Raw genomic sequence first — 69,884 nt, 5'->3', positions numbered from 1 at the left:
TTAAAGCTGCAGGTTTTTCAAGGGAATTAAAATTAAGACCACTTTGGGAGAAATTGGCATTTCAGCAGGAAAGCCTAGCTTTGCCATTTTTTAAATACAATATTTGCAGTCGAGTTAGGATTTGGATTTTCTATTAAGCAACGTAATGGGATTGCAGAGCTTTCCAGCGAGAGGTGGACATGCTCAGTGACATTTTAATTAACGTTGTCACACTGTACAGCTTCTACTTTCTGTGAACAAGCAAGGGGGAGGGATCTGAGGTGCAGCTGGTAGGGAGTCACCTAGTATAAACTAACCAGTGAGTAGAACTAAATCATTCACTAACTACCAGCAAGTTTAATGAGGTTATTCAGGAGCATTTGTCATTCAGAGACTGTATCTTGCAGCAGGTAATTAATGGTGATATGGCTGAACCTTAAGGCTAGGGACAGACATTATACATAAATTGGTTTAAGTGATCAGAAGCTGGTTTAAGCCTGTAACAGAACAGATGGTCAGTGCACATAAACCAGTTTGAAAATGGCTGCTACTGGTTTGAGATAAATGTGGTTGAATGTAGTATCAGACTTAACTGATTTGGGTCAAACTGGTTTATGCAATGTCTGTCCCAATCCCCTTCCTGGTTTAAGTTAAATCACAGCCCCCCAGCATCCCAGCATGCTCTCTGGCTGGGCTGGGCTGGGCTCTCTGCTCCAGAGAGCTGGGCTGGCCCCTCCCCTTTGCTCCTTCACTGGAGCTCAGCAGAGACTTGCAGGCACAGCAGCATCTGCCTGGCTTCCCCTGCCCTGCTTCCCCTTTCAACCTCGCTGCTCGCTGCTCAAGCCCCTCTCTCCCACAGCACGGACTGTAGCCAGCATGTGGTATGCTAGCTAATGCTGGGAGGTGTCTGTATAAGGCAGGTAGGACAAAGGCAGACAAGATAGTATCAGCTTAGGGCTTTTTGGAGCCAATCAACAGGTAGCTGGTAATGTCCCTCCATTCCTTCCTTGGAAAAAGCTGTTTAAGAAGAGCTTGAACTAATGAGAAAGACTTTGTTTTCTGATGGGGTGCTGAAAGTTGATAACAGAACTGATAAATGCTCTGTTAGCCAGAAGGGGTGGGGGAACCCCTCTCTAAGCAGAGTATCCTGCTGCACCTTGGCAACACCTCCTCTCAGCTCAGCACTGTGGATGGGATGGGAAGGTTGCTCTAGCACCCCCTGGCTTCTATCCTGAGCCACTGCAGGCATGTGCCTGAATTGCATCAGTCCAGAGGGGATGTCTGTACAGTTACAAACCAGTTCAGCCTAGCCAGGTTAGACTAACCTGCAAAGATTGAATCAACTCAGGGTCAGGCTTTTTGAATGTCTGTCCCTAGCTTTTAAGGCCTCGTTCATTATGTAGCATGGCAGCATGCAAGACAGAGCCTAAACAAACCTTTCAAGTCCACAAATCTGAGTTTAAAAAAAAATCTCTCAAGAAGACTTTCTCATGAGTGTTTGCACCCTCCTGGTTTCTGCTCAGAAGGGAGATAGTTCTGCAGTAGCTTGCCTGCTTTCACAAAGTTCAGAGTTTGCATAATCTCTGGGTGGCATCTCATTTGGGGGCAACAAGTATGTGAAACACAGTAAATAGGCAGAGCTAGGGAGACCAATCCTTGCTTTCATTTCCCCATTTCAATCCCAGGCCAGAACTAAGACAATGCAATGAGTCAATAGAAGAGGAGGACAATGTGGGAAAATAAGTTACCAGGCTTTCTCATGCTTCAGTAAAACTGGATTGAGGAATGGATGAAATAAGGCATGTTTATTGGATTCATATCAGTTCACCTATTGTCAGTAAAGCTAAACAGCTCATAAGTCATTGTCTATGCTATTGTGCCCCGTGTATCAATAATGCACCCACATTTTATTAGGTGAGGCTGGGGATGTGGTCTTTGAATGGGAGCATGATCAAATGGTTTAAACAGAAAGGACTATAAGACATGACTTCTGGGTTATATTGCTATATCCCTGACACAGATTCCTGGTGCAATCTGAAACAAGGATCTTACCCAGGCTGTTTCACTGGTAGACATGATGCCACCAGGAGTGTAGCATGTCCATAGTGACACCCTTTGAAAAGGTAAAATAAGTGCTTTTCCTGTTGCATGTACCACAAGCCTCCCTTTTTGGCCAATGAAGATGCACATAGGACAGGGACATGGCATACTTCCTTTGGCTAATAGGAAGCAAGTGCCCTGAATTTGCTAGGCTTGGAATATATCTTGATGCACCCAGGTAAAAATATGCTTCAGTCCAGCTGCTACTGAACTCAGTGCAAATTATGCCATCAATTCACCAAGATGTAGGAACATACCTTAATTGTTTAATATAATGAGAGGGTCCAACTTGTCACCTAGATACATAATAGTAATGCATTTAATTGATGCCAACCGGGGGGGCTGCTAGTGTTCCTTTGGGTGCAGACTCTCTCCCGTGGTCATTCAGTTGCAGATGCTACTGAGTGAATGCCTGATTTGATACAACCTAAACCCCTGATTTGATGCAAGGCAAGGAAAGAAAGAAAGTGGCAATTCCTTTTGGAAAGGGATGACTTTGTATTACCTGCTGGAGTACATGTGAATTTTGCTTCCTGCATTTTTTGGCATCCAGCAGTAAGTTTGAGTAATAAGAGTGTCACCCTCCATGTCATCCTTAGCTGGCAGTTCTCTTCAGTGGCATACTATAAGCACAGATCTGCAGTTTTACAAGTGACTTGCTTGAATTTAGACTGACCACACATCATGCAGCAAGCATCTAATTCATTTGAACTACAGCAATATGGCTAGGAATGGACCTTAAGAGGTCATCTAATCCATCTGTCGGCCCCAGGGCAGGATGGATGATACCTAAACCATTCCTCACAGATATTTTTGTAATCTGCTCTCAGAAACCTCTCACAATGAAGATCCCACAACCTCCCCAGCAAATCTATTTCAGTGCTTAACTCTCTTGACAGATAGAGTTACTCTTAACATCTAACCTAAACCTTCCCTACTAAAACTTAAACTCATTGCTTCTTATCCTGTCCTCAGGACAAGATGTGGGGAACAATTTATTACCTTCTTCCTTGCAGTAACCTTTTGCATATCTGAAGACTGTCATCACGTCTCTTCTCGGTCTTCTCTTCTCTAGACTAAACAAACACTGTTCTTTCATGATTTTTAGATCTCAGATCATTTTTGTTGCTTTTCCATTGGTCTGCATATTTGTTAAAGAGCGGTGCCCCTAACTGGGCACCATGCTCCAGAGACCTTGAACACTGAATCAAATGAACTGATCACTTTGCGTGTCTGCCATACCCGAGTGTGGCATTTTTTATTTTTGCAAGAGTATGACACAGGTGACTTATGTTCAGCTTCTCTACTGTCAATAGTTCAGCAGAACAAGATCTGGGGTTGTCTGACCAAGTTGTCCCTCATCTTGTATTTGTGCAGTTGATTATTCCTACCCATGTACAGTACTTTGTACTTAACCCTACTGAATTGAGTCCTATATATTCCGGCCATTTCTGCAGTTTCTCAAAATCATTTAAGTCTAATCCTGTCCTCCAAAGGGCTTGCAGTCCCCTCAAGTTTGATATCATCTGCAAATTTAATAAGTGACTCTGCTTTGTCATTTAACTCATTAATGAAAATATAGAAAAGTTTTGGATCCAAAGCAGCAGCCTTTAAAGCCCCATTTGATACTTCCTTCCAGTTTGAGAGTGAGCCATTGATCAGTATTCTAAGTAATTTTTCCTTCTTTCAGGCAAATTGGAAAAATAGCCACAAAGCACTTTTTCCATCTGCAGTAAATTGTCTGGATGCTGGATGTTGGTAAGGAAGAGAGTACATAAGTGTTCAGATAATTTTCACAGTCTTCATTACTTCCATGTCAACTCATGTCAATCACCCCTGGCAAAGTTAAAATTACAATGCTGCTTTTAAATGATTTGGGAAATGCCTGGAGAATTGGCATCTGCACAACAGTGAACACTGTTGGATAAATACAGCGCAAAGCCCCGCTGCTATGCAAATAACAAGGCATTGATCAACAACCCCTCCAACAACATCCTCTAGTCTGTAATCTAGGAAAATTACCCTTTGCCACTTAAAGCAGTATGTCTCTGTATAATGAAAGTAGTGTGTCTTTATAAATACATGTCTAGGTTGCATAATAGGAACAAAATCCTGATCTCGCTGAAGTCAATGGCAAAATTCCCGTTGGCCTCCTGAAAAATGTTTTGAGATGGATTTAAAACTTTTCATCGAGGACCTCTGGATCCCCCATAAATCCTTGACATGATTTTGCTGGCCCCTGACATCAATTGGTTCATAAGGATTATAAATAATCAAGTGACCTCGAGACCCAATCATGCAATGGAGGATTATGTAACTGCTGTACCGAATTCCTCCCGACTAACCAGGCATACAATGTGAACATAGTTTCAGAACTCTTTGCTCTGGGGAAAAAAGAGCTAGAAACCAGCTTTTGAAGCTGCTGAGAAGAGTGACTGCTTTGCATTATTAGAAAAAGGGTTGAAGATAAGCTAACGGTGGTAGCAAAGCATTTGGAAGAAGCAGCAGCAACAAAGCTTATAAAAAGGAAGAGGAGAGGAAAAAGAGTCAAAGACAAACTTATGGTAACAGCTCATCAGTATTTCCCCTTGGAGAATAAGGGCTAAATGCATGATGAAAGCAATATCCCAGGCCCGTAGCTGATTGATAGCTAAAGGCAACTTAACAAAAAATGGTTGAGCTTTTCTATTATCTCAAGCGTACTTCTATTAGGCAATGTTAATAAAAATGATCAAACCACCTGTGATCTGCCAAGAGATATGTTTTAAACAGTCTTACATCTCTACTAAGCTGACTACATGACATTTATACAACTGGATATTAAACATACTTAGAAAACTGTAGGTAGACCAGAAGAATACCACCGTGCATTATATTTTTATTGTTTATATCCCATCCTCTACAAAAAGCCTCAGGGCTCTCACACCAAATCGGAACGACTGTTCTGATGTGAAGATTATGAACATTTGAATGTTTAAGAGCAAAAGACAATGGCTGTCCCTTTTCCTCTTTTCAGTTAACAGGATGAAAGTATTGAGAGTGATAAAGATGAGCTTTCAGTGAAAAAAGTGTTAAATACAAATCAAGGGGCTGTTGCTCCCTCTGCTGGCCTGTACAGAAAGAGCAATCGAGACTTCTGGCTAACAAGTCTTGTCCTGTTTGAGAAGACAAACCATATTTTCTGCATATGGGCTCTATGCTTTTTCATGCATGGTACGCTTGCAGCAGATAACAGATTGTAACAGGTTTAAGACTCCTGATGGTAGGTTGTAGGAATAATCACAAGGTAGCATTGCATAACTGCTATTTTAAATGAGGAGAACCAACAGATCTTGCAACAAAGCTTAAACACATGTTGGAAGTAATTTATCAGATGGTTTTTCTATAACGAACGTGAATGTTTTGTTATAGTAACGTTTGCCCCAGAGAATGCTGCTCATCTTACAAGCTCTAACTGCAGGTTTCAGCACAGCGAAATGTTATATTTAAAGGGCCCACTCCTCCAGCATTTGAATGTCGGCGGAATTACACAGTGAGATAGGACTGCAGGGCCAAGCCTTCAAACTGCCTTAGATTTGATCTGCCTTAGATCTGATCACTGTTTATGGGCAATTATTTAACTCTGAGAGGTGCAAACTGTTCTCTTAGAAACCTAGAGATGATGGGAAACATTTTCTAAAATTCCTAAGTCACTTTGAAACTTCAACCCATTTTAAAAGGGAACTTGGGCACAGAGTTTTAACAGGGTTTAGGAACATAAAGAAGGACATAAAACACCTAATTCCCAGTGATTTCAGAGTTGGCCATGGCATGCCAGAGCTGACACAAAAAAAACTTTTCTGCCTTCTACTGAAGTTCTTATTATCATGTCATATTTTGGTCATATATGCTAGGGAATGCTGACTAATTTCAACAAAGGTTTTTAAATACTGGCTGTCTCAGCAAGAAAAGGATAAAGTCAACTGGCAATTTTATTTTCATTCCCTGTAAAAAGCCTACACCTGTCAGAGATGGCACAGATGGGTTATTTAAGAGAACGCAAATTCTGGAGGAGTTAAGCTCCCGACTCTCACTGAAAGTCAAGGGAAATCAAGCACTCACTTCTGAGCTGTTTTTGTAAATCCTTCAGACCTCACCTTGTCCCAACATTTATATACACATGCATATGTAGCACAGCATAAAGAACAGGGGAAAGTCAGGAAAGGACACTGTACTGAGGCTACATATAAAGCCTAGCCCATCCCTTCACTTTTATAGATGTGCTATTGCTCCTTCTCCACCTCTAGAACTAGTAGCTATGACAAAGCAGAGCTTAGGGAAGTAGTTTTGATCAGGTAGTAAATAAATATATAAAGTCATTTCCATTAAGGCCACAAGGCACAGCTCCTCTTAGAAAGTTAATGTTAGACCTAAAACAGATGCTGGGCCCCAAGTTTTATCTATCCTAATGCCAATCCACATTGTCTCCACTTTCTTCTGTACAAGTGACTGTGAATCAATTTTCCTGGGAAGGGAGATGAGAAAAACAGGATCCTTATTGTTCCCCCTTGAGCAATGTTAGAGGTGAACAGAAGTGCCCCCAGCTTGACACACCACACTGACATAGTTGTGGTTTCCCTACTGTCAAGTCAGACCTTGGTGATTGTGGTAGAGTACCTTTAGTGCCTGCCGCTTTAAAGTTTTTGGAGCCGGCAGCAGGGCAGCTGGCAGGTGTGTGCCAGCTTTGATGAGGCTAGCACATGACCCTAGGAAGGCCCTGGGATTGGAGGAGGGAGTGCAGCAGCCTCCATTTTTTTCCCAGGCCCTCAGAGAGGGAGGGGCAGTCTGTTGCCAGTGTCCAGAGAGACAACACTGGCTGAGCAGATGCCCAGGAATAACTTGGAGGTAAGGACTGGAGCTATGGGGAAGGAGGAGGCCCCTTGGTCCTGGGCATAACCTGAAACTGCACCCTGCTGGGGAATGGTGGCCTGGTGGGACTCCCTGTGGTGAGGGAGTCCACAAGAAATGCCAGGCCAGTTACGTCCTTGGTGAAAGGCAGGTAGGGGCACCTTAAAACTCCAGCCCCCACCAGACTGGTGGGTTACATGAGTAAGGACCAGTGCTAGGGGGCAGGCATGGCTATGGCCACCTGACCCCACAGGATGAAAGACCTCAAGTGGAAGACCCCAATGGCCCCAGTGATGGAGGGCCCAGAGACGAGGAGCCCAGTGAGAGGGGGGCAAGAGACAAGGAGCCCCAGTGAGGAGGCAGAATTGTTTGGAGCCCAGGGATGGGACTGGAGCCCTGGAGTATGATAAGGCCGGGTGTGTGCCGCCAGACTGGTGGCCAGGTGCTAGGCCATAAAACATCTGCAAGGCATGGGACATGTTAAGGGAAGGTCGGAGCATGTACAGAGGCACTTGTCAGTAGGGCCTGCTAATGGGCAGCCTCCCACCTTAGGATCATCTCTCATATTTATTACTATCAAGGCATGGCAGGTGAGGTAGGCAGGTCATTAGCCCAGAGACAGGTGGACAACTGGCCTTGTGACCCGGCCCTGAGATGGCTCTCTGTCACAGTGATTTCCAGCGTAGATCCTGTTCATGGTGAACAAGTCAGTCCTGATTCTTATGTAGAGAAAAGCCAAAACCCATCTGTACCTAATGGACCCTTCCTAACCAATTTGAGCTTTGGGTAAAATGAGTTTCAACCACTACTCGTTTTGTTTAAAGCGTGGTCAGCTTGGTTTTGCCAAATGAACTCATCCTGATTTCACAATAACCACATAGACCTCACAAGATAGATATTTCTTTTTGCCTTTAAACCACAGCTATTTTATCTAGAAAAGTCAGATAAAGCTGGTATTTCTTATTAGGTATTTCTTATTAAAGCTGGGAAAGCTTTCAAAAGGCTATCTGGTGACACTTATTGCTATTTTCTTAAGAAACCAAGAGAAGATTTTGATGTTATTGAGGCTAGGGAAATTTGAATTAAACTTGCTGGAGAACACAAAGGTGCAAAGGTACAAAGCAGAAGAATGAATTCCAGATCTAATGCAGCAGCATGGGGTAATCTACTTCTCACTGTACAGCATAATAATTATACAGGAAAAGTGTGCTTGGTCACTTTCTGGTGATTGATACTGGAAGAGATATTTGAAATATTGCCAGCCAGTTGTGGTAGCTGAACCCCAAGACAGAAACCCAGCATGCAGTCCATACACATTCAGCTAGCATCCCTCTCTGCCAAGGATTCACAAATATACTTCTCTCTCGTCTGAACTGAGATCTCAGCCTGTCTCTCTTGAACCTCTAGATCCTCATGATTACAACACACGTTACTACAACTGGTCCCTCTCACGTTTCCTTATGGAAGGCCACCTTCCAGCCTAAGCTCCACTCTGCATCTTTGCCCTGCCAGGCCCTTCTCTTCTTTTTTTTAAATTGTTATAGACAGTACCTCACTCTCAGATCCACAGCCTGGAGACCGTACTCTCTAGACGCTCACATCTGCAAAACTACATCGTGTTCCTCTTACAGGTCCTTCCATGAAGACGCTTCCTTAAAAGGAAAACAAATAGGCTGCCGATGTGCTGCCTAACCCACTGACAGCATTTCCTTGTTGTTCCCTTGTAGTCCCCAGTCTGTCAACATGTAATCATTTGTCTCCTCTTATACTTAGATTGGAGGGCAGGGATGGTCCTTGTTCTATGTTGGTCGAGTGTGTAGCACAATAGGATCCAGGTCCAAAAATCAACCCTCTCTCACTTAGAAGAGGCAAAGCTGTTGAGTTAGTGCCTTGATGCTACTGGACTTATGATCAGAGGTCACCTATTCCAATAGAATTGGGTACTAACCTCCTTCCATTGTATTTGTCTACTCATGTCAGAAGCTAATATAATATTCTATTACTTACACTTGTACATCAGCATGGTCACACAGACATATATCACCAAATCCACTTTTGATCCTTATTGTTGGTTATTCTCTTCTCTTGTTGTTCAGACTTGAGGCCCACTCCCTTTCAATGAGAGTGTTGTCCGCATTACAGCACCCATACCAAAAATGCATCTGTGTTCTGGAAAGACATTTACACCCAGGTTTAACTGTTCTGAATTGGGGCCTCAGACTGTAGGGTTCAGCCACGGATCATCAGTTACCAACACGTTCACCACCACTAGAAATATAGCCTACATGATCCCTAGAAAGACAATATCTTAAATGCTCAGAAGTTGGTTGGGCTAGACAGTGGTTTATAATTATATAGTTTCCCCCTAGAAGTCAGCCAAGAGGCCATTCCCACACAGTATTTATTTTTGGGTGAGTAGGATTCCACCATAAAATTATCTGCCAGCAGAAAGGTAGTGAATCTAGATGTTACATAGCTATCAAAGAGCAAAGCCCCTTGTGCTTAAATTCATCAATACTGCTCAGATTATTCACTGTCCTCCCTGAAAAGTCTAGGAGAACCCCTTCTGAAATAAAAAGTGAGTTTTAATAAAAAAGGGATGATAAGAATAATCAGTGGAGTAGCCGTGTTATTTATTTAGCTGTTCAGTCCTGTGCTGCCCTCCATTTTTAGTTTCTGGTATTCAGCAGATGCTTTTAGTCATAGAATCATAGAAAATGAGAGTTGGAAAGGACCTCAGGAGGTCAACCCCCTACTCAAAGCAAGACCATCCCCAACTAGAGCATCCCAGCTAAGGCTTTGTCTAGCAGGTCTTAAAAACCTCCAAAGATGGAGAATCTACAAACTCTTTGGGTAACCTGTGCCAGTGCTTTACTACCTTCCTCATGAAAGTTTTTCCTAATATTTAACCTAAACTTCCTTTGCTGCAACTTGAGACCGTTGCTGGTTAAGGACCTCATTTTAGGTGACATTTGGGAAGTAGGATTGGAGGTTGGAGCAGCTGGCTAGAGGAAATCCGAGGCTTTGGGCAACAGGAAGCCTGGGAGATGTGGAATCTTGCGTTAAAACTGATCAGCATTAAAATAACTGGGCATGTCTACACATCACTGTACAACAACTTTAGTACTATGTTGTGTTTTAGTACTTGCTGGGGGGAAGTATGAAAACATGGCACTGTGGCATACAGGCAGCACATGGTTAGATGCACTGGCTATGTTGTCATATCAGTGCGTTATAGCCAGGCAGCACACTGCTATGGCAGCATAGCTGGTGATCACACGTCGACCCACGTGATCTCTACATCGCCAGAGGGCAACGCTACATCTCTGTAGGGTGAAGTGTGGACATGCCCAACGATGAGGTTAATTATTTAAAATCACCAGCCCAGTGAGATGGATGAGCCAATGAGCCACACTGTTTCCAGCTGCCTGTAAACTGAGGCAGACAGCATTTCCTCTGTTAGGTTTGTTTCACATTTCAAAGTTTTCTTTTCTTTTTTTGGACCTTGATTTCTAAAAGAAAGCAAAGATTCCAGAGCAGTTTTGCGCAGTGGTGTTAAGATGATGAGCATGCACGTATTGTGCTCCTCGTATCCGTAAAACCTTGAGAAGGAGAAAGATTAAAAAGCAAGGACCCTCCACTCCAACCAAGAATGGAAAGAAAAAAGCTAAGCAGGGAATTAATGTGGTGTAGCACAGAAGGAAGAGCTGCATGTGTCATCATTCTCCGGTAGAGGGCATCAATGCACAGCTCTTTGCACACGCTAAAGTGTCTTGTAAAAGCCCTCACTTAAGCGTGGAACAGCACCAATTCCCAGCAGGGTGAGGAAAGGATTTCACTGACCCTGAGTTGTCATAGACCTGATCCCCCATAAAGGTTGAACAACCAAATGACACCATGCACCAGGGCTCTGAAAACAGACCAGAGGCATTACCCAAAAGGCAAATGCCAGGCTGGTTTCATAGTTTCATAGTAGCTAGGGGCAGGAGGGACCTGAACAGATCATCTAGCCTGACCCCCTGCCACAGGCAGGAATGAATGCTGGGTTCACAAGACCCCAGATGTTATGCTTAGGGGGCATCTTGTTCCCCCAATGGCCTTTTAAAACACATGAAGATGAGGATCATCAGCTACTTGCTTTTATTTTCCATGAAGCTGAATTGGATTTGTGGTGGGGTTTGCAGAATTATTGTAGAAGGTCATTTAGCTGCCCAGTGCCCCCACCGAGACATGAGCCACATCTACCTCCTCTGCACACACTGTCCTTGCCAGCTTCCACTGCCACTGCCTCCCCCACACGACTATAGCAGGGACCTTGCTCCGCTCATCCATTACCCGCTTGGCATTCCCGTCCCAGCTGAGCTGGCATAAGGGTGGGTGGGGAAGGAGGGAGGGAGGGAGGAATGGACAGACTCCACTATGCCAGGAAAAGAGAATAATGGGTTTCCTCCATGGAGCCATGGAGACAAATGGCAATTCTCAGAAGTGGGATTCAGTTTCTGCTCAGCTCCTGTGGGGGAGTCCCAGACTTCCCTTTCTCAGGCAGGGCTGCAAGGTGCCAGTACAGCCCCGAGGGGCTGTGACAAGAGCATGCAGGTTTTCTAAGCCTCAAAGGGGGTGTTTAATTCTGGCCTGAGAGGACTGGTTCTGCAGTGCTGGTTTAAGCACCAGGCTCCTGTTTTTAAAAACTGAAAATCCTAATTTCTATATGAAAGAGAGAGACTAGAATACAGGCAAGCCAATGCACCCAGCATGAACTGTGCCCCTCTGCAGAAGACTGCACTGATGCACAGACCTGGTGAAGGTGCTGTGCCCCTGGGGAAGTCGCACCTATCCAGGATAAGCCAAACATCAATGAGATTTTAGAAGCAACTTCTTAAAATAGTACTATAAAGTGTAATATCTGCTCTTATTAGATACCCATACACCCATGATTCCATGCTCTGTATGAGATATTAGTATCTAATGTCTCGTGTATGTGATGTATGTAACGTAACATATGTAATGTCTGCTCTATTCCATGCACAGACCTGATACAATCAAACTACTGATTTTTTTTTTTTTTGTATTAACCTTCAGCTTTATGGTCAGCTTTCTTACTTCTGGTTTCTTAAGTCAATAGCTTTAGATTGGGACCTTGGAATAAGAGTTTCAAAAAGAAGGAGCTTGAAATGTAACTCCTAACTCCACTACCTTTAATGGATGTCCTGAGTGTTTGCAAAAGGTCTACAACAGTGGTTCTCAAACTTTTTTTTTTCCACGGACCCCTTGAAAATTGCTGAGGGTCTTGGCAGACCACTTAATCTCCGTCCTCAGAAAAAATAAATCAAGTGGAGATATTCTTGGTTGTTTCGCCACCTTTCGGCGGACCACCTGAATAGAGCTCGCGGACCAGTGATGGTCTGCAGACCACAGTTTGAGAGGCTCTGGTCTACAACACTGACACCACTCCATAGCGACAGAGCAAACTTTTCCCCCCACCGTGCCTCAGTCCTGCTTGGTACAACAGCTGTAAAAGGAAGGGTGATCACTGGAAGGGAAGGATACCAATACCTCTCCTTCAAGCCTACTGAAGTGAGGCAGCACTCCTCAAATACTGATATGGGCTGGGAGCTTCATTACTGCGGGTGCTCCTTTAAAAATCCCTTGAAATCCCGTCATGAAATGGACAAGTTTAACATTTGTTTTCAAATTTCAGCGAACTTCTCCTCCTCCCTGAAGTGGAGTTTCTGCTCGTAGGATACAGGTATCCTTCAACCACAAACCAATTCTTTGGATATAATTATATTAGTTCATATCATCTCTAATCTGTAGCTAGGCACATTAAATGCAGGAATAAAACCAACAGCAGACTAAGTTAGAAGGTAGATAACAATAAATGTAGAGCAAATTATGCCCTGGACACTGATGGATGAGCTTGGGGAGCAAATCCAGTAGTTAGATTCTCCTCAGCTGAAAGAATCACGGGGTTGGGGAGACGCGGCTCTTTGCGTAAATGTGATATCTTTTATTAGATGAACTAAACAGTTGGAAAAATTGTTCTTGGTTTTCATGTACAAACACCTGTCTGCAGGCACAGGGAGAGTCTGAAGAAGGGTACAAAGAGGGAGAGGCAGAGCAGAGTGACTCTCCCTCTGCCGGAAGTAGAGTGTTTGTACCCAAAAGCTTGCAAAAAACAATTTTTCCAACTATTTAGTTGGTCTAAGAAAAGATATCACATTCACCCAAAGAACATTGTCTGCCTGTGTCCTTAGACCAACACCCCCCAAACAGGGTTGGGGAGACACTTAAGTATGATTCCCAATGAAGTCTTCAAATGTGTGTCCCAGCTGACTAGAAATGTCACTTTGCTACCGCGAGCTGAAACAACGCACTCCAAGAACCCTGCAGCCCCTTCCTGTTTGGGGCCTGAATGCTTGCAAACCATTTCTGCCATATATTTGCAACAAAGCCTCTCTCCAAAATTACACTCATTAGACAAATTGCATTTGATTAGCACCATTTACCCTGGCACTGATCACACAGAACGACCACTGTGTTTCAGGAAACGACGTAAGGTAAAGTTTCCTTCTGAAGATTTGAGTCAGTAATCGAACTAATTCATATTCCTTTAGACGTTCTAGACATTGATCAGAGGAAGAAAGAAAGACAGCAGTTTTGTCAGCTTCTTGAGCATGGGAGTACAGTGGAAAATGCTTCTTGGGTTCGTGTCCTTCAGCATTGTGTTAACTAGCATTCGCTGGAATGGCCTGCTTGCTCTGATAAGATGCCATGGACACAGGCAGGATTTTCATAGTCCCCCTCCCCTCCTTTCCTCTGCTCATTGCAGCCTCTGTACACCCTGCAAAGAAAGGGAAAATTAACACGCAAGTTCAGGCAGCTGAGCCACATATTCAGGGATCATTGGCTGACAGTGGGAACGACTAGACATGGCAAAGAAATCACAAGGCCTTTATGGTGGGCTGCCAAACCTGTGGGGTCTCCCCATCCCCACCTCTGGACACCATCTCAGAGCTCAAACCTATGGTTTCAGCAAAGCCAACCCTGCTTTTAGAGGACTGAATAATCCCATTTGCTTTTATTATCGTAACCCATCAGAGCCCATTCCAAAGCACAACAGGTGTTTAACCTGCACGTGTTTAAAGGGTTTTCAACTGGTTTGAAATGTTTTCATGTGTAGTGGTTGCTGAAATAAGCTGGGAAATGATTTGCAGTTAGGAGGTTTGTTTTATAAATGACTTTAGGGAAGCAGTAAAGGAAAAAGCAGAGCATGAGCCAACTTCACAGGCTGTGTGTTTCTACAAAGCTCAAGAGGTAAAACAAAGGTATCGCTACCCTGTTATTTGGGCTGGAAGTTCACTCCCAGTGTGATCCTGTTAATAAGTCAAAGCACATTTTAATGCTCTATTTCCTCAGAAAGGCAATTATCAAAGCTATTCACATATTCCACCCCCTCTATAAATAGAAAGGAATCCAGCGCTGCTCCACGAGATGGTCTGAGCCAGCTACTGTTTCTCTAATGAAAATATTATTAAAGTTCCCGGCATGGGCAGAGTCCTCAGAGATTGTTTTTGCTGCGTTTGACAGTTTGGGGCTAGGACAAAGCTGCTATGCTCATTTTCCAACTCATTCATCACACATTTGTGCTCCTTAGTAGCAAACCAGTGTTTTCTTTTGCAGCGATGGCTTCCTAGACACTGTTATTTTCTTTAAGCCTCCACCCCCCAAAATACTGACAGAGGATGCAGTCCACCTTCACACTTCCTCAGTCTACCCGCACTTGACTCTGCCAGGGGCTCAGGTTATGCTCACTGCTATCAGTACCCATGTACTTAGATTAGAGCTACCTCGGCTAAATCACATCCATCCCTGACTGCAGCACAGATGGAGCCAAACAAAGGTACATGTTGCCTGTGACTTGGTCTCCTTAAGATTTTACACAGAGCCGGAACATAAAAGCTTGTCTTTTCTCCCACTAAAACAAGCTACAAGGCTCCAGCTTTTCCTTGTATCCCTTCACGGGGCTTCGTTCCTCACTCCCCACCCTGCTTACAGAGTAGACAACATGCTACGGACAAGCCACAAAGTTGCACTTTAGCATTTTCTTAATGCTGTGTTAAGATTCAGTTAAGTCAAGAAGAGCACAGCCACCGATGTTTCCCTTTGTGCCTGTGGCCGTGTGTAGATGAAACAAGAAGCGTGTGTGCACAACACTTTAAAGTGGGCTAAATGCTTTTGCACTGCTTTAATGCTGTTGGTGTTTGCACACGTCGGCGGCGTTCTGCGCATTCGTTCCAGCCGCTGCAGGAAATTCAGTGGCGTAACGCACCTTAAATGACTTGGGTGCAGCAAACTAAAAACTCCTTCGAGGAGTTTTCGTTTCCTCCCCTACAGCCGCAGAGCAAAGCACCAGGCTCTGTGCAGCTCTGCAGGAAGCCTTGCAGGCATCCTGGCAGCAGCCGAGGAAGGCAGCTCTGCCCAAGAAAAGTGGTGAGCCTGATCTCCACCCGCCTCCGGGAGCCTGCCTGAGCTGCATGGGGGCCCGGTGCTTCCCTCTGCGGCTGTGGTGCCCCCAGGACTGCCTGAACTGGGTGCCTGCAGGTGGGTGCTGCCTGGTAGAGGCAACCACTGTTGTGGAGGGAAGCACTAGCCCCCCACCCTACCCTGCAGCCCAGGGACCACTCTGCCCACTGGCACCTCACCCTCCCCTCCCCACTGGAGAGGCAGGTAAGTCAGTGGGGTGTCAGCCCTAAATTGAAGTGGTGTTTTTTAAAACCCATTGGTTCAGTTTAGGGCCCCCGTTTTGCCTACACATGAGTCTGATGGCATGGATGGAGCTTGCCTATTACATTCCGGGTGTGTCAGCAGCATGTTGCCTACCCTGTCTCGATTCAAGTTTAGACCCTCTGCTCACTGCCATCCATCTGCTCCAAACATACCTTTGGTTGCGTTAACCGCCCTTCAGATATCCCCCGCCTCTACTGATCAAAAGATTACTGAGTAAATTCCTGATGGTAAATACAGATAGACTTCATTGTTAGCAAAAAAGTAGTAGGATGGTCCACCCTTCCCAGTCCCCAGCCTATGATTAAAGTCTGTATGTTCTTAACAGAGTGGATACGAAAGCAGATGGTGGTGTGGGGTGAATTGCATCATTGCCGTGTGTTTGTTTCTCAGCTCTCGGTGGCAGTGAAAGTGTTTGCAAGGTAGGAAAATGGAAGTTGTGGTGAAGGCAGCATAAGTGACCCAGCTTCCCTTCTCAGCCCATCGTAGGACTTTCCTCAAAGACCTGGGGCAAAATTCCTTAATCTCTCAGGGGACAGCCTTACAAAGGTATTTTAGATATGTAGTGAGATGTAGCTTTACTTAAGCTCACTTAAGGAAAGTGGTGCCAACCTCCCACTGCAAGACAATAGGAGTTAGGTGCCTAATGCACTTGGGCACTCCTGTACATTTTACTAGGTCCCTACATGCATTTGGAGACATCTAAATACCTTTTGATTTTGGCTCCCAGAGTCTGAGTTCCACGCTTGTAAAATGGAGAGGCTGCTATTTTTCCCTTTATTACAAGAATATTGGGAGGATAAGCATGTGGCTTGGGTAGCACTGTAGTTCACTGAGAAACAGCCCATAAATAAGGGCCAATAAGGGCCAATAAGGCACCATCTCCCAAGCTGGCTCCTTGGGAGATGGTGAACAATCGCTTCTATTTCTCTGGACATTTATTTGGAAGAACTTCTAGTGTGAAATCCTGGTCCTCTTGAGATCAGTGACTTCCACATTTCACCCCAAAGGCTAGGAATCATTTCTATCATACACATATACACACAATCCTCCATTCTAGCACTATTTTTAGCTGTCCTTAATGTTAGCAGAGTTAATTGATGGGAAAGCCTTCTGATTTGGATATCCGTAGCTGTACACAGCTAATGTTAACCAGGTCTAAATCTGCTTCCACTCTTGCTTTGACTCTCACTTGCAATAAACACCATATGACAAAAGTTACAGCTCCAGCTCTTTCTGCTAGTAGCTATGCAGCACAGCATGCCAGCATAATAGGAATGTCAAGAGTTAATACAAAAATCGCGTTGGTTTTTGCAGGAAAATTCTCTGCAAGGGAGAGACCATGCAAATTCATGCGAAACAAAGTATAACAGAAGGTACAGTATGTGAGCAAAGAAGAAACTATGTCCCTCATCTGCCCACTCAAAAACAGAACTAATGACAGTTTCTCTCTCTTATCTTTGTCCAAGGAAATAGTTCAACATACTCAGCAAATAGTTTAGCGTCCTAAGCTTAAATCCCTTCAACTACTTCCATAAATATTTGGAGTATCCTAACTTGAAATAAAAAGGGTATTAGGGGGCTGAATCTTACTGTCCTGAACTATACTTCTACTGAACTCATTCCCCAATACCTCTGAAACAAGGAGAACAGGATTTGGTGCGGGGGCTATCCTGGGGAAGGAGTCATCTGTGTTGACCCAGAACACAGCTTGGGAACAACAGCCTTTCAGAGGCCGTGGCATTTGCCCCTGTTCAACAGCACCACTCTGACAGAAGAGTATTCTTAAAATCCTGCATAAGTTTCTTGTTAGTTATGAGCAAAGACCATCTTTGGAGAGTACTCAGGTAAAGAGAGACGGCGTGCTATGTTCTGTAATTAAGGAATGCTCAAGCGTTGGCATGGTCTTCTGCCTTCTGCGGGGAGTCAAAGTAGATACGTTTGGATTGGTTGGAAGGCTTGGATGCCGTTTGGCAGTATTTATAAGGAGCAGGATGAAAGGCAAGTGCTTTTCTTTTGAGCACAGATTTCTGATGAAGTACCCAGAATGCTTTCCTTCGTTCTTCTTCTCCTTCCTTTTATTTCTACTGGTAAGTCTCAAAGAGGATTGATAAGTATCTATCTGGAATTAAGCTACCTCAAACAGAATTGCATTGGCTTAAATAAGATATAGAGATGAAAAAGTATCTTATAAGGAGCGAGATGATGATGATGATGCATATTATTAACAATATTTGCTAGCCGCCAATTCCATATAAATGTGATGTTGCAAAATGTTCCAGTCCCATAGGTGTGCATAGAATAGCTGAGGAATATTTAATCGGTAAAAAAATAAAGTATGAGCCAACATTATCAGCAATAGAGAGTCTGTTGTATGCAGAAAGTCTTCAAGAGGGTGCTGTATATGATATGAGATCCGTACAGGATTGCAATGTTTGCTAGAGTTTTAGTTTCCTTTACAGCAACTCTTATTGAATCAAAGCACAGAACAAAACCCAAAAGCAGGCTTTGTGTCAAGAAAATTTGATTCCATTTAGCACTGAGCAGTTTAATTTATTAGTATCTATTTATTGTACTGACCTAATTTAGAAAGCCTTTGAAATAATTAATGAGACTAGTGTTGAACTAATGTAGCCTGGTGATTGATAGATAAATTAGGGATGGGAAGATTTGGATAAACAAGTATTTGATGGGCAAGAATTCTCTCTTCCTGGCCCTACATGGAACAAAACTTGACTAACGATCATCTTATTCTTTCATTTGCGGGTTATTGAAGTGTCTCCTGCGCTTTGCTTTCTTAACAATTCCCTTTCTGCTAAAGCTGGGCTTGGAACAGAAAAACAAGACGTCCCTGCTCAATATTCTGAGCATTAGAAATAAGGATCTGAAATGCAAGGGGAATGAAAAGTGGTATCACCTCTTTCCTCTTCAGCTAGGAAGCATTTTTGCAAGACTAAGCAGAGAAAGTAGCAGAGTGCCTGCTTGCAAAGAGAAGCTGTGCACTCTCAGAGACATGCCAGTTCATTCACCTAGCTCACAGTCTGTGGCCTGCTCCCTTGTGCTTTGGGGAGTGTCTTGTAGGACTGCACGGGCACAGGGGTCTGGGCTAGGTGTTGCTGCGGGCACTGGGGTCTCCACGTGAAACCAAGGGGATTCTGCATGTTCATCCCTGAGTTATTTGCAATCTTACTTATGTCCCAAGAAAAACTGTCACAGCACCACTCTCTACTTGCTTCCTGAAATGTAGATCTCACCACTTCTTATTGCCATTAGCTAGGAAGGGAAAATTAGGCTGTACTTACAAGCCTTAGAAACATAACCACAGGGCATGCCTAGAAGCAGCTTCTAATTGGTTAAACCTCTTTTACTGTAGGAATCAAACTCTCTGTAACTAGACTAAGAGATTCATCCTCAAGAAAGATTGCCAAACAGGAAAGTAGAGGTCATGCTGCTGTTATAATGTCTGTAGGCAAAGAGTTAAATTGGCACTTTTCATCGCTATAATCATGTTTTAGAAAAAAATCTCACCACTCAGCTTCTGCTCAAGAATAGTCCAAATAGATCAACAGTTACCAAGGGCCTGTCTACTAAGGCTATTGCTGCTTTATTCAGCTTTCTGATCCACAGAGTTACTACATTGTCCATCAAGCAGGTGACGCTTCTGAAAAAAAGTCTCTTGTATTTGCCAGTTGCTGCTGATACTGAATGTACCAAATTAGGAGGGACATGTTACAACTATCGTCTGAGAAGGTGTTGGAACGATATGCTTGAAGGGAAGTGCCATGGCCACAGCGACCGAAGATGCTGCCTGCCTTGCCATTTATACTGTAAGCACAATGCGAACGCTCTTGTACTTTGCTTAAGAGGAACTTTTCTAGTTCTCTGAAGTGCACATACGTAACACACAGTGGCTACCTAAACAGTGTCTCACTGGTTTAAAGCCCAGAAGAGCAAGGAAATTCATTTTTTAATTCAAACTTTGCAGCAAGCAGTAGATGGGCAGCACACATCTTTAACATTTGTTAAAATGTTGGGGGAGCTGCCTTCAAGGAATTTGCAAACTCTCTTTCCCCCATCCTCACCTCTGTGGGTCTGTATAGGACGATGAAAAGCTGCCAGAGTTAGCACGCTAGGTTGGGTACCCTCACACAAGATGGGACTGTTGCAGAGAGATAAAGCACTGTCTTCAGGATATTGCTAAGGCAGCAAAATATATTACGGTAGCTGAATCTCTTTCCCCGATTAGTATGGCTGGAGTTTAACTTTAATTCTGAATTCCCAGTTGAAGTAACATTGCAGAGCTTAGAGCCCACCCAGAGATCAAGAACTGACAACCATATGTTGGAGCCTGTGCTTGCTTTTGGAAATACTTGAACAGGATTCACTTCTGGGAAAAGATTTTTATATATAGCGCTTGGCCAGATAATGTAAGGAGCCGGTCATCCATCTACAAGTATTGGAAAGTTGGTATCACCAAAAAATAGGAGAGTAGTAGAAGAACAGATTACATTGAGTTGATTAAAATTACCTTGGGTATGACACTATAGATAATACTCTTTCATAATAGATTATAGACGTTCATGCTGGCTTCCACGACTCTGCCAGTGATCAGAAAGGCTGAAAATAGACAACCAGTTTGATTCACAGAATCATAGAAAATTAAGGTTGGAAGAGACCTCAGGAGGTCACATCTAGTCCAGCCCCCTGCTCAAAGCAGGACCAGCCCCAACTACATCATCCCAGCCAAGGCTTTGTCTAGCCAGGTCTTAAAAACCTCCAAGGATGGAGATTGCACCACCTCTCTAGGTGACCTGTTCCAGCACCTCCCACCAGAATATTTTGGGCCTCTCCAAATCCAGACTTTACAGACAACCAAGCTCAACATCCCACATTAAGTACCCATGAATCATTCAAATTAACACTTCACCTCAGAACAATTGTGGCTAATTTGACTTTTAAACCTAGACTTGTAAACGTAGACCACACCTGTTTTGGTGTGATTCATAGACCGCACCAGTGTAGTCTGTTTTTAGCAAAAGAGACCATCACTATGACTAAGCTTGTTATAAATCATATATAAAACAAAGAAGATCAATTGCTAACATGGTTTTGTGAACAACATTGTTATTATTCTTTAGGTAAAATGAATGAGCACATGTGGATTATATTCAAGGACCGCGCCTGTTTGCTGAACAAAGGAATATGTCAGTTTAGCACCAATTACTGTTCTGGTTCGTATACCAACTATAAATGCGGAGGCCCCTCATCACGGCAATGCTGCTTGCCTTGTAAGTGCGGTGCTTGAGGTTTGGAAAACGTTGGTAATTTTGAATACAAAGCATCAGAGTACTTTTTTCCCTCCCTTTTATTATTTAAAACCATGGGTTTTCCACCTCGACCCCCCACCCCAGTTGATGTTTGGAAATATTTTGTGAGTTGTGTATTTGAACTAGGGAAAGGCTTGTCCCTTGTCCCATATGAATTGAATGAATAAAGTTGAACTGAGCTAATTTTTTTCATGTAAACCTTTATGAAAAATGGCCTTTTCCACTTTTGAAAAAAAAAAAACCCTCCACTTTTTATTTCCAAACAGATTTTTTTTGGCATTTCAAAATGTGAGATTCAAAATTCAAGATTGTTCAATTGTCCGTTTTTGACTGCATTTTCCCTTTTCTGTAAATGTCTGAGTATTTCTCGGTTCATTTGCATTGCCCTTCCCACCCTTCAATTTTTAAAGGCATGGTTTTGTCTGAGTTCCTAAGATCTGGAACTCCTTGTGCGGTTTTTGCCAGGTCAAACAGGCAATGTCACTTCATCCACGAGTTTGCTATGACACACAGCTAGAGGGGACACATGGGAGAAAGTGGGTTGAGGGTATGAGCGTCCCATCAGATAGCGATATGTAACCTTGCTTTTCTCTTTGTATTTTCTAGCAAAGATGAATCCTTCCTGGCCACTGACAAGGTGAAGAGTCCTTTCTGGCCACCAACAGTGTGAAGAGCCAAAGATATAAACTTAACTGCCAGTTCCCAGCTTTCACCAACTAACTGCACTCCTCCCTTCCCCAAAATAACAGATTGCCTTATTCATGCTTCAGCCTACTTCTCTATTTCTCGAGTTTCCTGTAATCTTATTTAGCCACATAATTGTAGACTTTCCTATTTTCTTTTTGCCATAGTCAAGATCATAAGCATGTGTCTTTTCTTGCTGTTCACTCACAGGGGAACGGCACCTGTTATATGAGATAGATCAAACAGGGATAATAAAACATATTATGTAACCAGGTAGGAGGAATCGTAGTTTGTGATGAATCCAAAAACATTTCCTGAACAGCCTCACAAGAACCTGGCTGTGTTTAGCAGTGGTTCTCAACCATGTTGGACTCAAGGCACCGCTTGGAAAATGCCACCTCTGAGTTTTCACTCATTTTTTGACTGCAGAAAGATACTAGAGCAATTCTGTTGCAAAGAAATCAGGAAGACCACAACAGGTCGGCATGGTTTTAACACAGTGGATCCTTATTTGAAATCTCTGGGTTTATCTTATGACTCGTGTCTGTACACCTCACAGTGCTAACATTGCGTGGCATACTGCAGCTCCCTGGTTGGGACTCACTCGTGATGAGCTTTTCCAGGCTAAGGTTACTGGCTCATGTTTTACTTTGTATAGAGGCAGGCAGAAGGCAGGGCAGGTGGCACCTTAGAGACTTATTGGGTCAGAGAGCCATGAGCTTTCACAGGCAACAGCCAACTTGTGAATGGATGTGCTATGAACGACAAGTCCGTTCATAGCATCCGATAAACTAGGCTGTTGCTGATGAAAGCTCATGTCTCGCTCAACCAGATAAGTCCATAAGCTACCGCCTTGCCCCAGCTTCTGCCCGATTTCACGCTACCGTGGAAAATTGCATCTTTGTACAAAGGGTACCGCTGGTCTAATATCTTTTCAAGAAGGGGAGATGGTTGTGGAAGGGTGTGCGAAAGCATGCTTGTGGCTGAAGTATCTGCTCAGATAGCTTAACAATCACTTGAACAGTCTTTCCATCCCTAGCCTATTCATTATTAGCTAAAATTTGGGATTTTGCTGCAGGCTGCTAAAAAATTGAAGAGAAAGATACTTCAAACTAGAACTCTTGGTTTTTTGTAGGTCTTCTTGTCTCAGACCAACACAGCTACCAAATACACCCCGGAGAAAGATACTTGAAATTTGTCCTTGAGTTTTACCTCCGTCCTTCTCCCTCCCCCATTTTATTTTTAAATGCATTGTTCTGTTGCCAAAAAAAGAAAGAATGAAAGAACGAGTTAATTGTACATTGCTCTATAAAACCACATCACTGCCGTTTGCCAAAGGCATTGGAATTTCACCACTGAATATTATCTCCCCTTCTGGGACCCCTCAGAGACATGGTCAGTCACCATTGGTATTTAGCTTTACAAATTTAGTCTTCAAAATTCTCTGATCATGTCTGATTGGCTAGGAATATGGATGCAGCCTCTGCAGGAATACACAGATATAAAGCAAAGCATCTCCAACCTTTCCATGAAAACAGAGCTCTGGCGGCGGATGAAAAATGCACGCAGTCACCGTGATCACTTTTGCTCTTGTGATTCCATCTGGTAAGTGCAAATCATTCGGTAAAAGTCACGGATGCTAAACCTGTTGGGGGTGTAAGGTTTATGGACCAATTTGGGATTAACTTCATTCTTGCTATTGAAACTCCCTAAAATCCAAATGCTATACATATTTTTAACAGAAAAGTCCTTTCAAGTTGCAGTGCAATAAAACAAAACATTAATCTATATCTCCTTCGTAAAAAGGAATAGACAAGTTACAGTATACTAATTCCAGCAGGTTTTACTTAGGTCCTCTAAATGGCAAAAAAGACCATTTTAGACTGATTTTGTCTGGCACCCTGTGTTCAAAGAAAGTATAGATTATTTGTTCACCTGTATTTTAAAGGTTTATTTTAAGCTTTTGTTTAATTTAAGCTTATCTAGTGGTATAGACAGTCTATATAGTTTTACTGTTAAAACTTTTGTAACAGTTTTTTTTTTCCAGGTAGCCAAGAATGACTAAAGAAAACAGGTTTGAGTAAGATAGATACAATTTTTACCATAATGCTTATTTTTATAAATGTTGTAGACCCTTCATAGAACTACTGGTAGCTCAGAAAATGTTCATATCCTTTCTTCTCCATCAGTGAACTGGTGGAGTCAGTGCTGTACAAGTGAAAAGGTCTCTGACCTAGGACTTCTATTAGATCCTTTGAATAACAGCAGAGGGTATTTAAAATATATATATTATATGTAAAAAGTACTCTTCCTATTGAAATGTCAGACCTCACACTGTAATGCATTTTCCCATATATCAGCTATCTGATTAGCTGAACTCATTGTGAATATGATATAAACTATTTGTGCCTAGCACCAGTAGAGGTAACCTTGTTTCCTCTACTGTTAATGTGATTCCAATGGTCATAATGGCCATAGTGGAAGTGCACGTGTTGCGGCTTCTCACGAATCTGCAAATCTGATAAATACCTGTCATCAGTAATCTCAGACAGGACATGAGAAGAAGAATCAGTGAGGAGGCAGCTGCCAGCTCAACCCAACATGTTCTTATAGACTTATTTCTACATTAACTGTTGACCCCTTAGCTCACCTGGAATTGTTCCACAACTAAAATAAATGGTGTATACCTAGAAAAGGTCATTATTCAGCCTGCACAAGGAATATAGGATCTGGCTACAGAACATTTGTCTCTGGCCCTGAAAGCACTTAAAACACATGCATAACTTTGTTCGTTTGAGTACATTCTCCGTGACTGATGGGATTACTGGGGCAGGTCTTCCATGTGTGTAAAGTGCTGTAGGATTTGTCCTTAGAGTGACTATTTCTTGCTTGATCCACCCCAAATCTTGGAACACTGAGCAACCACAAAGGATTGTAGGATTGATAGAAAACCCAGAAACCCTGGAGGAGAGTGGGGGGAACTGGTGGGGCCAGAAGTAGCTGGTATAAACATGCTGGGATTATTTCGCCAACATGGGATTATTTCACCATGTTGGTGAAATAATCCTCCCCACGATTCCTGAGGCGGTGTCCTGGGAAGGCCTGATGACTGGATGGTGAGCAGGAAAACTCTTCCTTTCCTGCCTCACCAAGCCTAATGTCTGCATGTGTGGAGGCAGCTCTCCTGTGGGAGGTTGTGGAACTACTGAAGAGTTTGATCTTAATCTTCTACACGCAAAATGAACCGTACTGACTGCAAACACTTGCACAGGAAAGCTGTGAGTACAAGGAAGAGTTATGTGGCAAAGCACTTTCCAAATCCCAAGATTTGCAATGAGATCCCCCAGGTCACATTCAAGCAAGGATCTTCTGTTGATCTGATCCCCTGTTTAGGATAAAACGAAACAGGATAGGCAGAGAGGCTTGGATGCAGAGCTGCGCTACTGTTGCTATCAACAGGCAGAGAACAAGTTATAAAAATACAGGAGCAGATCTAAGATTGTAGAAGGCAAGGGGTGGGGAGCAGTCGGATGGGGGGTGTCCAACTCCCGTGGCTCTACAGACCCTCCCTGTTTCCCCTCTCACCAACTGTACTCATCAGCAGTGACTTGAGACCCTGAAGTTGGCAACAGGCAAGCAGGTTGCAGGGTAGGCAATAGGGCTGTGCAAAGCTTTGAGTGCTGATTCAATTCAGAGGAGATTCGGCCCAATTCGGTGGCTGAATCTCCAAATCCAAATTGATTCAAAGCTGTCCGAATCTTTGGAAAAGATTTGGAGAGCTTCGATGATTCGGGCAGTCCCCACCTGCTGCAGCAGGGAGCTGGAGCCGGACTCAGAGCAGGTAAGTAGGGGGCAGGGGATGGGAGGACCTCTGCCAAGTCCCATCCCCTGCCTGCTCCCCTAGCCCCCCACCATGGCTGCCCTGCCTGACCAATCTCTGAATCAGATTCAGCCGAATCGATTCAGGGTAGTGATCTGAATCACCGAATCGAACCACTGTCCCCTGAATCAGCTGAATGCAAAGCGAATACTAGCCATTTCGCACAGGCCTAGTGGGCAGCAGTGGCCTTAGACCCCTGGGTCCCACACTACTAGCAGACTACATAAGCAAAGTGGGGTAAAGGGAGCAACTGCATCATTGCATCTTCCCCCTCCTACCCACACCGTCTCTGCTAAATATGAGGTCAAAAGACAAACAATTTTTGTGGTGCTTCCAAAACCTCTGAGAAGTTAGAGTTTAAACTTTCTCCTCCTCCAAACCCTAACCCAAAGACCACAGACCTCAACAGGAGACCTACCACGAACTCAGTGGCTTTGGATTGTGCTCTTAAATTCCACCCAAAAAAAAGAGTTAAAATGTATCATTTGACAATTACTATCCCTAAAAGAGGGGAAGGCCAATGCGAGCTGGGTGCTTATTCTCTTTCATCTCTTTTTGAAGCTTTTGCAGGGCCCTGGGCAAATATATGTTCAACTCAGCCGGCAAACAGAGTAAGAGGCTGCGATTCCAAAGGCTGCGGCGGATACACCAATGAAAGGTACAGCAACAAGGACTAAGGGGCACTGACAGCTAGGGAATATCAAACTCTGTTTAAAGGACAATGTTTAGCTGTGGCAGAAAATAAGGAGGGTAGAAAATGTGTATGTGGAAAGGAGTGCAGGATTGAGCAACCGTCTGTTCAAGGAATAGACAGCAAACAGCATAGGCAGCGTTCCACCGGCAAGGACGGAGTCTACAAAATAGTCCATCCGGGAAAGCCCACATGTAGATGAGGCTAGTTTGGTGGACAACAGCAGGTCGTCTGAAGTCAAGGGAAGATGCAGGTTTACCTCTGGTAAAAGTTTGGACCCCACTGAAGCCAATGGAAAAATTCCCATAGATTTGATTGGAGCCAGAATTCCTCCCCACCCCCAGCTGCGTGAAAGCAAGAATCCAACCTGAGAAACGCCTTTTGAAAAACTGGAAAATGCAAGGTTTTCCGTTCTTTTTTAAGACTTTCCACTCTAATAGTACAAGCAAGTCAGCATGAGAATACCGTAGTTCTGCAGAGTGTTATTGCATTCCGCATTGTGTTTCGTTACCTCAATGATGCACACGTTTACATGGCTATTTACACATGCCCACCTTTTCCAGAGGAAGCCAGATGCACCAGGGGGTAGATGTCATCTGCAAGGATGGATCAATCGTGTATTCTCCATTCACTGGAAACATTGACAGAAAAGTTAAGCCTTATGGAAACCGTAATGCCATTGATAATGGCATTCAGCTTTCTGGATCAGGTAACTAAGACAAAGTACTTGGGGAGAGGTAGGCACACTCAAAGGGAGAAAGAGGCTACAATTAGATTTAGACAGACTACAGAAGTGGGCAGATGGAAGTAGGATGGGCTTCAATGTAGATAAATGCAGGGCGCTGCACCTGGGGAGAAGGAATCCACAGCACACATACAAGCTGGGGAGCTCCCCCTTGTGAGCACAGAGGCGGAAAGGGATCTTGGAGTCATTACTGACTCCAAGATGAACATGAGCCGCCAATGCCAGACCGCAGCCAGCAAATCCACCCACACCTTGTCGTGCATCCAAAGATGCATCTCAAGCCAGTCCAGAGAGGTGATGCTCCCCCTCTACGCGACATTGGTCCAGCCTCAATTGGAGTACTGCGTCCAGTTCTGGGCACTGCACTTTGAGAAGGATGTGGCCTGCCTTAAGAGGGTCCAGAGGAGGGCCACCCACTTGGTTGGAGGGCAGCAGGGCAGGCCCTAGAAGGAGAGGCTGAGGGACCTGAACCTGTTCAGCCTCAGCAAACAGAGGCTGAGGGGAGATTTGGTGGCTGCCTACAAACTTGTTAGGGGAGATCAGCAGCAAATAGGAAGGGTCCTATTCCCCCAGCAGCACCTGGGGTGACAAGGAACAATGGCCAGAAGCTGCTAGAGAATAGGTTCAGGTTAGAGATTAGGAGGCACTATGTCACTGTTAGGGTGGCTAGGATCTGGAACCAACTTCCTAGCAAAGTGGTCTTCGCTCCTACCTTGGGTAAATTCAAAAAGAAGTTGGACGAACACCTGTCTGGGGTCATGTGATCCCAGCGTGTGCTCCTGCCACTGGCAGGGGGTCAGACTAGATGATCTATTTAAGTCCTTTTTGACCCCTAACTACTATGAAACTATGAAACTATATTTCTGTATTTCCTAACCTTAATGATGGAGTGTACATATATACCCCACCCTGATTATTACTCACTGGGCCACACAAAAATCAGAACTTAACTAAGCTAGGAGTCATTTGTATTGGCTCATTTTAAATGCATGATTCAAACAGAACGGCAGTGTTCTGGCTTTTGAATCCAGGAGGAAAAAAGCTAGAAACCCACTAGGCCAGTTGCCATTTCTACAAGAAAATTACTGCAGTTCTCACTTATGGATCTCCCTCATCAAAGGTGAGCAGGTCAATGACACCAAGCTCTTCCCGTGTGACAGCCTAACTTAAAACAAATCCCCCAAATACGTTGAGTTGGTGGACTCTTCTAAAAGGCAGAGTTAATTTTCTTAAGAGGAATGAAGTTTTCTGTCACTTGAGGTTCATGAAGCCAGCAGTCTAGAGTCTAAAGGCAATAGTGATCTGCTGCTCAAAACATAACTCAGGAGCACAACCCTCAAAGAATAGGAATCTGTTGCAGCCTGAATTCAAGAGCTTCAGGTTAACATAGTCTGGAGATCCATGATCCAATATCTACTGTGTGTGTCAAAGTGGTAGGCACCACACAGTCAACCTCAAACTGAGGAGGATGTATATGTATGGGTCTGAGAAAGTAATGATAGACTAGGTGCAAAAATTGTTGAAATTTGGATTCAGCAGGTAATATCAAGATTGGCTGCTTGTAAGTAGTACACAGGAAACCTTCCCATACTTCAGATATAAAAGCCAAGGGCAGGGCCTAGTAAAGTGTCTGAAACATATAGCTCCACATTCATTATTAAAGTTATAATTAATATTGAGAATATTCAGTGTCCATATTGGGCCTTCTAATTTAATTACTATGACAGCTGCTAAGTCATTTTCATACAACTAATCATTTTCTTCTTTCTCTCTCCCTCTCTTTTCCTTTGAAAAGGACATTGCATTAAGATGTTTCATATCAAACCATTCAAGAGCAGAGGACCCATCAAGAAAGGCCAGAGACTTGGTGTAATGCTCCCAATGCAAAAAGTGTACCCTGGAATTACATCTCATGTTCACATCCAGAATTGTGACTTGACCGATCCAACTCACTACTTCTAAATGTGTGTAAATTCATGCACAAACATGAACCAAAACATTTGAGCTATTGTGTAGTTAAAACTGTTTCTCTCTAAAAAATGGAGCCAATAAAATGGAAGCCCTTTTATAATGAACTGTGGTCCTTTTGTTGGGGCTTTGAGGAGTGAGGTGCCAAAGCTACTTATCCATAGATTCATAAATTGTACGGGGCTGGAAGGGACCTCACAGATCATTGGGTCCAACCCTCCACACTAGGCAGGAAGACAACTGGGGTTAGGTGACCGCAGCGAGATGACTGTCCAGTCTCCTCTGGAAAACCTCCAGGGTAGGTGACTGCACCACCTCTGGAAGGAGTTTGTTCCACAGTCTGGACACCCCAACCGTGAAGGAGTTTTTCCTGGTATTAAGCCTGAAGTGACCTTCCAGGAGATTGTATTCATTGGTCCTGGTTCTCCATGGGGGAAACCTAGAGACCAGTTGTTCACCAAGCTCCTGATGCACTCCTCTGATACACTGGTAAGCCGCTACCAAGTCCCCTCTAACCTTCTCTTCTCTAGGCTAAGGAGGCCCAGGTCCCTCAGCCTTTCCTTGTATGGCTTGCCTTGCAAGTCCCTAATTATATGGGTGGCTCTTTTCTGGAACATCTCCAGTTTTTCCATGTCCTTGTTGAAGGGCAGCGCCCAGAACTGGACACAGCACTCCACTGGCGGTCTCACCAGTGCTGACTACAGTGGGAGCATCGCTACCCTAGCTTTACATGAGATGCATCGGTTGATGCATGCCAGTGTGTTATTTGCCGTGCTGGCCACTGCCTCGCACCGACGGTTCACGTTCATACGATGCTCAATCATTACCCCTAGGTCTCTTTCAGCCGTGGTAAGGTAAAGGTGCTCGGATTAGTTACTTACCAAAGAGGTTTCATTTTTGACCCCCACCCCAAAAAAACCCAAACAAAAAACAAAAAACCCACAGCTGGTGTTTCTCACAGGAAACAAACACTTCTGTGGAAAATTTCATTTAGTCAGATTCCCTATTTTCTACCTTTTTTTTTCTAAACCAGTTTCCAAAGCTTAACCTTCTGCATGGAAATCAGTAAGAGCAAGAGAACTTGCTGGATATCAAAAACATCCAATTTCAAGCTCTGCTCTAAATGCCTATTGCAGCATGTGGCGTGCCCACGGGTAACCTGTTTCGGAAGTACAGGACTCTAGGAAACAAGGCTGACAGTTGTGTATGTCATGGGTGTGTCTTCTAGAGGAACCACGCCTTGTGTGACAGCTGTGTGTGTCATGGGTGTGTCTTCTAGGGGAACCAAATCCAAAAACCAAAAAAACCCCCGGTGGCGCTACCTTTTCAAGGTCTTCCTGATTGTGCCATAATCAGTCTTCTCCACTTCTCTCTTAGCTGTAACACTGGTTACTGAGGACAGACACATCATACCCACATCCTGCACTCACCTTCACAAAACACAAAGCTAGGAGGAGAGGGAGTGGGTGCAGGCTGAATGCATTGTACACTCCCTCTCCTAGAAACATTTCCAGGGGTGGAAATTTTCCATTAATGTCTACCAGTAGAAATGAATGGCCTAAGTGGCCAATTGTATTTGTCTTTCACAACCAGACTTATCAGCAGCATTACTGGTTTATTTTCCTATTGCAATCCGGGAAATGATACTGAAGACGGAAGTCTGCCTGGGTACAGGAGAATATATAAACGAAGCTAGATGCACCACATTGCATCCTTGACTTGATCAAGAAGACACCAGTGAGAGACCTGCAAAAATGTTGACAATGAAGGTGATCGTTCTTGCTGGCTTACTGTCCATTGGTAAGTTAATACGGATATTTGCTACGTTTTGCTAATCTCTTTCTCAAGCTTCCTAGGAGAGGTTCCCTAGCTTTGCTATGAAGTAAATATTCTTGCAGGGAACATTGCTTCCACATGTGCTTGTCTTGTGAAGGCTTAAGGCAAAATGCAATATTTTATTAACATTTTTCTCTAAGGAAATATAAATACCTTCCTGTACAAACTATTTTATTAGCAATTTGGAGTGCATGCTAGAACACATTAAAGGCTTGTCTCTGCAGAGTCCTTTAAGCAGGGCACCAGACTACCATGCGTAGACCCTGAGATGGTGCAGAGTCACTTGGAGGAACTGGATGCCTTTAAGTCGGCAGGCCCGGATGAGCTCCATCTGAGGGTGCTGAAGGCACTGGCTGACGTCATTGCACAGCCACTGGCGGGAATATTTGAACGCTCGTGGCACATGGGCCAGGTCCCGGAGGACTGGAAAAGGGCCAATGTGGTCTCCATTTTCAAGAAGGGGAGGAAGGAGGACCCGGGCAACTATAGGCCAGCCAGTCTCACCTCCATCCTTGGCAAAGTCTTTGAAAAAATTATCAAGGCTTACATTTGCAAGAGCCCAGCAGGAAAAATTATGCTGAGGGGAAACCAGCACAGGTTCGTAGCAGGTAGATCATGCCTGACTAGTCTAGTCTCTTTTTATGACCAGGTTACAAAATGCCTAGATGCAGGAGTAGGGGTTGACGTCATATACTTAGACTTCAGGAAGGCCTTCGATACGGTATCCCACCCCATACTGGTGAACAAGTTAAGAGGCTGTGACTTTGATGACTACACAGTCCGGTGGGTGGCGAATTGGCTAGAGGGTCGCACCCAGAGAGTCGTAGTGGATGGGTCGGTATCGACCTGGAAGGGTGTGGGCAGCAGGGTCCCACAGGGCTCGGTCCTAGGACCAATACTCTTCAATGTCTTCATCAGCGACTTGGACGAGGGAGTGAAGTGTACTCTGTCCAAGTTTGCGGATGACACAAAAATGTGGGGAGAAGTGGGCACACCGGAGGGCAGGGAACAGCTGCAGGCAGACCTGGACAGGTTGGACAAATGGGCAAAAAACAACAGAATGCAATTCAACAAGGAGAAATGCAAAGTGCTGCACCTAGGAAGGAAAAATGTCCAGCACACCTACAGCCTTGGGAATGACCTGCTGGGTGGCACAGAAGGGGAAAGGGATCTTGGAGTCCTAGTGGAGTCATCAGTGTGATGAAGTCATCAGAAAAGCTAACGGCACTTTATCGTGCATCAGCAGATGCATGACAAATAGGTCCAGGGAGGTGATACTTCCCCTCTATCGGGCGCTGGTCAGACCGCAGTTGGAGTACTGCGTGCAATTCTGGGCACCGCACTTCAAGAGGCATGTGGATAACCTGGAGAGGGTCCAGAGAAGGGCCACTCGTATGGTTAAGGGCTTCCAGACCAAGCCCTACGAGGAGAGACTGGGGCACCTGGACCTCTTCAGCCTCTGCAAGAGAAGGTTGAGAGGCGACCTTGTGGCTGCCTATAAGTTCATCACGGGGGCACAGAAGGGAATTGGTGAGGTTTTATTCACCAAGGCGCCCCCGGGGGTTACAAGAAATAATGGCCACAAGCTAGCAGAGAGCAGATTTACACTGGACATTAGGAAGAAATTCTTCACAGTTCGAGTGGCCAGGGTCTGGGATGGGCTCCCAAGGGAGGTGGTGCTCTCCCCTACCCTGGGGGTCTTCAAGAGGAGGTTAGATAGGCATCTAGCTGGGGTCATCTAGACCCAGCACTCTTTCCTGCCTAAGCAGGGGGTCGGACTTGATGATCTATTGAGGTACCTTCCGACCCTAACATCTATGAATCTATGAATCTATGAAGAATATTAAGGTAAAACAGCTAGAGATCCCTTGCTGAAGGGAACTCGGGCCACTTTATACCTGAAGAAAAGTCCTTATGAGGGGATTTACAATGCTTTTGTTTATGCACATAGTCCTCATCCCTTTATTTGATTTCCTTTACTTTCCTTGAGCGTCCCTATACAAACTGAAGCTGACTGGTTCTAGGCCAGGATAGCTGTAAAACTGACACGGTTTTAGACTAATTCCAGATTAAGACATGAGATAAATACCTGCACTCTGGTTGCTGGCATGGCTCTATTTCTTAGTGAGCAGAACCACAGTCTTAAAACAAATGACTCTATTAGACTAAGTCACACAAAGAAGCTACATCCAAGCTATAACCTTCAAGACTGGCAGAAATGACCCACTTCTGTCCTCATCATCAACACAGCGTCATTGAGTTTAATCCTGGAGCTAAAAGTCAGACCCGTAGTCTGTGGCCTCGTTCACATTAAGGTTTTTTTGCTGAATATCTTTTTGTATTAATTCCATTGTACTAATGATTGAGTTGTATTCAAATCAAACAAGATGACAAGGCTGCCATCCATTTAACCGTGCTAATTTAGAACATCGTTAGCCAATCTAAATGAGATCATCTAATTGCATCATCAGATGACACGATGCTTAAACTGGGAATATATGATTTTATATATCTTGTGTCATTATACATATTAAGTTAACTCTGCGTTAGCTTAATATACATAAAAAAAGCAACTGTAGGAAGAAAAGTCCCAGACAGTGCGTCATGGAAACAAGGCTTGAGTTTACGCTTGCTAACTACTCTCTTGTACAAGACTAGATAAATCCCTTCAGCTGTGTATGTTTTATTTTTTCCTACAGTTGCGGCGGGACCCTGGGGACAAATATGCAATGGCAACCCCAAAAATAAAGTAAGGACTTGTGATCGCCATGGCTGTGGACACTATAATGCTAAAAGGTAAAATACAATGTGACATGCTAATAGCTAGTTCAGTATTATTGTGCCTAACAGACGTTTAAAAGGTAGAGATTCCCACTTGGATTTAAGATTGTAAAGTTAATACTATCAATAAACAGGCAGAGGAGTGCAGTAGCTCCAGTGGTATTTTATAGTTTCATTCTGCAGAGATTACGTGCCCTCTACATTCATCCATGGAGGCCAGAATGTAAATCTCTGTTATCTGTTTTATCCATAAACACTTCCAGAATAAATGGGTTGCATAAAGGAGTGGATGTGGTATGTCGGGATGGATCAACAGTGCGGGCACCTTTCAGTGGAAGAATTGTCAGCCGGGCGAAGCCTTATGGAAATGGTAATGCTGTTGACAATGGCGTCCAGCTTTCTGGATCAGGTAAGTGAGACAAACTGCTTCTATATTTCTTAAACTTTAAAATCACTAGATACGGATACAATATGTTGGGTCATTCACAGAGATACATTAAAACCACATATGTATATATGTGCGTTAGCACCCTGCCCGGGTGGCCCTGGGGGGGCACTGCTGCCCTGGAGGGAAGCACCAGGCCCTGCTACAGCTCAGGGGCGGAGTGACCTGGTGGTAGCTGGCAGGGGCAGGCTCCGCCAAGCCAACATTAAGCAGCGAGGGGCCTGATCTTTTTTTGTCCCGGAGCCTGCCTGCATCTCCCGTAGCTCTAGAGCGATCTGCTGGAGGCATGGGCGACTGGTGCCTCCTTAGTCAAGGGGGTATGTGCCCCCTCATTGACCGGGGCAAGAGGGAGTTCCCCCTTGGCCAAACCTGCTAACCAGGGGAGGGGTGGTGGGGCACAGGGGGGAAGAGCGTGTCCCCTGCACCCGATTGCTAGGCGGGCGATCACTATGGGCAGTTGTTGAAGCTGCTTCCAGAAGTGGCTGCCGCCGCTTCTGGCAGCACCATGGCACTCCAGTCCCCAGCTGGTACTTGCAGGGGGAGCACCTGTCCCCCCTACTCGTCACTCGCGAGTGCAGCCAGTTTAGGGGCTGCACCGGTGCTCTCAGGGGGTGCACGTGCACCCTCATACATCCCCCATGCATCATCACTGGCTGGAGGGTCACACAGCCCCTGAGCTGCCGGGAACCCCAGTGCTTCCCTCTGCAGTGGCAGCACCCCCTGGGCAGCACCCACACTCTGGCACCCCACCCTGGCAGTCCCAGAACGGAGGTACCCCCACAGCAGAGGGAAGCACCGGGGCGCTCCGCAGCTCAGGGCCAGCCAGCAGCTCGCCCCCAGCCACTTCTTCCGTCTGTCCACAGCGTTCGGATTGGTTGTTTCAGTAAGCATTGTGACTGGGTGCTGAGACAACCAATCCGAGTGCTCTGGACAGACAGAATAAGCCTATTATTATTAGGGATTGAGACTATTTAGAGTTTTTGCACTTTGCCTATTAATTATGTTACTAAGTCTAAGGACTAAGTCATTTTCATACAGATGATGGTTTCCTTTTCTCTCTCTCCCCTTCCCTGTTTTTAAAAGGTTATTGCATTCTGATATTTTATATCCAACCAGTTAAATACAGTGGATCCATCAAGAAGGGTGAAACCCTAGGTAGAATGCTACCAATGCAAAAAGTATACCCTGGGATTCAGTCTCACGTTCACATCCAGAATTGTGATCGGTCAGATCCCACCTCCAACTTGTAAGTTAAATCTGCAAACCTGGAAACACGGCCCACAAACCTGGAACTACTTCAGTCCGAATAGCGCATCCTCTTCAGTCTGACGTTCTTTTTGTTGGGGGGGAATCAAGATGCCAGCGAACAAGATACTGCTTGTTATTGCTCCGCGGAAATTGCTCTACTGGTCCCAGGAAAGCTAAACAAGCGCACGTGGGAGGAGGAGTGCAGGTGCTTGTTCCCATGTCCATCACTTAAAAGGTGACCTACACTTTGAGAAAAATCCTTGTGAACACCTCACTTCTGGAAAGAAATGTCTGCATTGCTGGAAGCCCTATCAAAAGATGGTTTTCCCCATCGAGGTGAGAAGCCCAGCCTCTGTATGAAATATAATTTGATTAAAGCCTTGCCTTCCTGTTAACTGAACTCGTGTGTTGTTCTCTTTAGGTGCCTTTCTCTGCCTGCCCAAAAATGCTATATAACCCCCAAACTAAGCTACTTTCCAAGGTATATCGCTCTTTAAAATAGAGGATCACCTCAAACCTTCCTCTACTTCCTACCTGAGGGTGCCTGCCCCTGGAGAGCCATGCCAGATCTCTTCCATGCAGGTGGGAGACCTACTTCCCCCAGTGAGCAAGCAAAATACCCACTCGATCTTGGCCCAGAAAGTCAAGCTAAGACACAACACTACCAATGTGCCACTGCCCTCTTCAAGCACAACGCCATCTGAGAAGTGCTCTGGGACCACTGGTACTAAGGGGATGTTGATACCTCTTCTTCAGCGCTCTCAGGCATGAGCCACCTCCCTGCTCTTGCTTTGCTCCGGCCAAACACAGACATGGTGGGGGCTCCTGCCACAGCTGCTTTCCTATGATCAGCTGTGCACGGGTACTGGTAATAAGGCTTAACTTCCCTGCGAGTGCACTGCTCTTAAGACTGCCCTCCGCCTCTCCCCAGCAGCCACCACCTAGCGATGTACATCAGGGCACACCACACCCCGTCCCACAGGAGTTGCCTTGCAAACTCAACTTTCTACTGTCCCCGCTCAACCATAGCCACATCCTGCACAGCCGTGTGTAGGGCATGAAACCTTGATGCACACATGAAAAGCAAAACCGCTAATCCTCCTCTTGAGACAAGCTTGCACCCAGCTTTCCCTGGTGCCAAACTGCGGGTGACAACATCTCTCATGTAATCCAGGACAAGGGCAGCTCACTTTCCTGCTCAGAATGAGTCAGAGTCCCTGTATTTTGTCAGGGCCTTTTGAGGTCAGCGTATCTAGGCCTAATGTCATGGCCTCAGGTTTTCCAGGTCAATCCCCATTCTGTCTGGATCAACGCCACCGTGCCTTGAGAGGGGCAACAACACACGAGATCTACCTGTTAAGGAGGCTTCAGGATCCAGTAGTACCGGTCCTCTGCCAAGATTTCTTTCAGAAAACCAGCACCAGAAACCTAGCCTCCCTCCACGGTAGGCAGCAACCTCTGCCTTTATGACACTGCTCACAGGTGTGGAGGGGCAGGGCAGGCGGAGCGCACACCCGTTCATGAGAAAGAAGGCAGTGACTTGCACAGGTGGTTGCAAAGGGAGAGACGCCTGACCTGGCAAAGGGATTGAGGAACACGGCCTCATTTTCAGCAGCTCAAACTGACAGTAACTTGCCCAAATCTCTCGTGTGGCTGGTCAGCTAGCACAGCCTGCTGCTCCTCTTGTCAAACTGCGATACACATATTATAGGCCAATATATTCTGTCAAAGTTGAACTAAAACCTTTCTTCAAGCTGCGTTTGCTTTTTTCTTTCTATCAGGACTCATAGTAGAGATGATATCTTTTATCAGACCAGCAAGATTTTTTGCAAAAAATTTTCTTTAATTGCAAGCTTTCGGGCACAAGCGCCTTCATCAGGCATCGGAGAAAAGATTGTAAAAGTTCTCCTGGGTAGAAATCTACCTTCCCGACACGCTCTCCTCTTGCTCTTTCAAGTCATGCCTGGCAGAAACCTCTCACTTGATTACTCCATTTCCCTCTCAGATTTCCTTATTCGTGGTCTTGAAGATGAAATATTGCAAATATAGTTGATACTTGATTACCAGTGAAGGCCAAAGAATATCATTTACTAGGATTGCCTCCTGGTCATTATGAATCACGCAGAGGTGGATTTCCTGTTTTTGAGCTCCTCCTTGAGCTTCTGGTCAAAAACCCCTCCGAAGCAAACTGGTCCCTCCAAAGATGATACTGCTGAAAGCCTGGGGCTGGGTACCTGCCCTTTCGTTTTTTTATGTCCTTAGCAGATTTTGTTGGAGTCTGACAGGCTGCATCCCTCTCCAAACGGATGTGGGAGTGCTTTTATGTTGATAATGATTGTGTGTGCCTCGGTTTCCCCATCTTTTCTGAATGCGGTTATACTCTGGGGTCAGAAAGGCTCATGTCAAGTCTGGAGTTGTGGGGGTAGGAGCAAGGAGTGAGAAGTGGATCCCTGAATATAGCTGTGTGGAAAAGAGCATCCAAGTGGCACAGACTCCTTCACAGGAGGAAGACACGCTTGAAGACAATACAAGCTTGAACCCATTAGGATTCATTGTTAACCACTGGCATCAGAGAGGTGGGATCAAACAAGCCTGTAGTTGAAACTGTTTCTCTCTAAATAATGGAGCCAATAAAATGGAAGCCCTTTTATAATGAACTGTGGTGCTTTTGTTGGGGCTTGGAGGAGTGAGGTGCCAAAGCTACTTATTCATAGATTCATAGATGTTAGGGCTGGAAGGGACCTCACAGATCATCGGGTGCAGCCCCCCCACTCTAGGCTGGAAGACAACTGGGGTTAGGTGATCCCAGCGAGGTGACTGTCCAGTCTCCTCTTGAAAACCTCCAGGGTAGGTGACTGCACCACCTCTGGAGGGAGTTTGATTCACAGTCTGCACACCCCAACTGTGAAGGAGTTTTACCTGGTATTAAGCCTGAAGCGGCCTTCCAGGAGTTTGTATGCATTGGTCCTGGTCTTCCGTGGGGGAGCCCTAGAGAACAGTTGTTCACCAAGCTCCTGATGCACTCCTCTGCTACAGCGGTAAGCCGCTATCAAGTCCCCTCTCAACCTTCACTTCTCTGGGCTAAGGAGACCCAGGTCCATCAGCCTTTCCTCGTATGGCTCGCCTTGCAAGTCCCTAAGCATACGGGTGGCTCTTCTCTGTGTGGCAGGCCAGCAGGGGGCGCTCCTGCATTGAGCTGCCCACCTCACTGAGCCCGACCACATTCCAGGCTCCAAGTGCCTCCCTGGGGTGCCTCCCGTCCGGCCGACCCCCTTCCTGGAGCACACCCACTAGCCTGGGGGCTCCACTGCCACCACCCGGGGCTCTGGACTTAATTCTGGCTCTGTGCATCCTGGGAAACACAAGTCTAGTAGCCCCCAAGGGTATTTGGTTCAGTTCAAGAAGTTGGGATGCTTCCCTCAGTCGGAAGCACAAGAAGTGGTCTCCCTTAGTTAGCTGAACCAAGGGGACCCCAAGGCATAATCTAGACCCACTCCCAATAAGCCTCCCACACTAGATACCAAGGAGAACTTTATTGGTTACAGAGGGGAGGGTTAGAATAGGGTACAGGGTAGAGCCATATCAGAGAAATCCCATAGAGCAAAGTCCCCTGGCTGGGTAGCCTTTTGATGGTGCATCTGAGTTCCTGCAAGCTATATATCCAGTTCGATCTGAGGTAGCTTACTCACAAGTATCATCCAGAGGCAGGTGGAGATTCCCTCTGGAGGCAGGCAGTTCCTTGATCATGAGTTTTGAGAGAGAGAGCAAGTTTCAGATGGTCCAGCTCTTCTCTGTCTCTGAGTCACCCTCATAGATTCATAGATTCATAGATGTTAGGGTCGGAAGGGACCTCAATAGATCATCAAGTCCGACCCCCTGCATAAGCAGGAAAGAGTGCTGGGTCTAGATGACCCCAGCTAGATGCATATCTAACCTCCTCTTGAAGACCCCCAGGGTAGGGGAGAGCACCACCTCCCTTGGGAGCCCGTTCCAGACCTTGGCCACTCGAACTGTGAAGAAGTTCTTCCTAATGTCCAATCTAAATCTGCTCTCTGCTAGCTTGTGGCCATTGTTTCTTGTAACCCCCGGGGGTGCCTTGGTGAATAGAACCTCACCAATTCCCTTCTGCGCCCCCGTGATGAACTTATAGGCAGCCACAAGGTCGCCTCTCAACCTTCTCTTGCGGAGGCTGAAAAGGTCCAGTTTCTCTAGTCTCTCCTCGTAGGGCTTGGTCTGCAAGCCCTTGACCATATGAGTTGCCCTTCTCTGGACCCTCTCCAGGTTATCCGCATCCTTCTTGAAGTGTGGCACCCAGAATTGCACGCAGTACTCCAACTGCGGTCTGACCAGCGCCCAATAGAGGGGAAGTATCACCTCCCTGACCTATTCGTCATGCATCTGCTGATGCACGATAAAGTGCCATTGGCTTTTCTGATGGCTTTGTCACACTGCCGGCTCATGTTCATCTTGGAGTCCACTAGGACTCCAAGATCCCTTTCCACCTGTGTGCCACCCAGCAGGTCATTTCCCAGGCTGTAGGTGTGCTGGACATTTTTCCTCCCTAGGTGCAGCACTTTGCATTTCTCCTTGTTGAACTGCATCCTGTTGTTTTCTGCCCACTTGTGCAATCTATCCAGGTCTGCCTGCAGCTGTTCCTTGCCCTCCGGCGTGTCTACTTCTCCCCATAGCTTTGTGTCATCTGCAAACTTGGACAGAGTACATTTGACTCCCTCGTCCAAGTCACTGATGAAGACATTAAAGAGTATCGGTCCAAGGACCGAACCTGCAGGACCCCACTGCCCACACCCTTCCAGGTCAAGACCGACCCATCTACCACGACTCTTTGGGTGCGACCCTCTAGCCAATTCGCCACCCACCGGACTGTGCAGTCATCCACATCACAGCCTCTTAACTTGTTCACCAGTATGGGGTGGGATACCGTATCGAAGGCCTTCCTGAAGTCTAAGTATACGACATCCACCCCTCCTCCTGTGTCCAGGCGTTTCGTAACCTGGTCATAGAAAGAGACTAGGTTGGTCAGGCACGATCTGCCTGCCACAAACCCATGTTGGTTTCCCCTCAGCATAATTTGCCCTGCCGGGTTCTCACAAATGTGAGCCTTGATAATTTTTTCAAAGACTTTACCAAGGATGGAGGTGAGACTGACTGGCCTATAGTTGCCCGGGTCCTCCTTCCTCCCCTTTTTGAAAATGGGGACCACATTGGCCCTTTTCCAGTCTTCTGGGACTTGGCCCGTGCGCCACGAGCATTCGAATATTCCCGCCAGTGGCTCTGCAATGATGTCGGCCAGTGCCTTCAGCATCCTCGGATGGAGCCCATCTGGGCCTGCCGACTTAAAGGCATCCAGTTCTTCATGGCTGCTGCCCCCTCCTCCTGGGCAGTTCTTAACCCCTTGTGACCTCATTTACCTGCTCCAATGGAGGCTAGCACCTGTTGGCAGTCAGCCAACCAATTTGAAATACATCACTAGTTGGCGGGCAGACCCTAGCCCATCAGGGAGGAAGCCCCTCACCCAGGTATGTGATACTAGTCACGTAGGCAGAGGGAGCAGGTTTCCCCCTCCCTCAGGAATGTATCCAGCTCAGGTTAGCTAAAGACAGAGGGTAAAGGTGTGTGTCCTCTGCTGGGCCCATCTTAACCAAATTTTCATGGAGCAGAGTTTTGGGGGGAGAAACAAAGGTGGCTTTCTGCCACACTCTGGATCCTCTCCAGTTTTTCCATGTCCTTGTTGAAGGGCGGTGCCCAGAACTGGACGCAGCACTCCACCGGCGGTCTCACCAGTGCTGACTACAGTGGGAGCATCACTACCCCAGTTTTACATGAGATGCATCGGTTGATGCATGCCAGTGTGTTATTTGCCGTGCTGGACACCGCCTCGCACCGACGGCTCATGTTCATGCGATGGTCAATCATTACCCCTAGGTCTCTTTCAGCCGTGGTGCAAGTCAAGCTGTCACCACTTGCACCTGTATGTATGCTGAGGGTTGTTTGTCCCCAGATGCAGCACATTACACTTGGTAGTGTTCAACTTCACCTGATTCTGGTTTGCCCAACCCTTGAGCCTGTCCAGGTCCACCTGTGTCTGCAACCTATCTCCTCTACGGCTACGCTTCAATCATGCAAGGGGTCCCACCAGATCTCCGTGATCCCTACCAGGTCATATTGCCCACTACAGAGCAGGAGGGCTAGCCCTTCCTGCTTCTTCCCCAGGCTCCTGGCATTAGTGAGTCCCCTGGCATGTTCCACTTGGAGTTCCTCCGTCCCCCAACAAAGTCCTTGATCCTCTCCCAGTAGGATAAACACTTACTGATAGGATGGGGCATGTCAGGGGGACATTTCCAGGGTCTTACCGGAAACTTTGGGAACTAAGCCAAGGTAAAGGTGCTTGGATTAGTTACTGACCAAAGGGGTTTCATTTTTGACCCCCACCCCCAAAAAAAACCCAAACAAAAAACAAAAAACCCACAGCTGGTGTTTCCACTTCTGTGGAAAATTTCATTTAGTCAGATTCCCTATTTTCCACCTTTTTTTTTATCATCCAGTTTCCAAAACTTAACCTTCTGCATGGAAATCAGTAAGAGCAAGAGAACTTGCTGGATATCAAAAACATCCAATTTCAAGCTCTGCTCTAAATGCCTATTGCAGCATGTGGCGTGCCCACGGGTAACCTGTTTCGGAAGTACAGGACTCTAGGAAACAAGGCTGACAGTTGTGTGTGTCATGGGTGTGTCTTCTAGAGGAACCACGCCTTGTGTGTGACAGCTGTGTGTGTCATGGGTGTGTCTTCTAGAGGAACCAAATCCAAAAACCAAAAAAACCCCCGGTGGCGCTACCTTTTCAAGGTCTTCCTGATTGTGCCATAATCAGTCTTCTCCACTTCTCTCTTAGCTGTAACGCTGGTTACTGAGGACAGACACATCATACCCACATCCTGCACTCACCTTCACAAAACACAAAGCTAGGAGGAGAGGGAGTGGGTGCAGGCTGAATGCATTGTACACTCCCTCTCCTAGAAACATTTCCAGGGGTGGATATTTTCCATTAATGTCTACCAGTAGAAATGAATGGCCTAAGTGGCCAATTGTATTTGTCTTTCACAACCAGACTTATCAGCAGCATTACTGGTTTATTTTCCTATTGCAATCCGGGAAATGATACTGAAGACGGAAGTCTGCCTGGGTACAGGAGAATATATAAACGAAGCTAGATGCACCACATTGCATCCTTGACTTGATCAAGAAGACACCAGTGAGAGACCTGCAAAAATGTTGACAATGAAGGTGATCGTTCTTGCTGGCTTACTGTCCATTGGTAAGTTAATACGGATATGTGCTATGTTTTGCTCATCTCTTTCTCAAGCTTCCTAGGAGAGGTTCCCTATCTTTGCTATGAAGTAAATACTCTTGCAGGGAACAATCCTTCCACATGTGCTTGTCTTGTGAAGGCTTAAGGCAAAATGCAATATTTTATTAACATTTTTCTCTAAGGAAATATAAAAACCTTCCTGTACAAGCTATTTTATTAGCAATTTGGAGTGCATGCTAGAACACATTAAAGGCTTGTCTCTTCACAGCCCTTTAAGAATATTAAGCTAAATCAGATAAAGGTCCCTTTCTAAAGGGAATTCGGGCCACTTTATACCTGAAGAAAAGTCCTTATGAGAGGATTTACAATGCTTTTGTTTATGCACATAGTCCTCATCCTTTTATTTGATTTCCTTTACTTTCCTTGCGCGTCCCTATACAAACTGAAGCTGACTGGTTCTAGGCCAGGAGAGCTGTAAAACTGACATGGTTTTAGACTAATTCCAGATTAAGACATGAGATAAATACCTGCACTCTGGTTGCTGGCATGGCTCTATTTCTTAGCGAGCAGAACCACGGTCTTAAAACAAATGACTCTATTAGACAAAGTCACACAAAGAAGCTACAACCAAGCTATAACCTTCAAGACTGGCAGAAATGACCCACTTCTGTCCTCATCATCAACACAGCGTCATTGAGTTTAACCCTTGAACTAAGAGCCAGACCCGTAGTCTGTGGCCTCGTCCACATTAAGGATTTTTTGCTTAGTATGTTTTTGTATTTATTCCACTGGAGTTGTATTCAAATCAAACAAGGTGACAAGGCTGCCATCCATTTAACCGTGCTAATTTAGAACATTGTTATCTAATCTAAATGAGATCATCTACTTGCATCGTCAGATGACACGATGCTTAAACTGGGAATATATGATTATATATATCTTGTGTCGTTATACATATTAAGTTAACTCTGCATTAACATGAGTGAAAGCAACTGTAGGAAGAAAAGTCCCAGACAGTGTGTCATGGAAGCAAGGCTTGAGTTTACACTTGCTAACTACTCTCTTGTACAAGACTAGATAAGTCCCTTCAGCTGTGTATGTTTTATTTTTTCCTACAGTTGCGGCGGGACCCTGGGGACAAATATGCAATGGCAACCCCAAAAATAAAGTAAGGACTTGTGATCGCCATGGCTGTGGACACTATGGTGCTACATTGTAAGTTACAATGTGACGTGCTAATAGCCAGTTCAGTATTATTGTGCCTAACAGACGTTTAAAGGGTAGACATTCCCACTTGGATTTAAGAATGTAAAGTTAATACTATGAATAAACAGGCAGAGGAGTACAGTAGCTCCAATGGTATTTTATAGTTTCATTCTGCAGAGATTACGTGCCCTCTACATTCATCCATGGAGGCCAGAATGTAAATCTCTGTTATCTGTTTTATCCATAAACACTTTCAGACTAAATCGGTTGCATAAAGGAGTGGATGTGTTATGTCGGGATGGATCAACAGTGCGGGCACCTTTCAGTGGAAGAATTGTCAGCCAGGCGAAGCCTTATGGAAATGGTAATGCTGTTGACAATGGCGTCCAGCTTTCTGGATCAGGTAAGTGAGACAAACTGCTTCTATATTTCTTAAACTTCAAAATCACTAGATACGGATACAATATGTTGGGTCATTCACAGAGATACATTAAAACCACATATGTATATATGTGCGTTAGCACCCTGCCCGGGTGGCCCTGGGGGGGCACTGCTGCCCTGGAGGGAAGCACCAGGCCCTGCTACAGCTCAGGGGCGGAGTGACCTGGTGGTAGCTGGCAGGGGCAGGCTCCGCCAAGCCAACATTAAGCAGTGAGGGGCCTGATCTTTTTTTTTCTCCCAGAGCCTGCCTGCATCTCCCGTAGCTCTAGAGCGATCTGCTGGAGGCATGGGCGACTGGTGCCTCCTTAGTCAAGGGGGTATGTGCCCCCTCATTGACCGGGGCAAGAGGGAGTTACCCCTTGGCCAAACCTGCTAACCAGGGGAGGGGTGGTGGGGCACAGGGGGGAAGAGCGTGTCCCCTGCACCCGATTGCTAGGCAGGCGATCACTATGGGCAGTTGTTGAAGCTGCTTCCAGAAGTGGCTGCCGCCGCTTCTGGCAGCACCATGGCACTCCAGTCCCCAGCTGCTACTTGCAGGGGGAGCACCTGTCCCCCCTACTCATCACTCGCGAGTGCAGCCAGTTTAGGGGCTGCACCGGTGCTCTCAGGGGGTGCACGTGCACCCTTATACATCCCCCATGCATCACCACTGGCTGGAGGGTCACAGCCCCTGAGCTGCCGGGAACCCCAGTGCTTCCCTCTGCAGTGGCAGCACCCCCTGGGCAGCACCCACACTCTGGCACCCCACCCTGGCAGTCCCAGAACGGGGGTACCCCCACTGCAGAGGGAAGCACCGGGGCGCTCCGCAGCTCAGGGCCAGCCAGCAGCTCGCCCCCAGCCACTTCTTCCGTCTGTCCACAGCATTCGGATTGGTTGTTTCAGTAAGCATTGTGACTGGGTGCTGGGACAACCAATCCGAGTGCTCTGGACAGACAGAATAAGCCTATTATTATTAGGGATTGAGACTATTTAGAGTTTTTGCACTTTGCCTATTAATTATGTTACTAAGTCTAAGGACTAAGTCATTTTCATACAGATGATGGTTTCCTTTTCTCTCTCTCCCCTTCCCTGTTTTTAAAAGGTTATTGCATTCTGATATATTATATCCAACCAGTTAAATACAGTGGATCCATCAAGAAGGGTGAAACCCTAGGTAGAATGCTACCAATGCAAAAAGTATACCCTGGGATTCAGTCTCACGTTCACATCCAGAATTGTAATCTGACAGATCCCACCCGCTACTTGTAAGTGATATCTGTAAACCTAGAAACACGGCCTGCACAACTGGATGCACTATTCGGATAGAAGTAGTTCCTTTTCAGTCTGACATTCTTTTTTGGTGGGAAACGATGCCAGCGAACAAGATACTGCTTGTTATTGCTCCGCGGAAATTGCTCTACTGGTCCCAGGAAAGCTAAACAAGCGCACGTGGGAGGAGGAGTGCAGGTGCTTGTTCCCATGTCCATCACTTAAAAGGTAACCTACACTTTGAGAAAAATCCTTGTGAACACCTCACTTCTGGAAAGAAATGTCTGCATTGCTGGAAGCCCTATCAAAAGATGGTTTTCCCCATCCAGATGAGAAGCCCAGCCTCTGTATGACATATAATTTGATTAAAGCCTTGCCTTCCTGTTAACTGAACTCGTGTGATGTTCTCTTTAGGTGCCTTTCTCTGCCTGCCCAAAAATGCTATATAACCCCCAAACTAAGCTACTTTCCAAGGTATATCGCTCTTTAAAATAGAGGATCACCTCAAACCTTCCTCTACTTCCTACCTGAGGGTGCCTGCCCCTGGAGAGCCATGCCAGAACTCTTCCATGCAGGTGGGAGACCTACTTCCCCCAGTGAGCAAGCAAAATACCCACTCGATCTTGGCCCAGAAAGTCAAGCTAAGACACAACACTACCAATGTGCCACTGCCCTCTTCAAGCACAACGCCATCTGAGAAGTGCTCTGGGACCACTGGTACTAAGGGGATGTTGATACCTCTTCTTCAGCGCTCTCAGGCATGAGCCACCTCCCTGCTCTTGCTTTGCTCAGGCCAAACACAGACATGGTGGGGGCTCCTGCCACGGCTGCTTTCCTATGATCAGCTGTGCACGGGTACTGGTAATAAGGCTTAACTTCCCTGCGAGTGCACTGCTCTTAAGACTGCCCTCCGCCTCTCCCCAGCAGCCACCACCTAGCGATGTACATCAGGGCACACCACACCCCGTCCCACAGGAGTTGCCTTGCAAACTCAACTTTCTACTGTCCCCGCTCAACCATAGCCACATCCTGCACAGCCGCGTGTAGGGCATGAAACCTTGGTGCACACATGAAAAGCAAAACCGCTAATCCTCCTCTTGAGACAAGCTTGCACCCAGCTTTCCCTGGTGCCAAACTGCGGGTGACAACATCTCTCATGTAATCCAGGACAAGGGCAGCTCACTTTCCTGCTCAGAATGAGTCAGAGTCCCTGTATTTTGTCAGGGCCTTTTGAGGTCAGCGTATCTAGGCCTAATGTCATGGCCTCAGGTTTTCCAGGTCAATCCCCATTCTGTCTGGATCAACGCCACCGTGTCTTGAGAGGGGCAACAACACACGAGATCTACCTGTTAAGGAGGCTTCAGGATCCAGTAGTACCGGTCCTCTGCCAAGATTTCTTTCAGAAAACCAGCACCAGAAACCTAGTCTCCCTCCACGGTAGGCAGCAACCTCTGCCTTTATGACACTGCTCACAGGTGTGGAGGGGCAGGGCAGGCGGAGCGCACACCCGTTCATGAGAAAGAAGGCAGTGACTTGCACAGGTGGTTGCAAAGGGAGAGACGCCTGACCTGGCAAAGGGATTGAGGAACACGGCTTCATTTTCAGCAGCTCAAACTGACAGTAACTTGCCCAAATCTCTCGTGTGGCTGGTCAGCTAGCACAGCCTGCTGCTCCTCTTGTCAAACTGCGATACACATATTATAGGCCAATATATTCTGTCAAAGTTGAACTAAAACCTTTCTTCAAGCTGCGTTTGCTTTTTTCTTTCTATCAGGACTCATAGTAGAGATGACATCTTTTATCAGACCAGCAAGATTTTTTGCAAAAAGTTTTCTTTAATTGCAAGCTTTCGGGCACAAGCGCCTTCATCAGGCATCGGAGAAAAGATTGTAAAAGTTCTCCTGGGTAGAAATCTACCTTCCCGACACGCTCTCCTCTTGCTCTTTCAAGTCACGCCTGGCAGAAACCTCTCACTTGGTTACTCCATTTCCCTCTCAGATTTCCTTATTCTTGGTCTTGAAGATGAAATATTGCAAATATAGTTGATACTTGATTACCAGTGAAGGCCAAAGAATATCATTTACTAGGATTGCCCCCTGGTCATTATAAATCACGCAGAGGTGGATTTTCTGTTTTTGAGCTCCTCCTTGAGCTTCTGGTCAAAAACCCCTCCGAAGCAAACTGGTCCCTCCAAAGATGATACTGCTGAAAGCCTGGGGCTGGGTACCTGCCCTTTCGTTTTTTGTGTCCTTAGCAGATTTTGTTGGAGTCTGACAGGCTGCATCCCTCTCCAAACAGATGTGGGAGTGCTTTTATATTGATAATGATTGCGTGTGCCTCGGTTTCCCCATCTTTTCTGAATGCGGTTATACTCTGGGGTCAGAAAGGCTCATGTCAAGCCTGGAGTTGTGGGGGTAGGAGCAAGGAGTGAGAAGTGGATCCCTGAATATAGGTGTGTGGAAAAGAGCATCCAAGTGGCACAGACTCCTCGCAGGAGGAAGACACGCTTGAAGACAATACAAGCTTGAACCCATTAGGATTCATTGTTAACCACTGGCATCAGAAAGGTGGGATCAAACAAGCCTGTAGTTGAAACTGTTTCTCTCTAAATAATGGAGCCAATAAAATGGAAGCCCTTTTATAATGAACTGTGGTCCTTTTGTTGGGGCTTTGAGGGGTGAGGTGCCAAAGCTACTTATTCATAGATTCATAGATGTTAGGGGTGGAAGGGACCTCACAGATCATCGGGTGCAGCCCCGCCACTCTAGGCCGGAAGACAACTGGGGTTAGGTGATCCCAGCGAGGTGACTGTCCAGTCTCCTCTTGAAAACCTCCAGGGTAGGTGACTGCACCACCTCTGGAGGGAGTTTGATTCACAGTCTGCACACCCCAACTGTGAAGGAGTTTTACCTGGTACTAAGCCTGAAGCGGCCTTCCAGGAGTTTGTATGCATTGGTCCTGGTCTTCCGTGGGGGAGCCCTAGAGAACAGTTGCTCACCAAGCTCCTGATGCACTCCTCTGATACAGCGGTAAGCCGCTATCAAGTCCCCTCTCAACCTTGTCTTCTCTGGGCTAAGAAGACCCAGGTCCATCAGCCTTTCCTCGTATGGCTCACCTTGCAAGTCCCTAAGCATACGGGTGGCTCTTCTCTGTGTGGCGAGCCAGCAGGGGGCGCTCCTGCATTGAGCTGCCCACCTCACTGAGCCCGACCACCTTCCAGGCTCCAAGTGCCTCCCTGGGGTGCCTCCCGTCCGGCCGACCCCCTTCCTGGAGCACACCCGCTAGCCTGGGGGCTCCACTGCCACCACCCGGGGCTCTGGACTTAATTCTGGCTCTGTGCATCCCGGGAAACACAAGTCTAGTAGCCCCCAAGGGTACTTGGTTCAGTTCAAGAAGTTGGGATGCTTCCCTCAGTCGGAAGCACAAGAAGTGGTCTCCCTTAGTCAGCTGAACCAAGGGGACCCCAAGGCATAATCTAGACCCACTCCCAATAAGCCTCCCACACTAGATACCAAGGAGAACTTTATTGGTTACAGAGGGGAGGGTTAGAATAGGGTACAGGGTAGAGCCATATCAGAGAAATCCCATAGAGCAAAGTCCCCTGGCTGGGTAGCCTTTTGATCGCGCATCTGAGTTCCTGCAAGCTATATATCCAGTTCGATCTGAGGTAGCTTACTCACAAGTATCATCCAGAGGCAGGTGGAGATTCCCTCTGGAGGCAGGCAGTTCCTTGATCATGAGTTTTGAGAGAGAGAGCAAGTTTCAGATGGTCCAGCTCTTCTCTGTCTCTGAGTCACCCTCATGGCTGCTGCCCCCTCCTCCTGGGCAGTTCTTAACTTATATAGCCCTTGCGACCTCATTTACCTGCTCCAATGGAGGCCAGCACCTGTTGGCAGTCAGCCAACCAATTTGAAATACATCACTAGTTGGCGGGCAGACCCTAGCCCATCAGGGAGGAAGCCCCTCACCCAGGTATGTGATACTAGTCACGTAGGCAGAGGGAGCAGGTTTCCCCCTCCCTCAGGAATGTATCCAGCTCAGGTTAGCTAAAGACAGAGGGTAAAGGTGTGTGTCCTCTGCTGGGCCCATCTTAACCAAATTTTCATGGAGCAGAGTTTTGGGGGGAGAAACAAAGGTGGCTTTCTGCCACACTCTGGACCCTCTCCAGTTTTTCCATGTCCTTGTTGAAGGGCGGTGCCCAGAACTGGACGCAGCACTCCACCGGCGGTCTCACCAGTGCTGACTACAGTGGGAGCATCACTACCCCAGTTTTACATGAGATGCATCGGTTGATGCATGCCAGTGTGTTATTTGCCGTGCTGGACACCGCCTCGCACCGACGGCTCATGTTCATGCGATGGTCAATCATTACCCCTAGGTCTCTTTCAGCCGTGGTGCAAGTCAAGCTGTCACCACTGCGCCTGTATGTATGCTAGGGTTGTTTGTCCGCAGATGCAGCACATTACACTTGGTCGTGTTCAACTTCACCTGATTCTGGTTTGCCCAACCCTTGAGCCTGTCCAGGTCCACCTCTGTCTGCAACCTATCTCCTCTACGGCTACGCTTCAATCATGCGAGGGGTCCCACCAGATCTCCGTGATCCCTACCAGGTCATATTGCCCACTACAGAGCAGGAGGACTAGCCCTTCCTGCTTGTTCCCCAGGCTCCTGGCATTAGTGTACAGGCAGCCGAGACCCACTACTCACACCCTGGATTTCCTGAGATGCTGCCGGAGAACTGTTTGGTTCACATTTTCAAAACCAGTGGTGCTAGTGTCCTCCACAAGGCAGCTTTCCTGTGTGCCAGTCCCCTGGCATGCTCCACTTGGAGTTCCTCCATCCCCCAACAAAGTCCTTGTTCCTCTCCCAGTAGGATAAACACTTACTGATAGGATGGGACATGTCAGGGGAACATTTCCAGGGTCTTACCAGAAACTTTGGGAACTAAGCCAAGGTAAAGGTGCTCGGATTTCTTACTGACCAAAGGGGTTTCATTTTTGACCCCCACCCCCAAAAAAAACCCAAACAAAAAACAAAAAACCCACAGCTGGTGTTTCCACTTCTGTGGAAATTTTCATTTAGTCAGATTCCCTATTTTCCACCTTCTTTTTTCTAATCCAGTTTCCAAAACTTAACCTTCTGCGTGGAAATCAGTAAGAGCAAGAGAACTTGCTGGATATCAAAAACATCCAATTTCAAGCTCTGCTCTAAATGCCTATTGCAGCATGTGGCGTGCCCATGGGTAACCTGTTTCGGAAGTACAGGACTCTAGGAAACAAGGCTGACAGTTGTGTGTGTCATGGGTGTGTCTTCTAGAGGAACCACGCCTTGTGTGTGACAGCTGTGTGTGTCATGGGTGTGTCTTCTAGAGGAACCAAATCCAAAACCCCAAAAAAAACCCAGTGGTGCTACCTTTTCAAGGTCTTCCTGATTGTGCCATAATCAGTCTTCTCCACTTCTCTCTTAGCTGTACCCACATCCTGCACTCACCTTCACAAAACACAAAGCTAGGAGGAGAGGGAGTGGGTGCAGGCTGAATGCATTGTACACTCCCTCTCCTAGAAACATTTCCAGGGGTGGAAATTTTCCATTAATGTCTACCAGTAGAAATGAATGGCCTAAGTGGCCAATTGTATTTGTCTTTCACAACCAGACTTATCAGTAGCATTACTGGTTTATTTTCCTATTGCAATCCAGGAAATGATACTGAAGACGGAAGTCTGATTGGGTACAGGAGAATATATAAATGAAGCTAGATGCACCACATTGCATCCTTGACTTGATCAAGAAGACACCAGTGAGAGACCTGAAAAATGTTGACAATGAAGGTGATGGTTCTTGCTGGCTTACTGTCCATTGGTAAGTTAATACGGATATTTGCTGTTTTGCTCATCTCTTTCTCAAGCTTCCTAGGAGAGGTTCCCTAGCTTTGCTATGAAGTAAATATTCTTGCAGGTAACATTGCTTCCACATGTGCTTGTCTTGTGAAGGCTTAAGGCAAAATGCAATATTTTATTAACATTTTTCTCTAAGGAAATATAAACACCTTCCTGTACAAACTATTTTATTAGCAATTTGGAGTGCATGCTAGAACACATTAAAGGCTTGTCTCTGCAGAGCCCTTTAAGCAGGGCACCAGACTACCATGCGTAGACCCTGAGATGGTGCAGAGTCACTTGGAGGAACTGGATGCGTTTAAGTCAGCAGGCCCGGATGAGCTCCATCTGAGGGTGCTGAAGGCACTGGCCGACATCATTGCACAGCCACTGGTGGGAATATTTGAACGCTCGTGGCACACGGGCCAGGTCTCGGAGGACTGGAAAAGGGCCAATGTGGTCTCCATTTTCAAGAAGGGGAGGAAGGAGGACCCGGGCAACTATAGGCCAGTCAGTCTCACCTCCATCCTTGGCAAAGTCTTTGAAAAAATTATCAAGGCTCACATTTGCAAGAGCCCGGCAGGAAAAATTATGCTGAGGGGAAACCAGCATGGGTTCATAGCAGGTAGATCATGCCTGACTAGTCTAGTCTCTTTTTATGACCGGGTTACAAAATGCCTAGATGCAGGAGTAGGGGTTGACGTCATATACTTAGACTTCAGGAAGGCCTTCGACACGGTATCCCACCCCATACTGGTGAGCAAGTTAAGAGGCTGTGACTTGGATGACTACACAGTCCGGTGGGTGGTGAATTGGCTGGAGGGTCGCACCCAGAGAGTCGTAGTGGATGGGTTGTAGCGTCCTGGAAGGGTTTGGGCAGTGGGGTCCCGCAGGGCTCGGTCCTAGGACCAATACTCTTCAATGTCTTCATCAGCGACTTGGACGAGGGAGTGAAGTGTACTCTGTCCACGTTTGCAGATGACACAAAGCTATGGGGAGATGTGGACACGCTGGAGGGCAGGGAACAACTACAAGCAGACCTGGACAGGTTGGACAAGTGGGCAGAAAACAACAGAATGCAATTCAACAAGGAAAATTCAAAGTGCTGCACCTAGGGAGGAAAAATGTTCAGCATACCTACTGCCTAGGGAATGACCTGCTGGGTGGCACGGAAGTGGAAAGGGATCTTGGAGTCCTAGTGGAGTCGTCAGTGTGATGAAGTCATCAGAAAAGCTAATGGCACTTTATCGTGCATCAGCAGATGCATGACGAATAGGTCCAAGGAGGTGATACTTCCCCTCTATCGGGCGCTGGTCAGACTGCAGTTGGAATACTGCATGCAATTCTGGGCACCACACTTCAAGAGAGATGCGGATAACCTGGAGAGGGTCCAGAGAAGGGCCACTCGTATGGTTAAGGGCTTGCAGACCAAGCCCTATGAGGAGAGACTGGGGCACCTGGACCTCTTCAGACTCTGCAAGAGAAGGTTGAGAGGCGACCTTGTGGCTGCCTATAAGTTCATCACGGGGGCGCAGAAGGGAAATGGTGAGGTTTTATTCACCAAGGCGCCCCCAGGGGTTACAAGAAATAATGGCCACAAGCTAGCAGAGAGCAGATTTAGATTGGACATTAGGAAGAACTTCTTCAGAGTTAGAGTAGCCAAGGTCTGGGATGGGCTCCCAAGGGACGTGGTGCTCTCCCCTACCCTGGGGGTCTTCAAGAGGAGGTTAGATAAGCATCTAGCTGGGGTCATCTAGACCCAGCACTCTTTCCTGCTTATGCAGGGGGTCGGACTCGATGATCTATTGAGGTCCCTTCCGACCCTAACATCTATGAATCTATGAATCTATGAAGAATATTAAGGTAAAACAGCTAGAGATCCCTTGCTGAAGGGAACTCGGACCACCTTATACCTGACGAAAAGTCCTTATCAGACGATTTACAATGCTTTTGTTTATGCACATAGTCCTCATCCCTTTATTTGATTTCCTTTACTTTCCTTGAGTGTCCCTATACAAACTGAAGCTTACTGGTTCTAGGCCAGGATAGCTGTAAAACTGACATGGTTTTAGACTAATTCCAGATTAAGACATGAGATAAATACCTGCACTCCGGTTGCTGGCATGGCTCTATTTCTTAGCGAGCAGAACCACAGTCTTAAAACAAATGACTCTATTAGACAAAGTCACACAAAGAAGCTACAACCAAGTTATAACCTTCTAGACTGGCAGAAATGACCCACTTCTGTCCACATCATCAACACAGCGTCATTGAGTTTAATCCTTGAGCTAAAAGTCAGACCCGTAGTCTGTGGCCTCGTTCACATTAAGGTTTTTTTGCTGAATATCTTTTTGTATTAATTCCATTGTACTAATAATTGAGTTGTATTCAAATCAAACAAGATGACAAGGCTGCCATCCATTTAACCGTGCTAATTTAGAACATCGTTAGCTAATCTAAATGAAATCATCTAATTGCATCGTCAGATGACACGATGCTTAAACTGGGAATATATGATTATATATATCTTGTGTCGTTATATATATTAAGTTAATTCTGCCTTAACATGAGTGAAAGCAACTGTAGAAAGAAAAGTCCCAGACGGTGTGTCATGGAAACAAGGCTTGAATTTACGCTTGCTAACCACTCTCTTGTACAAGACTAGATAAGTCCCTTCAGCTGTGTATGTTTTATTTTTTCCTATAGTTGCGGCAGGACCCTGGGGACAAATATGCAATGGCAACCCCAAAAATAAAGTAAGGACTTGTGATCGCCATGGCTGTGGACACTATAATGCTACAAGGTAAGATACAATGTGACATGCTAATAGCTAGTTCAGTATTATTGTACCTAACAGACGTTTAAAGGGTAGACATTCCCACTTGGATTTAAGATTGTAAAGTTAATACTATCAATAAACAGGCAGAGGAGTACAGTAGCTCCAATGGTATTTTATCGTTTCATTCTGCAGAGATTACGTGCCCTCTACATTCATCCTTGGAGGCCAGAATGTAAATCTCTGTTATCTGTTTTATCCATAAACACTTCCAGAACAAATGGGTTGCATAAAGGAGTGGATGTGGTATGTCGGGATGGATCAACAGTGCGGGCACCTTTCAGTGGAAGAATTGTCAGCCGGGCGAAACCTTATGGAAATGGTAATGCTGTTGACAATGGCGTCCAGCTTTCTGGATCAGGTAAGTGAGACAAACTGCTTCTATATTTCTTAAACTTTAAAATCACTAGATACCGATACAATATGTTGGGTCATTCACAGAGATACATTAAAACCACATATGTATATATGTGCGTTAGCACCCTGCCCGGGTGGCCCTGGGCGGGCACTGCTGCCCCGGAGGGAAGCACCAGGCCCTGCTACAGCTCAGGGGCGGAGTGACCTGGTGGTAGCTGGCAGGGGCAGGCTCCACCAAGCCAACATTAAGCAGTGAGGGGCCTGATCTTTTTTTTTCTCCCAGAGCCTGCCTGCATCTCCCGTAGCTCTAGAGCGATCTGCTGGAGGCATGGGCGACTGGTGCCTCCTTAGTCAAGGGGGTATGTGCCCTCACAGTGACCAGGGCAGGAGGGAGTTCCCCCTTGGCCAAACTTGCTAACCAGGGGAGGGGCGGTGGGGCACAGGGGGGAAGAGGGTGTCCCCCACAGCCGATTGCTAGGCAGGCGATCACTATGGGCAGTTGTTGCAGCTGCTTCCAGCACCATGGCAGTCCTCTCCCCAGCTGGTACTTCAAGGGGGAGCACCTGTCCCTCCTACCCGTCACCTAAGCAGCGAGTGCAGCTAGTTTAGGGACTGCATCGGTGCTCTCAGTGGGTGCACGTGCACCCTCATACACCCCCATGCATCACCACTGGCTGGAGGGTCACACAGCCCCTGAACTGCGGGGGAGCCCAGTGCTTCCCTCTGCAGTGGCAGCACCCCCTGGGCAGCACCCACACTCTGGCACCCCACCCTGGCAGTCCCAGAACGGGGATACCCCCACTGCAGAGGGAAGCACTGGGGCGCTCCGCAGCTCAGGGCCAGCCAGCAGCTCACCCCCAGCCACTTCTTCTGTCTGTCCAGAGCATTCTGATTGGTTCTTTCAGTAAACATTGTGACTGGGTGCTGGGACAACCAATCCGAGTGCTCTGGACAGACAGAATAAGCCTATTATTATTAGGGATTGAGACTATTTAGAGTTTTTGCACTTTGCCTATTAATTATGTTACTAAATCTAAGGACTAAGTCATTTTCATACAGATGATGGTTTCCTTTTCTCTCCCCCCCTTTCCGTGTTTTTAAAAGGTTATTGCATTCTGATATTTTATATCCAACCAGTTAAATACAGTGGATCCATCAAGAAGGGTGAAACCCTAGGTAGAATGCTACCAATGCAAAAAGTATACCCTGGGATTCAGTCTCACGTTCACATCCAGACTTGTAAGCTGACAGATCCCACCCGCTACTTGTAAGTGATATCTGTAAACCTGGAAACGCGGCCTGCACAACTGGATGCACTATTTGGATAGAAGTAGTTCCTTTTCAGTCTGACATTCTTTTTTTGTGGGAAACGATGCCAGCGAACAAGATACTGCTTGTTATTGCTCCGTGGAAATTGCTCTACTGGTCCCAGGAAAGCTAAACAAGCGCACGTGGGAGGAGGAGTGCAGGTGCTTGTTCCCATGTCCATCACTTAAAAGGTAACCTACACTTTGAGAAAAATCCTTGTGAACACCTCACTTCTGGAAAGAAATGTCTGCATTGCTGGAAGCCCTATCAAAAGATGGTTTTCCCCATCCAGATGAGAAGCCCAGCCTCTGTATGACATATAATTTGATTAAAGCCTTGCCTTCCTGTTAACTGAACTCGTGTGTTGTTCTCTTTAGGTGCCTTTCTCTGCCTGCCCAAAAATGCTATATAACCCCCAAACTAAGCTACTTTCCAAGGTATATCGCTCTTCAAAAGAGAGGATCACCTCAAACCTTCCTCTACTTCCTACCTGAGGGTGCCTGCCCCTGGAGAGCCATGCCAGATCTCTTCCATGCAGGTGGGAGACCTACTTCCCCCAGTGAGCAAGCAAAATACCCACTCGATCTTGGCCCAGAAAGTCAAGCTAAGACACAACACTACCAATGTGCCACTGCCCTCTTCAAGCACAACGCCATCTGAGAAGTGCTCTGGGACCACTGGTACTAAGGGGATGTTGATACCTCTTCTTCAGCGCTCTCAGGCATGAGCCACCTCCCTGCTCTTGCTTTGCTCCGGCCAAACACAGACATGGTGGGGGCTCCTGCCACGGCTGCTTTCCTATGATCAGCTGTGCATGGGTACTGGTAATAAGGCTGAACTTCCCTGCGAGTGCACTGCTCTTAAGACTGCCCTCCGCCTCTCCCCAGCAGCCACCACCTAGCGATGTACATCAGGGCACACCACACCCCGTCCCACAGGAGTTGCCTTGCAAACTCAACTTTCTACTGTCCCCGCTCAACCATAGCCACATCCTGCACAGCCGTGTGTAGGGCATGAAACCTTGATGCACACATGAGAAGCAAAACTGCTAATCCTCCTCTTGAGACAAGCTTGCACCCAGCTTTCCCTGGTGCCAAACTGTGGGTGACAACATCTCTCATGTAATCCAGGACAAGGGCAGCTCACTTTCCTGCTCAGAATGAGTCAGAGTCCCTGTATTTTGTCAGGGCCTTTTGAGGTCAGCGTATCTAGGCCTAGTGTCATGGCCTCAGGTTTTCCAGGTCAATCCCCATTCTGTCTGGATCAACCCCACCGTGCCTTGAGAGGGGCAACAACACACGAGATCTACCTGTTAAGGAGGGTTCAGGATCCAGTAGTACCGGTCCTCTGCCAAGATTTCTTTCAGAAAACCAGCACCAGAAACCTAGCCTCCCTCCCCGGTAGGCAGCAACCTCTGCCTTTATGACACTGCTCACAGGTGTGGAGGGGCAGGGCAGGCGGAGCGCACACCCGTTCATGAGAAAGAAGGCAGTGACTTGCACAGGTGGTTGCAAAGGGAGAGACGCCTGACCTGGCAAAGGGATTGAGGAACACGGCTTCATTTTCAGCAGCTCAAACTGACAGTAACTTGCCCAAATCTCTCGTGTGGCTGGTCAGCTAGCACAGCCTGCTGCTCCTCTTGTCAAACTGCGATACACATATTATAGGCCAATATATTCTGTCAAAGTTGAACTAAAACCTATCTTAAAGCTGCGTTTGCTTTTTTCTTTCTATCAGGACTCATAGTAGAGATGATATCTTTTATCAGACTAGCAAGATTTTTTGCAAAAAGTTTTCTTTAATTGCAAGCTTTCGGGCACAAGCGCCTTCATCAGGCATCGGAGAAAAGATTGTAAAAGTTCTCCTGGGTAGAAATCTACCTTCCCGACACGCTCTCCTCTTGCTCTTTCAAGTCATGCCTGGCAGAAACCTCTCACTTGATTACTCCATTTCCCTCTCAGATTTCCTTATTCTTGGTCTTGAAGATGAAATATTGCAAATATAGTTGATACTTGATTACCAGTGAAGGCCAAAGAATATGATTTACTAGGATTGCCCCCTGGTCATTATAAATCACGCAGAGGTGGATTTTCTGTTTTTGAGCTCCTCCTTGAGCTTCTGGTCAAAAACCCCTCCGAAGCAAACTGGTCCCTCCAAAGATGATACTGCTGAAAGCCTGGGGCTGGGTACCTGCCCTTTCGTTTTTTGTGTCCTTAGCAGATTTTGTTGGAGTCTGACAGGCTGCATCCCTCTCCAAACGGATGTGGGAGTGCTTTTATGTTGATAATGATTGTGTGTGCCTCGGTTTCCCCATCTTTTCTGAATGCGGTTATACTCTGGGGTCAGAAAGGCTCATGTCAAGCCTGGAGTTGTGGGGGTAGGAGCAAGGAGTGAGAAGTGGATCCCTGAATATAGGTGTGTGGAAAAGAGCATCCAAGTGGCACAGACTCCTCGCAGGAGGAAGACACGCTTGAAGACAATACAAGCTTGAACCCATTAGGATTCATTGTTAACCACTGGCATCAGAAAGGTGGGATCAAACAAGCCTGTAGTTGAAACTGTTTCTCTCTAAATAATGGAGCCAATAAAATGGAAGCCCTTTTATAATGAACTGTGGTCCTTTTGTTGGGGCTTTGAGGGGTGAGGTGCCAAAGCTACTTATTCATAGATTCATAGATGTTAGGGGTGGAAGGGACCTCACAGATCATCGGGTGCAGCCCCGCCACTCTAGGCAGGAAGACAACTGGGGTTAGGTGATCCCAGCGAGGTGACTGTCCAGTCTCCTCTTGAAAACCTCCAGGGTAGGTGACTGCACCACCTCTGGAGGGAGTTTGATTCACAGTCTGCACACCCCAACTGTGAAGGAGTTTTACCTGGTATTAAGCCTGAAGCGGCCTTCCAGGAGTTTGTATGCATTGGTCCTGGTCTTCCGTGGGGGAGCCCTAGAGAACAGTTGCTCACCAAGCTCCTGATGCACTCCTCTGATACAGCGGTAAGCCGCTATCAAGTCCCCTCTCAACCTTGTCTTCTCTGGGCTAAGAAGACCCAGGTCCATCAGCCTTTCCTCGTATGGCTCACCTTGCAAGTCCCTAAGCACGCGGGTAGCTCTTCTCTGTGTGGCGAGCCAGCAGGGGGCGCTCCTGCATTGAGCTGCCCACCTCACTGAGCCCGACCACATTCCAGGCTCCAAGTGCCTCCCTGGGGTGCCTCCCGTCCGGCCGACCCCCTTCCTGGAGCACACCCGCTAGCCTGGGGGCTCCACTGCCACCACCCGGGGCTCTGGACTTAATTCTGGCTCTGTGCATCCCGGGAAACACAAGTCTAGTAGCCCCCAAGGGTACTTGGTTCAGTTCAAGAAGTTGGGATGCTTCCCTCAGTCGGAAGCACAAGAAGTGGTCTCCCTTAGTCAGCTGAACCAAGGGGACCCCAAGGCATAATCTAGACCCACTCCCAATAAGCCTCCCACACTAGATACCAAGGAGAACTTTATTGGTTACAGAGGGGAGGGTTAGAATAGGGTACAGGGTAGAGCCATATCAGAGAAATCCCATAGAGCAAAGTCCCCTGGCTGGGTAGCCTTTTGATGGTGCATCTGAGTTCCTGCAAGCTATATATCCAGTTCGATCTGAGGTAGCTTACTCACAAGTATCATCCAGAGGCAGGTGGAGATTCCCTCTGGAGGCAGGCAGTTCCTTGATCATGAGTTTTGAGAGAGAGAGCAAGTTTCAGATGGTCCAGCTCTTCTCTGTCTCTGAGTCACCCTCATGGCTGCTGCCCCCTCCTCCTGGGCAGTTCTTAACTTATATAGCCCTTGCGACCTCATTTACCTGCTCCAATGGAGGCCAGCACCTGTTGGCAGTCAGCCAACCAATTTGAAATACATCACTAGTTGGCGGGCAGACCCTAGCCCATCAGGGAGGAAGCCCCTCACCCAGGTATGTGATACTAGTCACGTAGGCAGAGGGAGCAGGTTTCCCCCTCCCTCAGGAATGTATCCAGCTCAGGTTAGCTAAAGACAGAGGGTAAAGGTGTGTGTCCTCTGCTGGGCCCATCTTAACCAAATTTTCATGGAGCAGAGTTTTGGGGGGAGAAACAAAGGTGGCTTTCTGCCACACTCTGGATCCTCTCCAGTTTTTCCATGTCCTTGTTGAAGGGCGGTGCCCAGAACTGGACGCAGCACTCCACCGGCGGTCTCACCAGTGCTGACTACAGTGGGAGCATCACTACCCCAGTTTTACATGAGATGCATCGGTTGATGCATGCCAGTGTGTTATTTGCCGTGCTGGACACCGCCTCGCACCGACGGCTCATGTTCATGCGATGGTCAATCATTACCCCTAGGTCTCTTTCAGCCGTGGTGCAAGTCAAGCTGTCACCACTGCGCCTGTATGTATGCTAGGGTTGTTTGTCTGCAGATGCAGCACATTACACTTGGTCGTGTTCAACTTCACCTGATTCTGGTTTGCCCAACCCTTGAGCCTGTCCAGGTCCACCTCTGTCTGCAACCTATCTCCTCTACGGCTACGCTTCAATCATGCAAGGGGTCCCACCAGATCTCCGTGATCCCTACCAGGTCATATTGCCCACTACAGAGCAGGAGGGCTAGCCCTTCCTGCTTGTTCCCCAGGCTCCTGGCATTAGTGTACAGGCAGCCGAGACCCACTACTCACACCCTGGATTTCCTGAGATGCTGCCGGAGAACTGTTTGGTTCGCATTTTCAAAACCAGTGGTGCTAGTGTCCTCCACAAGGCAGCTTTCCTGTGTGCCAGTCCCCTGGCATGCTCCACTTGGAGTTCCCCCGTCCCCCAACAAAGTCCTTGATCCTCTCCCAGTAGGATAAACACTTACTGATAGGATGGGGCATGTCAGGGAAACATTTCCATTGTGTTACTGGAAACTTTGGGAACTAAGCCAAGGTAAAGGTGCTTGGATTAGTTACTGACCAAAATCTGACCTTTGATCTGCACAAACATTATGTCACAGGGAACCGGGTGGGTATCTGAGGAAAGTCTACAATGATCTTTATTTCCAACATCTTTCACCCATTCATTTCACCTATTGCATATTTTGCTATAAACCACATACCAGCTTACCCCCAAACACATAGTTTCATAGCTGGTCGGGTCAGAAGGGAGCTGAGCAGATCATCAAGTCCGACCCCCTGCCATGGCAGGAAAGAGTACCGGGGTCAAACGACCCTGCCGAGGTGTTCATCCACCCTCCAAGTTTCCATATACTATAAACCTTTTAAGCTGTCTCTAACCTCATATGGACAAGACAGGGGTTGGAACAGCTTGTAAAAAAAATCTAATTTTCAATGTAAAATTTAAAATTCAGATTTTCCCAGGGTGGGGGAAAGTCTGAATTTCCTGGTTTTAGAAAAAGGGATTTCATTTTTGACCCCCACCCTCAAAAAAACCCAAACAAAAACAAAAAACCCACAGCTGGTGTTTCTCACAGGAAGCAAACACTTCTGTGGAGAATTTCATTTAGTCAGATTCCCTATTTTCTACCTTTTTTTTTTCTAAACCAGTTTCCAAAGCTTAACCTTCTGCATGGAAATCAGTAAGAGCAAGAGAACTTGCTGGATATCAAAAACATCCAATTTCAAGCTCTGCTCTAAATGCCTATTGCAGCATGTGGCGTGCCCACGGGTAACCTGTTTCAGAAGTACAGGACTCTAGGAAAAAAGGCTGACAGTGGTGTTGTCACTGATGTGTCTTCTAGATGAACAACTCTGTGTGTGTGACAGTTGTGTGTGTCATGAGTGTGTCTTCTAGAGGAACCAAATCCCAAACCCCCCCAGTGGTGCTACCTTTTCAGCGTCTTCCTGATTGTGCCATAATCAGTCTTCTCCACGTCTCTCTTAGCTGTAAGGCTGGTTACTGAGGACAGACACATTATGGGTATCCTGCACTCACCTTCACAAAACACAACACTATAAGCCAGCCTTAGAGAGGAGTGAGGATGCCACATATAGACAGAGGTCCTGCAGTTACAGGAGGAGTCCAGGCAGTTTTTGTACTGGGATGACGGGGCCAGTTAAGGGCGTGGTACTGGAGTGGCTGCAGTTCTCCCTGTATAAAGAATAAATATAACCAGCATCATTAATTTTCCTACCACCTTTGAGCATCTTTCTATAAACAGAACTACACTGCTGGAGAGCGGGGAGGGTTTAACCAGGCCATTCATTTCTACTAGCAGACATTTCTGAGAAATTTCCACCCCAGGAAATGTTTCTAGGGAGTGTACAGTGCATTCAGCCTGCAACTGCTCCCTCTCCTCTTCTATTTATTGTCTGCGTATTTATTGTTTTACTAGTGTACTAACTGTACCGGCATATTTATTGTTTTACCAGCCCTGTTGGAACGTATCTCAGAACAGTCCGCCCTTGTGTCCATCGGACCATCCTTTCCCCCTCCATGTGTCATGATGTAAACTGCTGCCCATGTCTGTATGTCCTTCCCCACCTCATCTCTATCTTGCTGTATTGCCAGAAAGTACTTTGAAACAAGGACCTTGACTTCTTGCCCACATGCAATATATCCAGCATACAGCTTGTGCAAAACAAATAACGGGCTGGATTCTTGGCTCTCTGTTCTGCTCTGGAGGCACAAAGATTATGACAAATTACCTTAAACTGCTAGTGGAGAATGCCCCTGGCATGGGGATCATCATTGCTGAGTCTATACTCCTCACCCTTCCCCTAAAGTTAAGTGTGTTTTACTCCAAACAACTGGTTTTCCTCTGAAAACAGCAGACGTTCGAGGCACTCTTTATCCTACAAGTATATTACATTTGGCTGCTGGGGCCATATGGCTGAGGGCAAGACAGACTCGGGGACTGGTCTGGGGAATAGCCCTGCTGCTGCACTCCCTTCCCAGGCTGGTCCATGGGAGCAGAGTGCAGTGACAGTGAAAGAGTCCCCACCCCTAACCCAGACCAAGGTATCCCCAGGGAGCCTTTTCCCATTGCTCCACCATACCCTCCAGCAGCAGGCACTGCTCCCCACATGTCCCCCACACAGGGATTGCCCTAGTCTCAGGAAGGAACATAGAGCAGAGGAGAGGGAGCGGTTGCAGGCTGAATGCATTGTACACTCCCTCTCCTAGAAACATTTCCAGGGGTCGACATTTCTCAGAAATGTCTACCAGTAGAAATGAATGGCCTAAGTTGTCAATTTTATTTGTCTTTCACAACCAGACTTATCAGCAGCATTACTGGTTTATTTTCCTATTGCAATCCGGGAAATGATACTGAAGCCTGAAGTCTGATTGGGTACAGGAGAATATATAAACGAAGCTAGATGCACCACATTGCATCCTTGACTTGATCAAGAAAACACCAGTGAGAGACCTGCAAAAATGTTGACAATGAAGGTGATCGTTCTTGCTGGCTTACTGTCCATTGGTAAGTTAATACGGATATTTGCTACGTTTTGCTAATCTCTTTCTCAAGCTTCCTAGGAGAGGTTCCCTAGCTTTGCTATGAAGTAAATACTCTTGCAGGGAACATTGCTTCCACATGTGCTTGTCTTGTGAAGGCTTAAGGCAAAATGCAATATTTTATTAACATTTTTCTCTAAGGAAATATAAAAGCCTTCCTGTACAAACTATTTTATTAGCAATTTGGAGTGCATGCTAGAACACATTAAAGGCTTGTCTCTGCACAGCCCTTTAAGAATATTAAGGTAAATCAACTACAGGTCCCTTGCTGAAGGGAACTTGGGCCACTTTATACCTGAAGAAAAGTCCTTATGAGGGGATTTACAATGCTTTTGTTTATGCCCATAGTCCTCATCCTTTTATTTGATTTCCTTTACTTTCCTTGCGCGTCCCTATACAAACTGAAGCTGACTGGTTCTAGGCCAGGATAGCTGTAAAACTGACATGGTTTTAGACTAATTCCAGATTAAGACATGAGATAAATACCTGCACTCCGGTTGCTGGCATGGCTCTATTTCTTAGTGAGCAGAACCACAGTCTTAAAACAAATGACTCTATTAGACAAAGTCACACAAAGAAGCTACAACCAAGCTGTAACCTTCAAGACTGGCAGAAATGACCCACTTCTGTCCTCATCATCAACACAGCGTCATTGAGTTTAACCCTTGAACTAAGAGCCAGACCCGTAGTCTGTGGCCTCGTCCACATTAAGGATTTTTTGCTTAATATGTTTTTGTATTTATTCCACTGGAGTTGTATTCAAATCAAACAAGGTGACAAGGCTGCCATCCTGCAATTTAGAACATCGTTAGATAGCCTAAATTAGATCATCTGACTGCATTGACAGATGACACGATGCTTAAACTGGGAATACATGATTATATACGTCTTATGTCATTATATATATAATGTTAACTCTGCATTAACATGAGTGAAAGCAACTGTGGGAAGAAAAGTCCCAGACAGTGCGTCATGGAAACAAGGCTTGAGTTTACACTTGCTAACTACTCTAATGTACAAGACTAGATCAATCCCTTCAGCTGTGTATGTTTTATTTTTTTCCTACAGTTGTGGCGGGACCCTGGGGACAAGTATGTGATGGCAACCCCGGAAATAGTAAAAGGACTTGTGATCGCCATGGCTGTGGACACTATAATGCTCCAAGGTAAAATACAATGTGACGTGCTAATAGCTAGTTCAGTATTATTGTGCCTAACAGATGTTTAAAAGGTAGAGATTCCCACTTGGATTTAAGATTGTAAAGTTAATACTATCAATAAACAGGCAGAGGAGTGCAGTAGCTCCAGTCGTATTTTATAGTTTCATTCTGCAGAGATTACGTGCCCTCTACATTCATCCATGGAGGCCAGAATGTAAATCTCTGTTATCTGTTTTATCCATAAACACTTTCAGAGGAAAAGGGTTGCATAAAGGAGTGGATGTGTTATGTCGGGATGGATCAACAGTGCGGGCACCTTTCAGTGGAAGAATTGACAGGCGGGCGAATCCTTATGGAAATGGTAATGCTGTTGACAATGGCGTCCAGCTTTCTGGATCAGGTAAGTGAGACAAACTGCTTCTATATTTCTTAAATTTTAAAATCACTAGATACCGATACAATATGTTGGGTCATTCACAGAGATACATTACAACCACATATGTATATATGTGCGTTAGCACCCTGCCCGGGTGGCCCTGGGGGGGCACTGCTGCCCTGGAGGGAAGCACCAGGCCCTGCTACAGCTCAGAGGCGGAGTGACCTGGTGGTAGCTGGCGGGGGCAGGCTCCGCCAAGCCAAAAATAAGCAGCGAGGGGCCTGATCTTTTTTTGTCCCAGAGCCTGCCTGCATCTCCCGTAGCTCTAGAGCGATCTGCTGGAGGCATGGGCCACTGGTGCCTCCTTAGTCTGGGCAGTGGGGGCATGTGCCCCCACCTTGACCAGGGCAGGAGGGAGTTCCCGCTCAGCCAAACTCGCTAACCAGTGCGGGGAGAAGGTTTTCCCCACAGCTGATTGTGAGACGGACGGTCACTATGTGCAGTCATTGCAGCTGCTCCCAGAAGTGGCTGCAGCTGCTTCTGGGAGCACCATGGCAGTCCACTCCCCAGCCGGTACTTAAAGGGGACGCACCTGCACCCCCTGCCCATCACCTAAGGGTTTAGGGGCTGTACCGGTGCTCTCAGGGGGTGCACGTGCACCCTCATATATCCCCCATGCATCGTCACTGGCCGGAGGGTCACACAGCCACTGAGCTGCGGGGGACCCCAGTGCTTCCCTCTGCAGTGGCAGCACCCCCTGGGCAGCACCCACACTCTGGCACCCCACCCTGGCAGTCCCAGAACGGGGGTACCCCCACTGCAGAGGGAAGCACCGGGGCGCTCCACAGCTCAGGGCCAGCCAGCAGCTCACCCCCAGCCACTTCTTCCGTCTGTCCACAGCATTCGGATTGGTTGTTTCAGTAAGCATTGTGACTGGGTGCTGAGACAACCAATCCGAGTGCTCTGGACAGACAGAATAAGTCTATTACTATTAGAGATTGAGAATATTTAGAGGTTTTGCACTTTGCCTGTTAATTATGTTACTAAGTCTAAGGACTAAGTCATTTTCATACAGATGATGGTTTCCTTTTCTCTCCCTCACCTTCCCTGTTTATGAAAGGTTACTGCATCAAGATGTTTTATATCCAACCAGTTAAATACAGTGGATCCATCAAGAAGGGTGAAACCCTAGGTAGAATGCTACCAATGCAAAAAGTATACCCTGAGATTCAGTCTCACGTTCACATCCAGAATTGTGATCGGTCAGATCCCACCTCCAACTTGTAAGTTAAATCTGCAAACCTGGAAACACGGCCCACAAACCTGGAACTACTTCAGTCCGAATAGCGCATCCTCTTCAGTCTGACATTCTTTTTGGGGGGGAAACAAGATGCCAGCGAACAAGATACTGCTTGTTATTGCTCCGCAGAAATTGCTCTACTGGTCCCAGGAAAGCTAAACAAGCGCATGTGGGAGGAGGAGTGCAGGTGCTTGTTCCCATGTCCATCACTTAAAAGGTGACCTACACTTTGAGAAAAATCCTTGTGAACACCTCACTTCTGGAAAGAAATGTCTGCATTGCTGGAAGCCCTATCAAAAGATGGTTTTCCCCATCCAGATGAGAAGCCCAGCCTCTGTATGACATATAATTTGATTAAACCCTTGCCTTCCTGTAAATTGAACTTGTGTGTTGTTCTCTTTAGGTGCCTTTCTCTGTCAGCCCAAAAATGCTATATAATCCCCAAACTAAGCTACTTTCCTAGATGTATCTCTCTTTAAAAGAGAGGATCACCTCAAACCTTCCTCTACTTCCTACCTGAGGGCGCCTGCCCCTGGAGAGCCATGCCAGATCTCTTCCATGCAGGTTGGAGACCTACTTCCCCCATTGAGCAAGCAAAATACCCACTCGATCTTGGCCCAGAAAGTCAAGCTAAGACACAAGCGAAGGCCTTCGATACGGTATCCCACCCCATACTGGTGAACAAGTTCAGAGGCTGTGACTTGGATGACTACACAGTCCGGTGGGTGGCGAATTGGCTAGAGGGTCGCACCCAGAGAGTTGTGGTGGATGGGTCGGTTTCGACCTGGAAGGGTGTGGGCAGTGGGGTCCCGCAGGGCTCGGTCCTTGGACCGATACTCTTCAATGTCTTCATCAGCGACTTGGACGAGGGAGTGAAATGTACTCTGTCCAAGTTTGCAGATGACACAAAACTATGGGGAGAAGTAGACACGCCGGAGGGCAGGGAACAGCTGCAGGCAGACCTGGACAGGTTGGACAAATGGGCAGAAAACAACAGGATGCAGTTCAACAAGGAGAAATGCAAAGTGCTGCACCTAGGGAGGAAAAATGTCCAGCACACCTACAGCCTAGGAAAGGACCTCCTGGGTGGCACGGAAGTGGAAAGGGATCTTGGAGTCCTAGTGGATTCCAAGATGAACATGAGCCGGCAGTGTGACGAAGCCATCAGAAAAGCCAATGGCACTTTATCGTGCATCAGCAGATGCATGACGAACAGGTCCAAGGAGGTGATACTTCCCCTCTATCAGGCGCTGGTCAGACCGCAGTAGGAGTACTGCGTGCAATTCTGGGTGCCGCACTTCAAGAGGGATGCGGATAACCTGGAGAGGGTCCAGAGAAGGGCAACTCGTATGGTCAAGGGCCTGCAGACCAAGCCCTACGAGGAGAGACTAGAGAAACTGGACCTTTTCAGCCTCTGCAAGAGAAGGTTGAGAGGCGACCTTGTGGCTGCCGATAAGTTCATCACGGGGGCGCAGAAGGGAATTGGTGAGGTTCTATTCACCAAGGCACCCCCGGGGGTTACAAGAAACAATGGCCACAAGCTAGCAGAGAGCAGATTTAGATTGGACATTAGGAAGAACTTCTTCACAGTTCGAGTGGCCAAGGTCTGGAACGGGCTCCCAAGGGAGGTGGTGCTCTCCCCTACCCTGGGGGTCTTCAAGAGGAGGTTAGATGAGCATCTAGCTGGGGTCATCTAGACCCAGCACTCTTTCCCTCTTATGCAGGGGGTCGGACTCGATGATCTATTGAGGTCCCTTCTGACCCTAACATCTATGAATCTATGAATCTATTAAACAACACTACCAATGTGCCACTGCCCTCTTCAAGCACAACGCCATCTGAGAAGTGCTCTGGGACCACTGGTACTAAGGGGATGTTGATACCTCTTCTTCAGCGCTCTCAGGCATGAGCCACCTCCCTGCTCTTGCTTTGCTCAGGCCAAACACAGACATGGTGGGGGCTCCTGCCACGGCTGCTCTCCTATGATCAGCTGTGCACGGTAACTGGTAATAAGGCTGAACTTCCCTGCGAGTGCACTGCTCTTAAGACTGCCCTCCGCCTCTCCCCAGCAGCCACCACCTAGCGATGTACATCAGGGCACACCACACCCTGTCCCACAGGAGTTGCCTTGCAAACCCAACTTTCTACTGTTCCCGCTCAACCATAGCCACATCCTGCACAGCCGCTTGTAGGGCATGAAACCTTGGTGCACACATGAAAAGCAAAACCGCTAATCCTCCTCTTGAGACAAGCTTGCACCCAGCTTTGCCAGGTGCCAAACTGCGGGTGACAACATCTCTCATGTAATCCAGGACAAGGGCAGCTCACTTTCCTGCTCAGAATGAGTCAGAGTCCCTGTATTTTGTCAGGGCCTTCTGAGGTCAGCGAATCTCGGCCTAATGTCGTGGCCTCAGGTTTTCAAAGTCAACCTCCATTCTGTCTGGATCAACCCCACCGTGCCTTGAGAGGGGCAGCAACACACGAGATCTACCTGTTAAGGAGGGTTCAGGATCCAGTAGTACCGGTCCTCTGCCAAGATTTCTTTCAGAAAACCAGCACCAGAAACCTAGCCTCCCTCCCCGGTAGGCAGCAACCTCTGCCTTTATGACACTGCTCACAGGTGTGGAGGGGCAGGGCAGGCGGAGCGCACACCCGTTCATGAGAAAGAAGGCAGTGACTTGCACAGGTGGTTGCAAAGGGAGAGACGCCTGACCTGGCAAAGGGATTGAGGAACGCGTCTTCATTTTCAGCAGCTCAAACTGACAGTAACTTGCCCAAATCTCTCGTGTGGCTGGTCAGCTAGCACAGCCTGCTGCTCCTCTTGTCAAACTGCGATACACATATTATAGGCCAATATATTTTGTTAAAGTTGAACTAAAACCTTAAAGCTGCATTTTTTTTGTTTTTCTATCAGGACCCGTAGTAAATATGACATCTTTTATCAGACCAGCAAGATTTTTTGCAAAAAGTTTTCTTTAATTGCAAGCTTTCGGGCACAAGCGCCTTCATCAGGCATCGGAGAAAAGATTGTAAAAGTTCTCCTGGGTAGAAATCTACCTTCCCGACACGCTCTCCTCTTGCTCTTTCAAGTCACGCCTGGCAGAAACTTCTCACTTGATTACTCTATTTCCCTCTCAGATTTCCTTATTCTTGGTCTTGAAGATGAAATATTGCAAATATAGTTGATACTTGATTACCAGTGAAGGCCAAAGATTATGATTTACTAGGATTGCCCCCTGGTCATTATGAATCACGCAGAGGTGGATTTTCAGTTTTTGAGCTCCTCCTTGAGCTTCTGGTCAAAAACCCCTGCGAAGCAAACTGGTCCCTCCAAAGATGATACTGCTGAAAGCCTGGGGCTGGGTACCTGCCCTTTCGTTTTTTGTGTCCTTAGCAGATTTTGTTGGAGTCTGACAGGCTGCATCCCTCTCCAAACAGATGTGGGAGTGCTTTTATATTGATAATGATTGTGTGTGCCTCGGTTTCCCCATCTTTTTTGGATGCAGTTATACTCTGGGGTCAGAAAGGTTCATGTCAAGCCTGGAGTTGTGGGGGTAGGAGCAAGGAGTGAGAAGTGGATCCCTGAATATAGCTGTGTGGAAAAGAGCATCCAAGTGGCACAGACTCCTCGCAGGAGGAAGACACGCTTA

The 69,884-nt window shown here is 46.6% G+C and overlaps 5 protein-coding genes across 5 annotated transcripts; all 5 read left to right on the top strand.

Moving 5' to 3' along the window:
- Positions 1-23,106: 23,106 nt before the first annotated feature.
- Positions 23,107-29,152, top strand: LOC102565240 (leukocyte cell-derived chemotaxin-2). The gene is made up of 4 exons (XM_006276412.3): positions 23,107-23,366; positions 26,203-26,299; positions 26,896-27,041; positions 28,873-29,152. Exons 1-4 carry the CDS (start codon positions 23,321-23,323, stop codon positions 29,037-29,039), a joined length of 456 nt encoding a protein of 151 aa, XP_006276474.1. The 5' UTR covers positions 23,107-23,320; the 3' UTR covers positions 29,040-29,152.
- A 1,533-nt stretch (positions 29,153-30,685) lies between these two features.
- On the top strand, positions 30,686-35,755 carry LOC132243345 (leukocyte cell-derived chemotaxin-2-like). Its single transcript, XM_059712873.1, has 4 exons — positions 30,686-30,845; positions 33,581-33,677; positions 33,926-34,071; positions 35,191-35,755. The coding sequence occupies exons 1-4, from the start codon at positions 30,800-30,802 to the stop codon at positions 35,355-35,357; spliced, it is 456 nt and encodes a 151-aa protein (XP_059568856.1). The 5' UTR covers positions 30,686-30,799; the 3' UTR covers positions 35,358-35,755.
- A 6,789-nt stretch (positions 35,756-42,544) lies between these two features.
- LOC132243347 (leukocyte cell-derived chemotaxin-2-like) lies at positions 42,545-45,964 on the top strand. Its single transcript, XM_059712875.1, has 4 exons — positions 42,545-42,687; positions 43,800-43,896; positions 44,145-44,290; positions 45,410-45,964. The coding sequence occupies exons 1-4, from the start codon at positions 42,642-42,644 to the stop codon at positions 45,574-45,576; spliced, it is 456 nt and encodes a 151-aa protein (XP_059568858.1). The 5' UTR covers positions 42,545-42,641; the 3' UTR covers positions 45,577-45,964.
- A 5,408-nt stretch (positions 45,965-51,372) lies between these two features.
- On the top strand, positions 51,373-56,304 carry LOC132243346 (leukocyte cell-derived chemotaxin-2-like). The gene is made up of 4 exons (XM_059712874.1): positions 51,373-51,435; positions 54,159-54,255; positions 54,504-54,649; positions 55,750-56,304. The coding sequence occupies exons 1-4, from the start codon at positions 51,390-51,392 to the stop codon at positions 55,914-55,916; spliced, it is 456 nt and encodes a 151-aa protein (XP_059568857.1). The 5' UTR covers positions 51,373-51,389; the 3' UTR covers positions 55,917-56,304.
- A 6,945-nt stretch (positions 56,305-63,249) lies between these two features.
- LOC132243344 (leukocyte cell-derived chemotaxin-2-like) lies at positions 63,250-66,611 on the top strand. Its single transcript, XM_059712872.1, has 4 exons — positions 63,250-63,364; positions 64,468-64,564; positions 64,813-64,958; positions 66,055-66,611. The coding sequence occupies exons 1-4, from the start codon at positions 63,319-63,321 to the stop codon at positions 66,219-66,221; spliced, it is 456 nt and encodes a 151-aa protein (XP_059568855.1). The 5' UTR covers positions 63,250-63,318; the 3' UTR covers positions 66,222-66,611.
- The last annotated feature ends 3,273 nt before the right edge of the window (positions 66,612-69,884 follow it).

Source organism: Alligator mississippiensis, chromosome 9 (assembly GCF_030867095.1).
Source record: "Alligator mississippiensis isolate rAllMis1 chromosome 9, rAllMis1, whole genome shotgun sequence".
Taxonomy (NCBI): Eukaryota; Metazoa; Chordata; order Crocodylia; family Alligatoridae; genus Alligator; species Alligator mississippiensis.
This window is presented reverse-complemented; position numbering and strand designations above follow the sequence as displayed.

Coding starts and splice junctions, on each gene's coding strand:
- LOC102565240 (XM_006276412.3), top strand. CDS start 23,321: ATGCACGCAGTCACCGTGATCACTTTTGCTCTTGTGATTCCATCTG. Junction 26,300..26,895: donor GGCGGATACACCAATGAAAG/GTACAGCAACAA, acceptor CACCTTTTCCAG/AGGAAGCCAGATGCACCAGG. Junction 27,042..28,872: donor CATTCAGCTTTCTGGATCAG/GTAACTAAGACA, acceptor TCCTTTGAAAAG/GACATTGCATTAAGATGTTT.
- LOC132243345 (XM_059712873.1), top strand. CDS start 30,800: ATGTTGACAATGAAGGTGATCGTTCTTGCTGGCTTACTGTCCATTG. Junction 30,846..33,580: donor TGCTGGCTTACTGTCCATTG/GTAAGTTAATAC, acceptor TTTTTCCTACAG/TTGCGGCGGGACCCTGGGGA. Junction 33,678..33,925: donor GGACACTATAATGCTAAAAG/GTAAAATACAAT, acceptor AAACACTTCCAG/AATAAATGGGTTGCATAAAG.
- LOC132243347 (XM_059712875.1), top strand. CDS start 42,642: ATGTTGACAATGAAGGTGATCGTTCTTGCTGGCTTACTGTCCATTG. Junction 42,688..43,799: donor TGCTGGCTTACTGTCCATTG/GTAAGTTAATAC, acceptor TTTTTCCTACAG/TTGCGGCGGGACCCTGGGGA. Junction 43,897..44,144: donor GGACACTATGGTGCTACATT/GTAAGTTACAAT, acceptor AAACACTTTCAG/ACTAAATCGGTTGCATAAAG.
- LOC132243346 (XM_059712874.1), top strand. CDS start 51,390: ATGTTGACAATGAAGGTGATGGTTCTTGCTGGCTTACTGTCCATTG. Junction 54,256..54,503: donor GGACACTATAATGCTACAAG/GTAAGATACAAT, acceptor AAACACTTCCAG/AACAAATGGGTTGCATAAAG. Junction 54,650..55,749: donor CGTCCAGCTTTCTGGATCAG/GTAAGTGAGACA, acceptor TGTTTTTAAAAG/GTTATTGCATTCTGATATTT.
- LOC132243344 (XM_059712872.1), top strand. CDS start 63,319: ATGTTGACAATGAAGGTGATCGTTCTTGCTGGCTTACTGTCCATTG. Junction 63,365..64,467: donor TGCTGGCTTACTGTCCATTG/GTAAGTTAATAC, acceptor TTTTTCCTACAG/TTGTGGCGGGACCCTGGGGA. Junction 64,565..64,812: donor GGACACTATAATGCTCCAAG/GTAAAATACAAT, acceptor AAACACTTTCAG/AGGAAAAGGGTTGCATAAAG.